This window comes from Oryzias latipes, chromosome 24, assembly GCF_002234675.1.
Source record: "Oryzias latipes chromosome 24, ASM223467v1".
Classification (NCBI taxonomy): Eukaryota; Metazoa; Chordata; class Actinopteri; order Beloniformes; family Adrianichthyidae; genus Oryzias; species Oryzias latipes.
The window spans coordinates 1,422,191-1,483,138 of record NC_019882.2 but is presented as its reverse complement, the minus strand read 5'-3'; the positions used below and the strand labels follow the sequence as shown (position 1 = coordinate 1,483,138).

General features: G+C 43.9%; 1 protein-coding gene across 1 annotated transcript; it reads right to left on the bottom strand.

The window, feature by feature from the left end:
- Nucleotides 1-2,640: 2,640 nt before the first annotated feature.
- On the bottom strand, nucleotides 2,641-32,468 carry errb2 (estrogen-related receptor beta type 2; the record flags this gene model as incomplete). The annotated part of the gene is given in 8 exon segments (NM_001163091.1): nucleotides 2,641-2,749; nucleotides 2,812-3,062; nucleotides 7,826-8,095; nucleotides 13,341-13,502; nucleotides 14,568-14,678; nucleotides 23,168-23,284; nucleotides 27,898-28,301; nucleotides 32,443-32,468. Coding segments are annotated over 6 exon segments (1,296 nt in total). The 3' UTR covers nucleotides 2,641-2,749; nucleotides 2,812-2,817.
- Between the last annotated feature and the right edge of the window lie 28,480 nt (nucleotides 32,469-60,948).

The following is a 60,948-nucleotide window of genomic DNA, read 5'->3' as shown; positions in this document are numbered from 1 at the left end:
AATGTCTTCCCCCAATTGCATTAAGTTCATCTACATTTTTTTTAATACCCAGCCGGTGATGTCACTTTATTTCTGTGCCACGGGGTCCCAGGAGGACGCCATGGCCCGCTTCCAAGCCCAGGGTAATTTTCAAAACATGAATTGAGGTATAGGATCCAGACGACTCCAGTCGCTAAACGTCACGATGCGCTGAACCCAGAGAGACGACGGGACAGATGGAGAGCCTGGTGCCACACGGACACAGAGACGAGGCTCCTTCCACCTGTCCAGGTCTGCAGCTGGGGGCCCCAACATCTGCACCTTCCTGCAGGTCTGCAGCTGGGGCCCCCACATCTGCACCTTCCTGTAGGTCTGCAGCTGGGAGCCCCAACATCTGCACCTTCCTGCAGGTCTGCAGCTGGGGGCCCCAACATCTGCACCTTCCTGCAGGTCTGCAGCTGGGGGCCCCAACATCTGCACCTTCCTGCAGGTCTGCAGCTGGGGGCCCCCAACCGTGCTTTCCTCCGGGTCTGCAGCTGCGGGCCCCCACATCTGCACTTTCCTGCAGGTCTGCAGCTGGGGGCCCCCCATCCGCCCCTACCTCCAAGTCTGCAGCTGGGGGGCCCCGCGACAAACACAGAAGTTACAGGGAAATATGCATTTGTACAGTGCACTCACATGGTCAACAAAGCCCATCTGAAGCTCAGCCACATATCATGACTGCTGCACGTTCAAGAAAGAGTCTCTGTAAAGGTTTGGACCCCCCCCGGCCGATACCCCCCTCCTTCAGCTGAAATAAAGCGCTCCGTCCCAGAGGAAGTGCCAAAGCAGAGGTTTAATTGCTCCATTTCTATTGAGAGTTTCAGCTTAGCAGACAATTAGAATTAATTGGATTTAGGCGGACTATTTTAGAAGAAAAAAAAAAGAGCATTCTTTTAATTTCCTAATTTTAATTTGGGAGGGGAAGGGGTGCCATTGGAAAAGTTGAGGTCCGCGGATGATGGGAAAAGGGGGGGTGTCCTGTTGGATTTCACATCCTCCCAAAACAGACAATGGAAACCGGAGAACAGAGTGGAACCATGAAGAAACAGAATTCTATTCATTTGTCTGCTTGAACTCACTTCATACACTTAATATAAAACACAACGACCTGTGAGATAAAACGGTTTATTTTCAACCTCTAAATAATATAAATATTCACGTGTTTAGCACCAGATTTATTTGCTTTTTACCCATTATTCTTTTTTTGTCTTATTTTTTTATTTTTAATTCCAAGAGAAATTTTTTTGTCAGATTTAAATTCTGAATGCCTTCGTTCTTCATGAGTTGTTTCCAGTCTGGTTCCAAAAATCAATACCCTCATTTTAAACTTAAATTAGACTCATTTGTTTAGCAGTTTTCACATTTCTGTCCTCGTCTCCCACTTCATGTTTAGCGAAACTAACCAACACTTCAGAGAATTTCCTTCTTTCTTTAAGTCTAAATGTGTGAGTCCATCAGGTTGTCATGGTGACGTCTCTTTTACGTCCTGTCGAGCAAAGAGAGGCACTTCACATCCGACAGCATCCGTCTCCCTAAATCTGTAAGAGCAGCCGCTTGATTATGTTCTTTTGTTGCTGCGATGTCGCACACATTAACTGGGATTGATGATTAATTTTAAATATGAAAAAATAGTATGTAGTGATTTATTGGACTCATTTTTAGTTCAATAAAGTTCATAGTCTCTGTATTATTACTAACTTCTTAGTTTTTTTCTATTGTCAGACACGGTTGTGTTTTTTTCACATACCTGACATGGATGTCTTCGTCTTCATTGCCGTCTTGGACTTATTTTTTATTAAATTATCATTGATAGTCATAAATAACATTAAATCAACAAACGCGGCTTAAGTTGTGTCTTTTAGTAGAAAGGAAATTACTTTTTCCAGATTTTTTTAATCTTAAATTCCAAAATATTTCTTTCCTAAATTCAGAGAAACTGTAAGTGACCAAATATGTGCTAATTATATAAATATACATTTTATAATAGTGCTGGACTAATTCTGTGTCTTAGAAACTCAAGAAACTCCCTAATTTCAGTTTCCTGAAAGTAAAATGTTTGGTTGATTGTTTCTTTAAAATACTTGCTAATCTTGAATTCTGTACTTGATTCTGTTGTTTTCTTATTAACGATAGCAGAATATTTTCTTAAAGCAAAAGGTTTTTTTTTGTGAGACAGCAAACAGAGAGAAAAGGTTTCCTGCTGCGCTTAGCTTCTAACAGGAGCATCTGAGGAGAAACGAGGAGGCGCTGCAGCCCTGTTCTCCTCCAACCTCCTTCACATGATCAGGTATTATTATGGGATTCAAAGTGCAAACATTTAGTGAGCCCCCCCACTGTTCGCCATCTTCACGGAACCAGCGAGTCTGAGGTAAATCTGCTCCAGGAAATGGAGAACCTGGAATCATTTCAAAATAAAAGCATGGCCGACAGTACACTCAGTGCAGCTTCACACAATATACATGAGACACATTATATGCAGAGATTAGAAAAGATGAGGAATCATCTGCAGTCACAATAATCCTATTTTCCCACTTTCTCCTCCAGATGAAATGAAAGAAGAAGGAGATTCTCAGACGCTTCAGGTGATACAGACCTTTGTGCCTCTGGTTATAATGAGACCTCAGTTTCCTCTTTTCTGTACATGTATGTACATCATCATGGTCCCCGTGTCATTTCTGATTTTCAGCTGCATCTCTCTCTCTCTCTCATAGTTGGCACTCCACTTTTACTTCCCCACAGGCTGCCCCTCGCCTGGGACGGGGCGATGCAGCTGTGCGTCTGGCGCCGGACCGGGTGTCAAGCCTTGGCCTCCAGCATCTCCAGGAACAGTTTGTGCATGGGCACTTTGCCCTGCATTTTGATGCTGTAGAAGTGCTGGACGGCCTTGGTGGCGGTCTGACGCAGCAGAGGCAGGGTCATCAGCAGCTTGCCCACTCGCCGCGGGTCCTCGGGGTGCTGCGAGGCCTCGAAGTCCTGAAGGGCCTCGTGCAGGGAATCCTGGAGCTTCTGGACGGCCTCGATGTTCTCTATGTGCATGGAGTCTGCAGCAAGAGACACAAAACAAGCTTTGTTATCGACTCGTCTCCACGCGACAGCTTTGTTCTAACAGAACATCAAACAGATCCGCCGCAGATCTGAAGCTCCACCGTGGTTCTGCTGCGTCTCCACCATAATTTCAGAGAGAGCTTTCCTCTTGTTACACCTAAAGACGCTCCTTAAATAAATGCGTGGCGAGGACTCCTGGGACAGGAACAGGTAGGTCTGAATAAATATAGAGTAGGGCAGGAAAAAGATTCATTCCTTTTCGGTCCTGCATGTGGACCACTTCCTGCCTCCCCACTAATGAATTCAGATGGCTGCATTACCGGGATGCGGTTCGGCTAAATGATGGCGGCAGATGGTTTTCATTTCCATAAGAAAGAGCGGCTGGCCTCCTTATGGATGAGCTTTTGAAAAGGAAACCAGTGGAGACTTATTAAGGAGCGCGCTTTCTGTCAGAGAAAAAACTAACAGAGCCGTCCTGAAAAAGACAAGCCGACGAAAAGTTGAGCGGTTTGCTTTCGGCGCAGTGATCGTTGTTTGTAGGCATAGCAGCAGCAGCAGCTATAAAAGGTTGATGGGACAGTTCTGGAATTTGACTACAATACAACAGGAAAACTAAACAAGTGTGAAAAGTGATAAGAAGAGTATAAAAACAATCTAAATCATAAAAAAACAGACTACATGGTAAATACTTTATTACTTTATTATTCAATTGAGTAGTGCAGTTTAGTGATTAGCTGTTTAGTGAAGTCCGTTGAGACGACTGTGTTGTAATTTTGGGCTAAATGAATACGTTAAAATCGTTAAAAATTGTTAAGAAAAATTGCTAGAAGCTGGAATTTTCTTGTTGGCTGAACGTTTGTTTCTAAAACACTGAATGAAGCATGTGGTGAGTTTACGTTGGAGCTAGAAATCTCCAGATTTGAGATCATTGAGGCTCAACTTTCACTGTCAACTGATCCTGTCAAAGATTTAATATCTGGTTTTTAGACATTTAAGATATTTTAGCAGGTTTTTAGCAAGCTTTTCTCAAAATCCGAGCATTTTTTTCTCATTTGCCGCTAGGAACTAGAAAGACAGAAATTAGTGTTAAAATGAGCCCAAATTCTTTTACCCCAAACTTTTGACACTAGAAAATGTAGATTCAAGTCATTTTTGGTTAAGGAGTGATTTTAAAGTTCAAACCAGTTAAACCGGACCTTCATTGTTATTATTTTAGAAACTAATATAGAGATCTATGTTCTAAGAATAAGAGCTAGTTTTCAGATTTTATTTGGATTTTATTTTAAAGATTCTCATTGTTTTCACATTTTGTTCTAAAATGAATCATTTCCACTTATTGCACTAGTTTTATTTGTCAAAATAAACTACAATTATATTCATAAAAGTTATAAAAATACAAAACATTTGCTTAGAATAAGCAAAATAATGTGTATTATTGGGCTATAGAACAATCAAATTGAATCTTTTCAGCTCATTTTTATATTTGTTTCCAGATTTTGAGAACTGATCATAGGATGTTTTCTTAAATACATATAGACTAATAATTTTCTTTTCTTTTTAAGATTAGAGTTCTTTTCCTATTTTTAGGCTTCCTCTTTTTTGAAAATTACAAACCAGTTCACTGGAAAAAAATAAACTATAAAATATTTTTCCTTGTTTTAAGCAAAGAATCTGCCAATTGGAACTGTAAGTCGGTAAGGTTTCTTGAGATAAATTGTGATGTTCCACTTAAAGACTAAAATAAATTCTGAAATTAGCTATAAACATTTATTTTTAGGTATATTGTCTCTTAAAGTGAACATTTATTGCTCAAAAAAAGAGTTTTACGTCTTTAAAGTAGGAAAATATAAACTTTCCCCTAAAGAAATCTGATTTTAAAAGAGAGTCCATCTTTCTTTCTGGTCCATATCATCTTAAAATAGTACTAAAATTACACATTTATAAATTAATTTGTCTTAAAAATTATGCCAAATAAAACTCCAGTTTCTGTAAATCAAGCCTGTCTGTTGCTTTAAATGAATAGTATGTAAATGGAAAAAAAAATCTGGTTTTATGAGAGATATCCCTTAAAATCAGAGTGAGTGGGACCAAAAGTCCAGGCAGGGATTTCCTGTTTGGTGGGTGAAGATGTTCTTCCTGTGGGGACAGAAAAGCATCCAAACAGCTGAAACCTAAACCCACAGACTGGATGGAGGAGCCAGGGAAGTAGTTCATGTGGAAGTTGTGAAGCCACGGCAGCGTGTGAACATGTAAATGAGGCAGAAAAAAGAAACGTACACGGCTAATTATGTTCCTAACTGACTGATTAAGTCTCTTTTACCAGTCGCCTTCTGTGTAAATTGCATTTCTATCTTGGGAAATTAACTAGGCTATGTGGCGCACACATGCGTTCCAGTGCTCTTTATGCCAGTGCTGATCTGATGCTGGCTGGCGGTGCGATTCGCGCGTGAGGAGGGACCGCAGGAAGGTGTGTTTAAGGGAAAACTAACTCTGAAGAAACAATTTCCTTGTAATCCGTCAGCAGCCTGCTGTCGATCCTGTCGATACTCCGCTAATTACAAAATCGATGGCCGTGAATTTCCACAGCTGTCACCCCCCAAAGGGCCGCCGGACTCGGTTCAGACGAGCCAAAGTTGACCTTTTGGCCTCCCCCGGCACCTCCTGGACTCCCCTCAAACTCCTCCCGCTCCCACCTCCGCCCTGCTGGGGGGTTTGCCGTCAAAGCCCAAAGCGCCGGCCTCAGCATATTTTTTTTCTTCACGTTTCAGTCAGGCAGGAGAAAAGACTCCTAACAGGCATTGATTAGTGGAGGACAGGCCCGGCCTCATGAAAAGCAAAGCGTCGATACGGGCGCAGCTTCTTCACGCTGGAACAAACGAGGCCCGTCGCTCCCCGATGCTCATTCCACTCCACTTAACACATTTTATTGACAGCCCCTGTTTTTCTAATGAAATGCTAAATATATCTCCCTCTGCTGAGGCGCGCTGGCAGCCTCTGTTATGGAGATGGAGAGAATGGGAGCAGCGGGCGGCGCACGCATCTCCACACCAATTGAAACAGGGGGCACGCGTGCGCACGTGCTCGCTGGTGCTGAATTAAAGACGGCCGCTCCTGACCTCTACGCTCGCTCTTATCAGGGATCCGTCATTGTGGACGTGGCGCTTCCAGCAGATATGGATCAGCGCTTGACAGTTTTCTTGGTCTAATTTCTTTGTTTGTTTAATGAAACGCCAACTTATCTTGATTTACTAGAGATTTGATACAGAGATGGACTCTCCTTTTGACCTCGTGCTGTTGAATTACAGATCTTCACCCTCACTGCAAATTAATTCAATCATTCTTTTTATAAATCTTATAAAAATACATTTTTTTATTTTATTCTGTTTATTTTTTTTAATGAGTGCCTGTATTACCATGCAAAGTCTGCATGAATGTAATAAATGTACTTTATAAATAAAGTTTACTTGAGTTTTTTAGTTCAGACCACAGCTGGTTTTTAAGCAGCACAGGTTGTGTCCGATTTCCTTCCCTACACACTTCATAGTGCGTTCGCCGTTTAGTAGAGCTGTTCAAATCTACAATTCCAAAATCCAGAGCCCTAGAAATTTCCCAGAAGTTTCTGCGAAAAACCAGTGAGCATCGATGCTCACTAGATCGGCAAATATAGACCACAATGCATTGTGTCGGAACAATTTTTACAAAAAAAAATGTGTTTAAATTTATTTATCTTCAGAAGACAGTGGACTCATAAATAATCGTCGCCAAACGCTCATAATCGTTAGATATTAACTTTGTGAACTCGATGACGTCATATCCACCGTTTCAAAAAAATGACTCGCAAACACCGCCCGCCGCCAACCTGGCCACCCTATTACCCCGTTTTGACCCGCCATCACCAGCTGAGCGGACGCTACACGCCTCTCCCACTTCTGCCCCTGTCACCCTGGTCAGAGCTCAACATGGAAAAAAAACAACTTTTTTTCCAGACGGTTTTGTCTCCATAGCAACCATTTTATTCTTTGGTCGCCTTTGGAAGACGAACAGATCGATGCAAGTTTTAAAAGAATCAGTCGAAGTAAACTTTTGGATATCCTCAGTAACACAGGTTTTTTTTGTAAACGCCCACATTCCTAACACGTTCATAATGTATGTCACATTGCTTCGTTCAGCTCGTTTCCTGTATTTCATTTTTTGCAATATTCCGGTAGAAAATTGTGCGAGCAACAGAGAGACGCCACTTTTCTGAGCTCATCACGCCAACGCCGTTAAAAACCAACGTTTCCAAGTTTCGAGGAGTTGATGGATTTAATAATGTGATATATATATATATATATATATATATATATATATATATATATATATATATATATATACATATATATATATAAAAGAAGAAATTCAAGATGGGAACCTCTTCCTGAGGTCAAAGGTCAGTTAAACTTTTAGGTTGGGGTTGTGTACTTTAGCTGGTGGTTTCAGAAAAGTCAACGTCTGTAAATGTAAAAAAATCTGTTGCTATTTCAGTTTCTGAGGAATGTTTAGTAGCTGCTTCATTAAAAAAAGTCCCTATATTTATAATATTGATACCTCTTCATTAGTGCATTGGTTTTAACAGCTTTAGTTATTTATTTTTGTGTGCCGATGTGTCAAACACTATTTAAATCTTTAAATCATGTTCAATAACATTTCTAAAAACCTTCTGCACCGATCTGGTGAAGGACTGAACCTTCAACAAAACTTGGGCCGGGATGTTTCTTACCAGAGTTGGCGAGGGCGATGGCCTTGAGCATGACAAACTCCTCCTTCTCCATGCGCAGCTTCTTGTACCGACGGACCAGCGGCACGATGGCGACGTGAAGGTCCAGCAGACCCGAGATCCTGGCCTGCTCCTCATCCACCACGTAGTCCTCCGCGTACACAATCTCATCGTCGCACGGCAGCGAGCGAAAGACGATGCTCAGCACCAGGATCTCCATCCAGGCGCTCTGCAGCAGACTCATCTGGTCTGCCAGGGAGAGCGTGGCAAAGCCTGGGAAACGTCAGACGTTGGATCGTTAGCGGAGAATCTCGTTAGCCTGACAGCTCAGTGAAAACTTGGACAGACAACAGGAAAGATTTCATCAAGCTCAACAGATCAGCGGTGAAGGAAGAGGTCTTAGTCCATCAGTGGAATAAAGAAATGGTCTTTGAGAGACACAAAGAAGAAGAAATCATCCAAACGTGAAGACTTCCTTAGAGAAATGACATAGTTTGATGTGGACTATTATGATGCATAAATGCTAAATGTTATGGATGGACATAGAAACATAGTAGTGATAGCAAATGGATGGATTTAAAAAAAAAAAAAAATCACCAGGTACAATACATCATATTGATTTTTTAATATATAGGGGTGGAAATAAATGGATTTGTTCTTTTTCCCCACTTCCTTTTTGAGCTGTTAAAAAAATATGTGTCAATGTGTATTTGGAAATATGGAAATACACAAAAATTCTTGGTTTTCCAATTAAAAATAAAACGTTTACTTAAACTAAGATTTTAGTATCGAAAAACTTTCTTGATAATTTCATTTTTCTGGGAAGACAAAAAAAAAAGAAAGACCCTTTTTTGGCTTTGTTATTATTCAGTTTTTGAAGTGTAATTGCATTATTAGGTTGTTATGATTTCAGAACATGTTTGTAGACAAGCGTCCAAAGCTCCTCCAGGAAATGTGACTGTCCTCTACACCACAGGGACGGAATCGTGCAGTGAACGACTAGGAAACACACTTCCAAAAGGTTAGTAAATGCAAAGCAAACGTCTGTAGGTAGTCTTTTTAAAGACAAACTCATTTATGTTCTGATGCAAAAGTTTGAACCCAGAACCAGAACGTTCAGAAATGTTGATCTTACTGTGATTAACATCACTAAAAAGGTGTGAAAAAGCTGAATCTGCATGTTTTCAACCTTCAGTCGACTCCTCCACTCCATCCTCCAACAGCCCCCCCGCCCTCCCAACATGTCAGACGGACGCCTGAAGGACTCGCTGCCCCACAATGCCTTTCAGCGCTCCACGCCGAGTGATTGACCAGGGCCTTGAACTGTGCTCTCTTCAACCTGAACCGGCATGGATCGGAACAGCGCGGGGCGACTTCATAGAACTCCTGACGTTTCTTATCAAGCACACAGAGAAAGGATGGAACGAGAGAAAAAGAAGGGAGTGGTGGGCAGTCATTGATTACTAGATTGTAATCAGTCCGCCGAATGCGAAAGCGGCATCGATCCAGGCCTCCGATCTGACAGGCGGAAAGCGGATGGAGGACATGCTGGGGGGGGGGGGGGGGATCAGCACTGAATGCTGATATCAAATGAAGAATCTGAAATTCTTAAAAAAACAGCTGTTTATTTCTCTAAAGAAGTCTATGGGACTTTGGCTTCTTAGAGTCCGCAGGTACTTCCTGTTTGGAGCACTAAAGGGGAGGAGTCAGTCAGTCCAGTTCTCATATACAGCCAATGGCTCATCCCTGATGATCATCTATGTATTATTTAATGTACCCAGCAGACATTTCCACACTTCTTCATGGTTCCTGCTGTTCTTTTGTTTTTGCCGTTTGCACTAAAGTGAACCGCACCAGAGTTCATCTGCAAGTGAACAGAGACCCTCGTTCTCCTGTTTGCAAAAGGTTAAAAGGTGGGCTTTCGTCACACAATCCTGGTTCTTTAAACTCCCCAGAGGATAAACTGGACTAATGTCCAAAAGTTTTTTCAGAACATTTTTTATTGAATGAGTGAGATCCTCCTGGACATTTGGAGCTTTTCAATGATAAAGTAGAAGAACTCTGGGAATTGTAGTTGATTTAAAAGCATTATGACTGGACAAGATTGTTTGGTAATCAGGCGGATATGATATCAAAGTCTAACATGAAATATTTTTTAAGGAATCTTTGGGTCAGTCAAAATGTCCCATTCATTTACCCGTGTGATGGGTTGCTAAAATGTTGAAGATTGTTTATCTGATGTTTATCATCTGAAACATTTGGTTAATGTTGTTCCCAATTAAATCCTCACTGATAATAAAAAATAATTTTTAAAGAAAAGAATGCAGACACCTCAGGTAAGTAATTTAACTGTTTAAATGTGATATTCTAACAACTTTCAAACTAGTTTAGCACCAAGACTTGATAGCCTTTTTTCTTTCTGCGTGTTTCAGAATCTGGGGTCATTTGAATAAGTAAAACAAATTGTTTAAATAAAACATATGTTTACAGAATATGTGAAAGAATAAAATCAGACTGAAGCCGATTAAAAAAAAAGCTTTATTTTTGCTTCACATCAATCTGGCCTTGTGTTTCATTGGTAGCTTTGCTGCACTAATGATGGAAATAAGCAAAAAAACAACAACAATGGGTCACTTTGGATCAGCAAAGCATATTAAATTCAACATAATGAACTGTATATGTTTCTAAATGGGCCACAAACCATTTCTAACCACTGGAATGCAATTAACAATTTGCTATGAGCGTCTTTCTCTATAAGTTAGAGCAGAAACCCTTGAAACACTGAAGGAGATTGTTTGAAGAAATGAAAAGTGCTCTGGTGATGCACAAGTACAGATCAGATGACAAATTGAATCTGGGTGCAGCTCAGTGAAGAGAGTGAGCGGCTGGAAGCGAAGCCTGAAGCTGTCATTGAGAGCTGGCTCTGAAACCCACAGCAGTTCACTCTCTTTTCATTTAGTAGCATTACAGGCCTCCTAAGAGCCCTAATGGGCCTAATAAAAAGACAGAGGTGATAATGAGGCGAGAGGGCCGTATATGACGGGGGGAGGGGGGGTGAGAGAAGCAGATCACGTGGTTTGAGGAAACCACAGACGAAGACGACCAGCAGGAGCTGCGGTTCTATGTGCAAAATATCTTTGATCAGATCAAAGATCTCATTAGAATTGAACTGTTCAGAGGCCCAGAAAAACTTTATCTGATTATAACAAACGTTTACACTTTCGGTAAGAATAACTCTCTGAAATGTGAACGAAGAAACCTGCAGCATAGAGCCAGATGATCTAAAGGTGATTTTATTATTGTTATGATTATTATAAAGTGCTTTTTCGTTTCATCTCTCCACATCTGGCTGTTGAATGACTCCTAGATCAGATCTGCACTAATGACTCCCATCACCTCATCATTAGGGCCATTTGTGCATTGGGGCTTGAGTGTAATGGGGGGCGTTGACTGTTAAACTGCAGGGACCCCTTTTGTCTTAATCATACCTCTGTGGCTTCAGCCTCAGGTAAAGGCTTCCTTCTTCCATAACTCTATCAGACCTGCTTTCAAACCTTCACATCACGCAAAATCAATAACGACGTAGAGCGGGGAACGAAAAAAAGGATTCAGAATTTCTTAAAGTCGGTCATCCCATTATTTGGTCAAAAAAAGCAAAAAACTTCACAGAATCTTTATGTCTTATCTTACAGATCTCGTTTTCTTTTCATGATGTTTAATCCTCAACGTTCCTATCTGGAATCCTACACAGCTGAGGTATTATTGTATTATTTATACAGCACTTGGTCTTCCATTTGTGGAAGTAGTTTTTGCTTATATACGTTGGATCCCAGGTTTAAGTCCAGGTCGGCTTCTCTGCTCTGTTCTGTGCTTGGACCCGATCATCGAACCGCGCTGTGGCCGACACCCAGAGGTGGTCCAGAGGACTCTGATGCCGCGTGGGTGCTATTCCCCAAAGTTGTGACGGTTTTGAAACATAACCTGGATACTTTTCCTGAACTGAGAATGCTCTGATATCCAGAAGAGAGCCGGAGACGCCTCCAACCCGAGCGCGGCGCGGCGGCAGATGATAGACGGACGCATAAATGACTGGATGGATCATTGTAAGGGTCACTGCGAAGCTGAGATATCCTGACATGAATAATAGATCAGGTTTTTAGACGCCCAGCAGTTACAGTCTGCCTTCAACAGTCTCGCTGCTGTACAATGAAGTCCTTTCTGCCCCAAATGGTAAAGGTTTGATGTCAGATGCCCACAAATCCATGGCCACTCCTCCACAGCCAAAGGGGTGGAGCTTTTTTAAAAAGAGTGGGGTCATCTGGACCCCACAAGATAGCACAAGGGCTAGGTGTGCATGTGTGATTGTGGTCATGCAACAGACTGGCAACCTGTCCAGGGCCCGCCCCCACCCCGCAGTAGCCGGAACAGGCTCCGGCAACCCCATGACCCCAATAGGGATACAGTGAATTAAAAAAATGGATGGAGACATGATCACCGATGGATGAAAAAGAGGCAGCAGCTGAGATGGGAAGCACCATCCATCCAAATCCCTGTAGCCGTCGTTGCTTTGGTGATGTCACATGATCGGGGGTGGGGGGTGGGGGTGGACCACTTCATTTATCATGTTTACCTGGAATGATTTTGGAAGTTTAATGCCGCGCCCAAAATGCGTTGCTGCTAGACCGCCGTGTCGCCGGACCTCTGACATGTACATTAAAACTGGACGTGGGAATTGTTTTCGGAGTGAGTGTAGCTTTAGATTGCCTTTTGTTTTAAGTTGTTGCCTATTTTTTGTTCAAGAGTAATTAAGGGACTCTGTCGGCTGGGGAATACGATAGGAGCGTGGACCTGCCTCAGCATCTCTGGCGACGGATCAAACCTCAAAGTTGCTGCGACCTCTGAACTGACTTTACCACCAACCTTCATTGGCTGGTGGTAAACTTTAATTCTATGCATCAGGAGTTAGTCATTTTGGATGCATCAAGTCAAATGTGACATAAAGTTTTGGGTTTGCTTTCATGTTCTGGATCAATGACTAGCTGCTGTTTGCCCCCTTCAAAAGTGCTAAAGTGAGAAGAAAGAGGAGCTAAAACCTGCATCACAGGTCTTCTTTAAGAATTCATCAACATGGAGAAGGAAAATCCATCAGTATTTCCTTAAATAAATCAATGTTACCAAAGCCCCCGCACGGTGTCTGTAAGTCAGTAAGAGGATTGCTTTCTTTTAGTCTGGGATTGGAGTGGAATACATTGACACGGGGGCGGGTCCCGGCCCTCAGATTCCCCCGCCCCACCCAGTCAAATCAAAGCTTTCAGATGCTCTCCATTGATTAGGCTTCAGAATGTGGGACTGGCTTCTCCCTTTGGTGCAGATGACCAGCAGATCTTAATTATCCTCCTTGCTTGTGTATGTGAAACAGTGAGGTGGGGGGGCACAAACCAAAATCTCCAGCTGTAACTTTGGAGCAAGGCGTACGGCAAAAAGGACACTTCCTCTTTTGGAAGGCTTGTTTTCTCACCTGGGATATGTTTGGCCCAGCCGATGATGACCACCAGCTCCCGGTCCGCCAGGTCGCACAGAGTGGTCAAGGCCTTGACGTCTCCGTCTGGCATGGTGGGGTCGGGCATGGCGTAGATCTTCTCCGGTTCCACCACCAGCAGATGGGAGACGATCTTTGTGACTGAGAGAAAAGAGACGGATGCAGAGAGGAAGATTACTTCCTCTGGAGAGCCTCCAAGGGTGACTTTATTTCCAAATGATTTACGATGGCATCCAGGTTAAGACAAACCCGTTATTTCACAGGTGGGGGCTTACAGCAGAAGAAACAACGTTATTTGTAAGTCAGTGGATGAATTTACCGTTAGAAGTCTTCCTCTTTCATGCTAGAATTTTCCGTATAACGCAGATTAAGCCATCTCTTTTCACTGAGAAAACCTGACTGAGATTGAAGCTATGCTATGTTTCCATCCATGCCATATTCCTGATTCAGATGTGTTGCAGTGGCAAGAATATTCCCATTTACATAAATAAAACAGCAAACATCACGATGCAATTCTTTGTTTTTAATCAATTTTCTTATCTCCGTCTGAAAACCAACACATTTATGTTTTTTTCAATGCTATTTTACCATAAAGTGACTTACATTTCATTTATTTGATCAAGTAGAGCAAGTCATATTATTATTGTAAAATTTAAGCCCAGATTACCCAGAAGAGTTTAGAACAAAGAATACACATAAAAAACACAATTTAGTTGGAAAACATACACTAGGCTGTCAGCGGATGCAGAAAGTCTGTAAGAAGTCCTGAAAACGAGAGTTAATGCTTTGTTTTTGCTGTGACAGAGTTCACATACTGGAATAGTTTCAGCACATTCCCATCTCCCTCCTGTTTGGCTGTCAGGAGTGAACTTTCACACCGACATAGCCTGTTCCTCAGATATCAGACAAATGCTGCAAGATGTTTGATCTGAAGACCCACTCCAAGGAAAATGGTGTTTTTGGTCTTTTTAAACATGCTCCTGGAGCATTTTTATGATAATATGGGACATATTTAAAGAAAATTAAGATCAGTTTTTTTATTATTATTACGTTCTAGAAAATGATACAGGTCTTTGGCAAAAACAGCAAAGTCGTAATCAAAAGACCACTGGGAACGCTTTGAAAAAAGAAGACGATCCAGTGGAGTGGAACCTTAAATGAAGTTAAGATTTTCAGTAAAAGTTCAAACGATTGGAAAACACTTACGTGGCTTTTTGGCTGGTGGGGGGATGCTGAGGGTGAGGTAGGCGCCGTTTTCAGAGTCCAGCCTTCGTTTGTATTTCTGTCTTCCTCCTCGCACTCGATCTAGACGCACACCTGAGAATAAAAATATATATATATTCTAGTTATTTAATCATTTTTTTCTCCAGGTCAAGTATAAACTGACCAATCAGATGCCTCAATAAAAGTAGGTGGAGCCTGCTCTGGCCCTCACATCCAACGTTCAAAACCCTTTTTAAGATTTTGCGCAGCCCGCTTTCCAGTGGTAGGGGTGTGGCCTTGCAACAACCCCCTCCTGATTGGTGGGAGTGTTTGCTATACAAAGTCAGACCAATCGCTGCTTGTGGACGTCATCTGGCTCAAAGATGGTGGCGTCCGTTTTGCGAAAAAGTGGCGATTGAATAGACTTGATTTGGTTGGAGCTGAAAGTAACCCCTTCTCTATGGATGGCGTCACACTCACTCATTCCAGTTCCCACATACAGTCAATGAATAAAACATTGGTTCCTATTTAATCCTAATTGTGAGTGTTTTGATTGTTTCTACGCGTGAAAACCAGAGCTGATATGGATTTGTGAGCACGTCTCCTTGGTGGAAGCCTCAGCATACAGTGGTGCCACATCTGGGATGTTCTCACGCAGTTTACCCTCCGCATTAGCGTTTTAAATGTTGTTTGAGCGCCGCGCCAGAGCAAACAGATTATCTCTGGTCGAGTGGAATTGAGTTGTGTAAGATTTCCCAGTGACTCGCATAAATTCCTTTGATTCCCCTGGAAACAAAAGAATCTGATTAGGATGGTCTTTCAATTTCCTGACACCGACTATCCACTAACCTAATTACCCAGCGTGCCCAGGGGGAGCTTATTCTTCCCAGCAAACACAGTGAGATCATTTTATGCCTGGCAATTTGAAGCTAAATCGAGAGCTCGTCTCCTAACACGGCTTTCCATTTGTACGCCTTAAAAGAATCAATAAGGCTTGCAAATAGACTTCTTGTTCCTTGAGCACATGTGGATGTGGTTTTAATTAGTCGGTTAGGAAGCTGGCTTTGCAGCGAAATGGAGCTTTGGTGGCTGCTTTTGCCCTTTCTCTCGCTTAAGTTAAATTCAAAATTATAAATGATGCTTCAGGAAACTGGTTGCTTGAGCCGCAGACAATAAATCAAGTGGAGTTGAAGACACACCCGAGTCTAACAACGGCCGTGTGGTTGGTAAACGCCTTCGCTACCATGAACTGTCTGAGGCAAAATTATGTCAGGAATATATGAACTATGAAATGAAATCATCCTGAGCCACACAAACGCACACAGGTTTAACATCTGGTTGGTGACGAGTGACCAAACAGTTGCGGTTTGAATTCCACGATCCGCTGAGGCTTTTTGAACTTGAATCCTCAGCCAGACCATAATTTACAGATGCTGAGAAGAATGAAGAGCTGTGTTGGAACCAGTTTCAGTTCACAGCTGCAGAGAAACACAGCTGAGGGAACGGCAGCAGCAGGGAGACCTGCAGAAACACCTTCTCTGTGCTCGTGTCTCCACACTGCCTGTTCATTCCATCAGAACCTGAGCTGACCAGTGCAGATTATCCCCTCCACATGATACGGAACAGTACCGAGAATCTGACCACAATAAGACAACTGCACGAGGTTGTGTGTGTGTGTCTGTGTGTGAGTGTGTGTAGAAGGTATCCAGTTGATCCAGAAATGATCTTGTGATGAGAGAACAAATCAAAGTTCCTTCTTTTTTTCCTTGATGACGTCCTGACATTTGAAAATGGGAAATGAATGTAGCAGGTCAGTTCACCAAACGAACACCAGGGGGATTTGTGTCCCAAACAAGCCAATCCCCGTTTACCTTGGTGGGTAATGCGTTCACTCAACAAAAAAGGGAAAAAGAGGCTAAACCACAAAGTTCCTCTTTTGCTCGATTACAACAGCTGAACTGGGGTTAACGCATCCATTCTGTCACAGAACAGGCAGACGACTGGATCCAAATGCAGAACGTTTATTAGCTCAGCTAAAAGTCCACAAAACGATAATGAGTATTGGAGGATCAAATAAGAGACTGGGGTAGTCCCGATCCAGGTGAGATTCGGGGCAGGCGGCAGGCAAACAGAGTCAGAGACAAAACATCAGGAAATCAGAATGTCAGGTCTGGATAAAACACTGTGTAACACAGTGGCACAAAACAATACTTCACACTGAGTGAGGCTCAGTACAGTTCTTAAGTACACTGTGAGTGGTCGCACATGAGAGTCATGTGTGTGGCATCCAGAAACTGTGCACCATCCATCCATCCATCCATCCATCCATCCATCCATCCATCCATCTGTGGATCCATCCATCCATCTTTCCATTTTCCATCCATCCATCCATCCATCTGTGGATCCATCATCCATCCATCTTTCCATTTTTCCACCCATCCATCCATCCATCCATCCATCCATCCATCCATCCATCCATCCATCCATTCATCCATCTGTGGATCCATCCATCCATCCATCTTTCCATTTTTCTACCCATCCATCCATCTTTCCATTTTCCATCCATCCATCCATCCATCCATCTGTGGATCCATCCATCCATCCATCTTTCCATTTTTCTACCCATCCATCCATCTTTCCATTTTTCCATCCATCTTTCCATTTTTCCATCCATCCATCCATCTTTCCATTTTTCCATCCATCTTTCCATTTTTCCATCCATCCATCCATCCATCCATCCCTCCCTCCCTCCCTCCCTCCCTCCCTCCCTCCCTCCCTCCCTCCCTCCCTCCATCTATTTTCCATCCATCCATCCATCTATCTGGATTCTACTGGATTCTTTTGTTCCTTTTTTCTGTTTTTTTTTGCTGACCTGGTACATCACTTCACACATTTTGGTGGTGCAGTCATCAGTTAGATGCTGCTCCTCTAGGTTATTTAAAATCTACTGAGATGTGCATGTTTTGATGTTGTCATCACTAAGGATCGTGCACACTTCTTTATTTCATTTTCTTTTGTTAGAAATGAAGTTCACATTGACCTCACATGGAATCAGCGCAGCAGGGTTTGACTTCATCAAGATGGGAGTTTAGGATCATGTTCCAAATAAAGAAAACTCGACTTTTACAAGAAAAACTTCCAGAAAATGTCTCCAAAGACATTTGTGATGAACTGAGCCTCATCAGAGCAGGAGCCTTTGCTGCAGAGAGTGGTTCCTCCTCCTCGCTGTGTTCTCACGTTGCATCCTTAACATGTGTGTAAATCCGTGTGTCTATTTCACACAACTATTTTCAACCCCTCACCTGTCGGAGGCGCTTCTTTCTAGAGAGGGTTTGTCACAAGGGGCCCAGCTGGGCAACAGTGCCAAAGGGAGATTAGGAGATCCCCATTTTAGCTGGGAAAAAAATAAATCCCAGAGGGGTATGGTGCCTGGTCCCCGCCTCCTCTCAGGCCGGCCCGGGCCCACGTGGGTCGTCCAGCGGCACAGATGAAGCCCGGGCGTGAGAACGCGGGGCAGCTGCAGCTGGGTGGGCTGCAGAAGGGGAAATCAGCTGCTCCCACCTTCAAAGCCGGAGATGTTCTCGCATAAACGCTGGCATCAATTCCATTTCTATCCTTTTTATAAACTTGAAGGGGCCGATTCAGGGGCCCCTGGTGTGCAGAGGACAAACAGAAGGAAAGGAGAGCGATGGGAAACGTGCACCTCCAGGTCCAGTTGCACCGGCTTGTCAGGGTGATATACGCTTGACATGTGCGAGAGGGTTGTAAAGAAGTCAGAGCCTCAATAAACAGCCGCCTCCCGAAGAACATGAGAGGCACACGTGTTGGTCTGATCCATCACCTGACAGACAGTGAGGACAGACTCCTGCAGGGTGGCCCGTCTGACCGGTCTGTGATACCGGAGCCAGCAGAAGTCCAGGTAGACTGGCTGTGTCCCCACTGAGATGATGTCATCCTATCGTGATAGATCAGACTCTGATCAGGAGCATCGATTGTGAATGGGCGTGACAGGCTGGAACACTGGGGAAAAACGGCAGTAACCTTATCCTGAAGGCCACGCTCGCTCAGGAAAGGTTTGCTGATTGAGATCTGTGGTCGGGCTGGGGTGAGCCAATGGCGTGGGCTGCCAAAATACTCTGGCAGCTTGTATTCATCCAACACATGACATCATAGCCAGAAAATCTGAATGAAAACACCAAACCATCTCTGGAAGGAGCAGAAGCCTTTATGTACCCCTCCAAATGTGGACGTCATGGGGTTGGTTGTTTAGGCCAAAGAAACAATGACTCTCCTGCATGGGATTTGGGTGTGTGTGTGTGTGGCAGACCCCCCCCCCCCCCCCCCCACACACACACACACACCTCTTGAGTCTTTGATTTCAGGCTAATGTGCTAACATTTCACTGTGGTGCTAAGTTGCTGTCAGCAGAAAAACAGAAAAGTTTCAGAATGCAACAAAACAAAGACAAAGTCTAGGAGCCCCCTCATTTCTGCACCTTCTGCACACTGGGATCACGTGACAGTCTTTGCACTGGACCCCCGACCTTTGCTTCAGATGAACATTGAATGGGTCAGTGTAGAGCGCGTCCTATCTCAAATCTGGTTCCGTTGGGTTTGGATCCAAATGAAGGTTTGTCTTTAGCAAAGTTCAGAGTCGGAGCTTCGGTGACACAAGAATATTCAAAACTTTACACTTTCATGTCGCAGACGCCTCCTTAAGCAGATTGACAAATCAGACCGACGAACACATGAGAAACCAACCAACAGAACCAAAGTCCTCTGACCAGCTGCAGCTCAGAACTCTGCCCAGCCCTGAAGAATGGTGCCAGCTGGCAATTTATGACTCAGGATGGCACGCTCAGCATGAGCCGGAGAAATGTTTGAGGCTTTCAGAACGACTGGAGCTCTCATCGCATCTTCAGCACCGCGTCTGTCAGGCCGCTGCCGCACAGCAGCAGCTGCAGAGCATTGGAGCTTCATAGAAGAACAACTTTTACTGTGGAACCATCTATTCCAGCGGCCCAAGTCATCGATCAGGATCAAACAATCAATCGAGAAGGAAGTGTGGGTCACGATGGGTCATCCAAATTAAATACACACAAAAACTGTCAGCCAATTACCCCCTCACTGAAACGCGTCCCCTGTTTGACCTCCGATACATGCATCACTGCACATGCGTGTTCCCGCTAATGCACTCGGCTAGCAGATGCAGGTGTGAGCGTTCAGCGTCAGACTCCGAACCGTGGAAGTCGCTTCTAATGTGCCCCACTGTTTCTCAACTGTCACTCAAAAAAACCTCAAAAAGAACGCACACCGTGAACTACGGCGCCATTGACATGACGACGACAAACACACAGGTCCAATTCAACAAACTGTTGAAGGAAAAATGACAGAGAAACCTTTTTATCGGGTTGGAATCCCACATATTGATCTACATTTATTAATTTCATTTAAAATATTCATCTTAAAATATGCTTTTCATGATGAGTCTGTGCATTCAGATAAATAAATTTCAAATGATGATTATTTGATTTTAATAAACTATAGCATTTTCTCATAATCATACCCAGACACGGTCCGGTTCTGGGGTGTAGAGTCTTCCATTAGTCTGTGTGGTCGGGACAAAGTAATTTACGAACCATTAAAAAAACAAAACAAAACTACATATTGGAAAGTTTCAGGAACAAATAATGTTCTAATAATAATATATCATAAATACAATTTATGATAAAACCAAAGAGCCAATTTATACCTTCACTTCTGTAACACTTTATTTTGAAATTCAAGTTTTGATTAAACAAACTCATGTCTTTTATAATGAAAAACAAAGTCTCAGTTTTACATATTTTGGAGCAACACGTGTGGAAAAAGGGTTTTTGATTTTCTGAAAAACAAACAATAAAAAAAAGATGTTCGAATGTAATTCTTGTAGAAGAAAATCTTCTGTGATCATTCCTTTTCCATGACCAGCATTTGGCAGTTTGTGATGTGATGATTTCATTCCAAGACGCGCGTGTGGATGCAGATCCAAACGCTCATTCCCAGATCAAAGCCCTCTGTGTGCGAGGACAGGCCGCGGCCGCCGCCGCCACGGCGCTCAGATTAAATGCTGTAACAGTTTCCGCTTTTGGGATGTTTGGGCTGGGATGAAGAAATAAAGAAGGGACTAGTGTAAAAATAGTGCTGCAAAGCCTTCATCCAGAGAGGGGGGGGGGAACCAACACCGCGTCAGCACAGGGGTGTTAAGGAGGGGGGGGGGGGATTTTCTTCCTTATTTCATCAAAGGAAATTTTAAAAAAATATATTTTATTCTGAAAAAAGCTTTTATTGTTGTAGTGAGGAATTATTGTAGAAAATATAAAGCTGAAATAAAAAAAAGAACTTTTATAATAAATACTGTTATTTACTGCCTAATTAATTATCTGCACTTGGAATGAAAAAGTAATAATACGTTTAAAGAAATTTTAGGAACTCGAATTATAGCAATTATTGAAAAAGTTAAAAAGCAAACCATTATAATAACTTTTAAGCAATTAATGTCCAATTAGGCTCTTTAATGGGTTTGATGAATTCTGTGTGTGACTGCAGCGGACTGTGTGTGACCCACATTTACTCAGAGGGGATAGGCTCCAGCAACACTATGATCTGGATTAAATGGGTTTGGAAAACGAATGGAGGCATGAATTTTTTTTCTTATCCAACTGCTGTGAGCACCTATTTTAGGAGCAGTGTCATGCAAAAGAAAAAGCTCTTTTGAACCATCTTAACTTAAAAAGAAAGTGAAATGTAATAATCTGGAAGGCAAAAGAGTCATTTATGATGAACATTTTCTTTTCTGATCAATCTATCAATTATTTTCTTAAATAAATGTTGTTTTTGTTGCTGTCTGAGCCCTTTGATGATTGTTATGAATGTCTGGTGTTTATGATTTGCTGGCCATGAATAAATCTTCATATAGATTTGGTTAGTATATTATCTGAACAACAACTCAAGAAAACTAATGAAATTACTTATGAATGAATTGTGTGTGTTTTTAAGTTTTCCCCTCAGTGGGTCTGAGGGAGTAGGCTTAAATAAACTCCCACTTCTGTTTATCGCTTTTTTTTTTACAGTATGTCAAATTAAACCTTTGTTTTTCCTAAACTAAAAAGGATTAAATGACTGAAAGAATAATTTTTATCTACCAGAGTATTGATTTATTTATTGTTGTTGTTAAATGTTTGAATAAATAAAATAGATAGATTTGAAATATCTGTTATGTTGTCTTTTTTTGTCTTTTCTAATTTTTAATTCCTGAAATTAACTAAATCAATCAAACTTTTTACGTTTTTTTATCCAAACATAAATAACAAGTGCGGTGAATAAAATAAAAATAAAAAACCTAAACGACTCGTTTAATTATCCATAAAGATACAAAATAAAATCTATTTCTTCCAGAGGTCGGTCTCTGGAGGAGAAACCTGCAGGAAGTCAGTTGGGATGTTCAGAAAACACTTAGTTGATCAATATCCGGATTCGGAGAGCGCGGAAGAGAGATGTAGCCCCGGGGAGCGGAGGGTCTTGGGGGGGCGGCCTCACGTTTCACTCCTTCCAGGTCAGAACCTCAAACTCAGCGGCTTTTTGCAACCTGTCTGAATGAAGCCTGCTGAGGCCTAAATGGATGTGTGTGTGTAATTTCTAGATTTGATTTCTAGAAATTAGTTTTGTTTTTTAAAATATTGTAGTTTTTACTTGTTGGTTTCTGAAATATTGCTTTGATTTCAAACATGTTTTTTTTTTGCTTTTTAAAAAAAAATTGTTGTGAAATCTAATATATGTCTGCACTGATTAGATTTGGACTTCAGGGCCACCGTACTAACGAGTTTTGTTGTGCTGGAGGTCGGTACCTTTAGTAGAATCATTCCTCCTCACATTCTGGGAATTCTCTAGAATGTGATTTAACGTTCTCGGCATTAATTTAAACTATTATCAACATGCAGTTTAGACAAAGTGACTTATTGTAAAGAACTGGATTTATTTAAGTTCTTCTTTAGGTTTTTTATGTACTTCATGTTTAAAAGCATCCCTGGTTGTAAATTTTTGCTTCATAATTCAAATATTTGAAATGACGTTAAAAATGGAAGAATTTTTCTGACTTCATATTTATTATTTATTGTATTGATGTGTTCCCTTGTTTATCACAGGACTTGCATTCTATAAATAACCCACAATAGATAAAAAGTAGGATTCTAGGTGTTTGAAGGCTGTAAAACTCTTCATTACACACTTGATCCACTTTTCTCAGACAGACGTGAACATTTTCATAAAGAAGTCCAGTAAAAACAAAGATCTGAAACACTGAATTCGGTCCAGACTCGGCACAGAGGAGATTGATAGACAAGGTCAACAACCAATCAGGACCCAGAACACAATAAGCAAAAATGTAAAAAATAGAATAAAATAAAGCATGCAAAATTACACACAGAAAAGGTGCAGTCAGAGGTGGGATGTAGTGAGGAAACAGTGTGTGTTTCATACATTTATGCTGCACGTATGTTCTAAAACCCTTCACACTAAAACTTGAAAACAAAGACAAAAGAGAATTAAGAGTCCGTCTCCCCTCACCTTCCTTCAGCATGCCCACTTTAAGGCATTTCATGAAGCGGCAGGCTTGGCAGGACTTCCGTCGCCTCTTGGTGATTTCACATTCGTTGGTGGCCGGACAGCTGTACTCGATATTTCCTGCAACGGATCGCCAACGTTATTGTTCTGCAAACTCACCCGATATGCATCAGCAATAAGGAATAATGGTTCAGTCAAGTGGTACATTACAAACAAGCAGACAGCAAAAATGGCCTTACGTGTGTGTGTGTGTGTGTGTGTGTGTGTGTGTGTGCACAAATCTACATAAGGTGACCTTTTATTACACCCTGAAGGAGAGGAGGCTTTTGATGGGACATGTAAAAGGCACCTCCCCGACCAGGACCCCCTCCACAGATAAATGAGCTTCATTAATGCAGAACTTCCTTTGCAATGTTCACCGTGACCCTCCCAGCCCTTCCCTGTTCACCTAGAGCATGATGGGAAAGCACAGCTTTACCCTGCAAACGACTGAGGCGGCGAAGCTCACATGTCTGCTTTGACGAACTGGTTCTGGTGGAATTTCATCATCAGATCCAAAAGCTGCCAGAAGAGCAGACAAAGGGAAGGTTTTTTTTTCTGTAAATCTTTCCTTCATCAGCTCAAAATAAACAGGAATCCAAGAACCCCAAAGACAAACCGGGTCTCTGAACCAAAAGGCTGAGGTCTAAAAACAGCGAACCCGGTGTTGTCTGCTGCAGATCTGCCCTCCCGTTGGTTCAGGAGAAGGTGCCAACATTTGTCAGGCTCCTTGGCATGAGTGGTGCCAGCGAGGTCACAGGCACAGCCAGGGGCCCGGGGAACCATGCCAGCATGTTGGCAGAGACCGTAACCGGACTCGGGCTGGTGAGTCCGTCAGAGGAGGCAGCATAAAGTTCACCGCCGCTCCCGTCAGGAGAGAGGTCGCGGCTACAAACACAATGCTGACAAACACTAGAGGTGATGCACGTTTGTGTGCGGAACAAAATGCAAGAGATTCCTGACTACTAACAGCTAAAAAAAACAACTGAATTCAGGTAAAGCTGCAGAAAACACATCAAATCACAGAGGCGTTCATGCATCTGAAGTGCTTTTTAAATCATACGCAGCGCAGTGACACACAAAGACATGATCGCTCCTCCTGCATCCTGCACAGGTTTTCAAACCTGCTGTGACTGATCCGTCTGCAGAACCGGGTCACTGTCGTTGTTGATTTTTTTTTTTTTGGTCATTGTTAACAGTCTAACTCAGGGGTCTGCAACCTGAGGCTCCAGAGCCACATATGGTTTTAATCCTTGGATTTAAAGACCCTCCATTTGAAAAAAATCATGTTTTTGATGTGTTCCTGCATTTTTCTGATGACGGAGGACATAATTAACCCTTGTGCTATCTTAGATGACCCCCCCCCTTCCATTGACGTGTTCCTGTTGCATTTTTCTGATGACGGAGGAAAAAATTACAGAAAATTCTGCTTAGCATTATATTTCTGAGTATGTTTTTATTCAAACAGTATCAGACGAAAACATGCCATTGGAAAAAGATTGTATTTGTGAAGAGGGGCGGGGCCACAGTCTGCGCTCCATTCTGATGCATCCGCCTGCAGACCAACAGATCCATGAATGTCTTTTTTTTCCTGGTCTGAGCTGGAATCTGGATAAGAACTGGACGGATGGATGGATCTGATTTTGCTGCCGTTTTTGTTGTTAGGTTGGGGCTTTGAGGGGCTGTAAGCTAGCAGGAGAGACTGAACATTGATGCGCAGACAGTCCCGGCCACAGCTCAGAGATACATTTCTAATGAACTCCAGCTGCTCTGCAGAAACTATGTCCGAGAAAAATGACACAGGTTTGGCTAAAATAATAACAATAAAACCCCACTGCTTTAAAAATAGATCAGAAGATGATCAGAGTAATGAAAAACGCTAATGCTTTGAACGATTAATAACTGAAGGTCATTTTTTATAGGTTTTTAACGTTTTTAATAACTGGGCAGGTTTGATCTACTGTCAGTAAGCTTCAAGCCCATTTTCTTATCTTTTGCTAGTTCAGAGGCAAAAATTGCCTTTCTATGTAAAGAATTTTGTATAATTAATTGCATCCTGCCAGTGATGTTTATTTTTGACAGTTAAGTAAAATGGAAGTTACAATTTAAGAAATCAGCTAAACTTCAAAAAGCCGTGCATCAGTTTGTGGTGTGGATTTATGGAACGGAAAGGTTTAAAACAAACCAAAAGTTTACACGCATTCAAAAAAACCTACAGGATGGAACTGAACAAGGCCAAAAATGATCAATAAAAACGACAAATGTCACTTCTGCATAGGTGTTGTGCAGAATGTAATGTGAACGTTTTGAACAAAAGTGTAAATAGAAACATGCAGGTCATCAGGTGTTGTAAAAAAGGGGCGGGATCACACAAGATTCCTCTTCAACCCTTTTCAAGCTCACTGTCTCGTTTCATCTGTCTATTTTAAACTCTTGTGTTTGCTTTCATTTGTGTTTGAAATAAAGAAACTGAATTAGACTTTCTTACATTTTCAATTCAAATAAATCCGCTGCAGTTGACACAGGGTGCATTTTAATCTGACAGGAAGTAGTATGTGCTGCTGGTAAAGCTACAATAGGAAAAACAGAAATATTTCATAAATAAACGTTTGATTTATCTGTCTAGATGATCAAGTGACTTTAGAAAGGAAGGTTGCAGGTCCGACTGCATGCAGGAGTCTGTCGTGTTTCTGTGAGGGTGGGTGCATGCCGTGGTGGTGGGGGGGGGGTCCACCATAATACGCCCCCCCTCTGTCTGCATCTCCTCTTAGTTAATCAGGTCTCATGTCCCCCTTTATTTCTCAGAGGACATTCCAGCCACTCTAATATCCTTCCTTAACCTCTCTTATTTTCCCTCTAAATGTTGATATATTATCGTCCACGCTCCCCCCCCCCACTCAGGCCGGACCTCTCCTTGTCCCCCTCCTTTAGAGAGGCCGGGACCCCCCCCCCCTGATTTCCATTCCATTAAAGTGGCTTCTCCTGTCTGCGGGCGACCACGTCCCCCGTCCCTTTTGCCTTTCTCTAGAGGACTTTTTCTCCTCTGTCACTTCCCCAGCGGCGCGTGCCCACGTTTCTAATGGACCGCCCTCTCCTCCCTCCTGTGGGCGTGGCCTCCGAGGGCCTCCTCCGCTCCTCTCTTGACTTTCCTCCCACCAAATGCTTTGCTCTTAATTACAGTCGCCCAACACTGATTGCTATTGACTGAGAGCGCGGCGGCTCAGGACGAGTGACGGACAGATTAAGCTCATTACTGTCTGCCCTCCACAGAAGAGAGGAAGGAGGAGGAAAAGGAGTCAGAGATGAGCTGTATTTACAGTCGCCGACGTGTCGCCGGGCAGATTTGTCCAACAGAACTGCAGATTATAGATGAAGTCAATTGATTCTGGATTGTTTTTTGGTGCCAAGCAGGATTGGAGAAAGACATTTCAGTCCCAGTTTCTAAAACTTTGATGACTGCTAAATTCTAAAGTGTGAAGAAATGTGAAGCTCTCACATGTTTGCACTAAAAAAGTCCTTCGTTAAGCTTTTGGGTTTCCTTCTATTTATCTTTTAATCTGTTGATAGGAGCACCATCCGTCGGAGGGGAATCCTGGAACCGACAAATCTGGTTGTTATAATTAACTCCACTTCCAGGTCCACTACAGACAAGCGCTCCTAACGTTCGTTTACGGATATTATTCTGGGGCTCTAACGTCTTGAGACCTGCGTCCACATTTGAGGACGTCACATTGTGGGTTTTATTTTCACTGTAGTTCATTTAGATTGTCTGGGGCCCCATGAATACCAAATAATATATTTAAAAAAGGCATTTCAAACAGGAGCTCGGGTCTCAAGAGGTTAAAGTTTGGGCCAGCGGTCTGCAACCCTCAACCCTTAAAGAGCCATTTGGGTTAAGTTCTGACCACAACCCAAAAAGAGCCACAAAGTCTCACTTTACATAAAGTATTGGTTTTTTTGCAGCGTAAATAAAATATAAAGAGAAAATAACCCTTTTTTGAGATATAAAATTGTTTATAACCTTTGATAGACTTCCTTTCAAAATAAAACACACCCCAGGTCACATAAGATCATCTCAATGCAGTTAATGTGATAGTATGTTGTGTAATGTCAGAAAAAACTTTACTATTTGCATCTCAGCCAGAAATTCATGAATCTGACAAACCAAAATAAAATCATTAGCTAATTCAGTTGTATTTTTAGAGCATTATGGTGCATTTAAAATTCCCTAGTTTGTTCAAAAATAGAAAATTCGCCTTAAATCTGAGTTCTGGTTCTGCTTACTGACCTCAAATAGATTTTCTGTGGTGATCAGCACACAAAATCTACAATGGTTCTGTCTGAAATCGGTAAAATACGAAGCCGCACCGCTAGATGGATTGTTGGAGCATTGTGGGTAATGTAGTGAGAAGCCTGATGGAGTGATGGGTCCTGTTCATCATCTGTGTTTGAGTCAGTTTGCTTTACAGTTACTTTTTAAAAGTAAAAACGTTGTTTTTCTTTAACAGGAGAGACACGGTGAGGGGGGGGGGGCGTGATGGGGGTGCGGGGGCTGCAGGTTGCAGACCCCCAGGTTTAGACTGACACCCTGGTGAGAACTCTGCTTTAAAGCTGAAGTCATGGAATAGAAATTGTACCATCAGACGTGTAAAGATCAGACGTGCCTGTGAAAGTTGAAAGAGTTTTGACTCTACCTTGTATTGTTCTTTTGAAAAAGGCTTTGCAGGCCTCACAGGACGCCACCCCGTAGTGGTACCCCGAGGCAATGTCGCCGCACACCAGGCACAGCCTCTTGGGAATGGCGTTGAGCATGTACTCGCACTTTATGGGCGAGTCGTCTGCCATGCTGCTGGGGCATTCCTCATAGCGGCGCAGGCAGGAGCTGCCACCCCCGAGCATGCCAGGGTTGAACATGGGCGGGGAGTCCAGCGCGTGCGAGCGTCCGATGTAGCCGCCGCTGGCGTCCGAGTTGCCGCTGGGGCTGTGGTGGCTGCCGGTGTCCACGAGAGAGGAGGAAGGACTGGAGGGTTCGGTCTTCACGTAGGAACCGCAGCTGGAAGACAGGTGTCGGTCATCAGAGGGCATTCTGTTCAACAACCTGTGGGGGGGGGGCAGAGAAGACCAAAGCGGCGTTCAGGTGCCAGTCTACATCCTAATGAAACCATCGCCACTGATGAGCGGCGCCCTCCCTGCAGCCGCTCACAAATTCATCATCAGGCTCCTTTGACTTTGATAGACGAAGTTACAAACGCAGCCGTTAATGCGGCGGAATGCGGCGTGATGAACTGCCGCCGCTTTCCCCTCTCAGGCAGAACGGGAACTAACGACCATGTCAACAGATGCGCCATACATCTTGCAAACAATGCCGACAATTGGTCTGCTGCCAGGAAGCCATGAATGGATGAAACTTCAGACGGCTGTTAATGGATGCAGAGAGGTGTTACACTCAGCATATGGAGGATTGTGGGTAATGCATGACCCAATCAATAGTCCTGGTTATTCTGCCGCTGGACGGTGCCGAGTTACAGCGAGGAGGTTCTGACCCGGGAGGATGGAATCAAATCCTGTTCCTGTGCACCAACGGCCTCTTTGTTTCAAAGGTTTGCGGGTTTGTTGTGTCTAATAAGAAGCAGGCGAAGCGTCAGAACAGTTTGACGTGACAGAACCGCCGGATGATCTTCCCTGAAACCCAACATGAAATGGGGCCCGGATCCGAGTCGGACCTGCTGGCTCTGTCTATCACAGCTGATTCCACCAGACTTCTTAGCCATGAGAGTCATGGATGAGGAGGAGGATGAAGAGTGGGGTGTCAGGAATGTCTGACACTCACGGCGGTCTAATGCTTGTTGGATCCTTCTGAACCGTCGCCCCACTTCTTCCTCTGTGTTGTGGTTTGGGATGTCTTTTCCTCTTTAGCCTATTTGCATTTTAATAAAGCCCAATTTCATCTGCTAACAGGTCAGAAAGAGGGAGGAGGAGGCGGAGGAGGAGGCCGCCTCCACCCAGATCACATCTATTGATCCCCTGCTTCCTTCCTGTCCCAAATGAGACATGAAAAAATAAACCCTCCTCCTGCGCGTCCCAGACATTTCTTATGCATTTTTAATCAGTCAAGACAGTTGACACCGTGGGAGACGGGGAGATGCGTAATCTTCGGCTGCCCTGTGAGGCGTTTGCGGTTTATAAAAGACTCGCATTAAACCATGTTGCAGATCGGCGGGCGTCTGTAATCATTTGTCAGGTGAGTTTTTCCCCGTCGGAGAGAGAGCGGCACGCCAACAGTTAATACATCAGCGGCGCCAGATAGGGGGGGATTCCCTATGGAATAGCACATTGTGGCAAATGTAAAAAGTAGTTCATTCCACACTTAGCACACAGCAACGCTGGGGAGATGGTTTTTGTTAGGTTTAATGGAAATTTCTAATGGGTCCTTTCAGATCTGTCCAAATGAAATAATGGCACGACTCACCAATTGGTGCAGACAGAAATAGCATCCGTTTTTTCCCCCTCTCTGCTAATGTAAAAACACTGAGTTCTTGATGCATGGCCTGATATTCCCCAACCCACATACACACTCGCTCACTGACTCGCACAGGAGTCTGTGTTTGTGTTTGCTTCACCGTGCAGAAAAGTGGTGCAAACGGAGCAGACAAGACGTGAAGGTCACCCGCTTCCCCGTCCTGCCGGTCCCACAGAGGACGCCGCTTTCAGTCTGTCCGCCACCCAAAGCGCAACTCCCACCACTTCCAGGGACGCATCCCTCCCTCAAATTCTGGACCAAACTTCTCAAAAATCAGACCCAGAATGCGTCCGGAGCATTAAAACACGCCTCCATCAAATGGGACTGGTTTACACCAAAACATAAAGGTAAATTCTGATCGTCATATTTCATCGGGCATCCGCCCCCCGAAGCAGAAATATTATTGTTGAGTTTGGGTAAAGCCTCTTTCTGCAGCGTAAATCGTGATGCTGAACACACAGTTCAACGCAGAAGCAAAGAAGGACAGAGGCAAGGAGCCATGCATGAAATTACTTCATTAATCTTTCTATGAGAGGCTGTCCTTGTTTGGGGCAAACTCTATCAGCGGCAAAGTGAGTGCCCCCTTCCTGCCTGACACATAGATTACACTGTTAGTCCGAGCCGCGCTGTCGGGGAAATGAATGGTCGTGCTGGAGGGAGGGTTGGGGGGCCGCGTGGCGCCCAAGTGTTAAGTAGGAACAATAAGGCGGCGGAAACGGCGCCGGCATAAAGGAAGGTCGTCAGGCTCAAATTCTGAAAGAAAAGGTTCTTTTGCCGACCTTTGATCTTCTACCAGATTTTTTTAATTTCTTTTTAACTTCTGAGGTTTAAAAACAGGAAATAGTTTGTCTTCTTTTCCTGACAGGCTCACATCTGAGCAGGTTGTCTGTCTGAGGAAGAAAAAAGGTTATTTTTTTAGGGTCTAAAAGACTAAAATCCAGTTTGATTCCTTACAGAAGAGAATTCCTGAAAATAAATATTTAGGTGCACCACTTTAGAATAGGACAAAAAAATAGAAAAAAATCAACAATTCAAGAATTTTGAAAAGTCAAATTCACCGATGACCTCAGTTGAAACCAGATTTTATGGTTTAGTTGAAGGTTGAATCAGCTGACTGTTACACGTCAACATGAGACGTGTTTTACAGTCTTTCATTTGAAATCCTGCTGCTGCTGCTGATGCTGTTTTTCATTTTCCATCTCTGAAACTCGTCCCACTCCTGCAGCATATGGCCTCTTTCTCGTCTGCGCAGATTTCCCTCATGGACGATGCCTCCTCACCTGGAGTATCATCTGCACCACCTGCAGGAAATGCTGTCCCTGCAAAGTCAAACACACCCCTGCCTGCCTTTTATTGGGGTGGGGGGGCATGGAGGGCAGGCTTAAGCCGTCATTGGGAATCAGAGGAGGACTTGTGAGGGACAGTTACCGTATTGATTTCATAAATAAACAGAGATGGTCATCGATCCTAATGTTATTTTGCATTTCAATTACTGCTCAGAAAGCTAACCTTCAAACGTCTGCCTCTGCACAGGAATAACATCCACCCATAATCACAAGCCACTCCGCTTCTGCCACCCCCTCCCACGACCAGCCCTCCACCCTCCACCTATTTTTTCTCCAAATGTGTGAACGACACATAATGTCGTTAGGGGACAGGCTAGTTCCAAGTGGGAGGCGCTGGACGGACGCCATGCAGAGGAACGCGGCGAGGTCAGGGTGAGGCCTCGTGGAGCTATCATGAAGCCCACTGAGCCTGACCCCCCCCCCCCACACACACACATCCCATTCTCACATGGCGTCCCTTAATTCTACTGGATTATTTGATCTTAATCTGAGAATCTGAGGCTTTAGAACATTCCAACTTCAATTTTACAATATGGAAGCGACTATTGACCATTGGGGGGTGGGGGGTAAAAACACATCCCAGCATGCTGCTCTGTCTATTCTCACAATCATTTTTACTGTTGCTTATTTTGAAGAATAATTTTCAAACGTATCTTTTTAAGGATTTTTAGGAGATAACGTTGGATGGAAAATTCATTTTGTGTTGATTGTTTTCATGATGTCAAATGAACGATTTTGGATAATTTCATAGAATTGGACAAACGAATATCCAAAGTTTGCTCCTCCAGCAGAAACATCCAGAATAGATTTTTATTTTGCAACACAATCAGTTTGTTTTCGTCTTAATGCACCTGACAGGTGAAGCAGAGAATTCTTTTACTTTCAGATTTGAACGAGAAACGAGAAATCGACATTTTCAGATTTATTATGACAGACTGGTCAGACGCTCAGTCTTCTTTTTGCATGAAGACATCAAAGGCATGAAAAGTGTTTTCAGACACACTCGAGTGTTTTCATGCTTAATCTGTGTGAGCGTGCACGTGTCCGTGCATCTCCAATCCTGCAACTTTATGTTCATTTGGAACCTTTCTTTTTAAACTTTTAGTTGAAAAGTTGTTGAATTTCAATGTTTTTATTTTACACTTCAGAAATAGTGTAAAAGCAGTAAAAATCAATGAATCCAATTTTTTTAGGTGTAAAAAAAAACTAAAAATGACAACAAGTTAAACAACAGATTCATTTACTCCTCAGATACCAACTATCAGAACGAATTTAGACAAACAACAAACTGAGAAAGTTGCATTTGTTCAAATCTGTTGTAAATGTTCTTTTTTCATGGGTATTTGACTGGAAGAAAAACTGTAGGAGCTCAACAGAAATGATGAAACTGCAACGGACCACACACACGTGCACACACACGTGCACACACACGGTGGCCCGGGGTCGAGGTGGGTCAATAGCGTCTGCAGGATCTCAGCTTCCTCACATTATTGGGACCTAATAACGTTTTAATGAAGTGCCGGTGATGAAATCAGGGAAGAGTTACGACATCTCCAGAAATTCAGCTGAATCTGCAGCAAATGTGATATGAAAGAAAAATATTCCAGCAGCTAATCAACTCCCAGAGCTGTGGCTTTGAGGAAGACCCCACATTTATCCTAAATCTCTTCGTTTGGGGATTTTCCTGATTTTGATACATCGGATGATAAAAACATGAAGACAAAACGACTGAAATACTTTCTGTTCTGTTCCTCTGAAGGTATTTAAAGCAGTTTTGGATTCAAAAATGAAGTATTTGGAAACGAGTGAAAGTTTGGGTTGTTGAACTCCTCCTTTATGCAGAGTGGGGCAGCCGCTCAGCCACAGTTCATTCCGTGCAGGTTGAAGGGCTGGAACCTGCAGGTCTGCAGAAAGTGCTTAGCACGTTAAAACTTTCCAATCCCATCTACAGCTTAACATTAAGAGGATCCCTGTGGATGCGCTCCCCGTTCTCTCATATTTGGACCAATGAGGAGAGTCCGCCTGCTGCTCTCAGAATTTTAAACTTTCTTTGAGTTTACGGCATCAAAGGTTTGGACGTAACGCACCTACATTTCTGGACGGTTACCTCTGAATTTTGGAGGGTTTTTTTGCACAAATGCATCCAAACACAGATTTTCTTTAACAGCAGCGCTGCTTCAGCTGCAGAGTTCTTGGATGTTTTAACATTTGTAAAGGGATTTCTGCTTGAAGTTTGCCATCCTGATGCAGAGCTGTGCTGCAAAGTCCACTCCCCCTGCTGACTTTGCTGCTCCAGCTCTCCTGCCTGTCCCACCCTGGGAGCTGAGGATGCACGAGGTCTCATCTTTTCAAAGGTTTTCCTTCATTCAGAAAATCTAAAAACACACAAACACTTCAGGTGCAAACCAAGGAAGAGGAACCTACTGGTTGTGGTAGCAGAGAGGGTCAGGGATGCACAGTTCAGAAACATCCATCAGTCCACATGAGGCATTCCAGATGTTGCAGTAAAACAATAGACAGCTGGGAGGGGGGTGGGGGGAGCTGCAGGAGGAGATCAGTTCCCACGGGTCCACATGTCTTCATGAAACGATGCTGAGCTGTTCCCGGATGGCGGCTCTCCTCCCGCCTCTACGCTGCCCAACAAACTCCGGTGCTGCACGCGGAGGCTCAGGACAGGTGAGGAGGAGGAAGAGGAGGGGAAGATAAGGAGGGGGGAAAGCAGGTGAAAGGAAGTGAAGAAGAGCAAAAGTGAGTGTACGGAGACAGAAAGAGGAGAAATGAGAGAGCCAGGTGGATGGAGAGAAGCGACGGCGGGAGCGCGCTCGGCCGGGAGCGTTCAGTGAGGGGATTGAGTCTCCATTGAACAGCAGGGGGATCTTTAAGAGGGGGAGGGAGGGGTTTACTGCACATGGGGCGGCTGCCATTGGTGGATTAGAAGAAGGCCGTCCTGCCTGCAGCCAATGGAGAGGAAGGATTAACAGGCTAAAGTGAACTAATGAGCATCAAGTCAGTGTCCATTCACGGGGGAGCGCAGACACCCCCTAAAGAGAAATGAGTGCGTGGATGGATGGATGGATGGATGGAAGGATGGATGGAGAGCAGTAGGTTCACGGGCTGCATTACAGGTTTGTTTACAGCGATTTAGAGGCTCAGAGGCTCCGCTTGGAGCTAAACTCCTCCTTTAGTCCTTCATCCTCTCCTCCGTGGAGCAGGCTTTACGCACAGCTCCCTCTCCCCTTCAGTGCATGCGGATGGGGGGGGGGGGGGGGGGGGGCCCGCTGCCGCCGCTGACAGGAAGGCCTCGTGATGATGATGACCCCCAGCAGGAACAATCACCACAGCAGGCCTGAGTGGATCTCTGGCACGGCGCGCGTGACGCAGCCGCATCAGAGGAATCCCGCAGCATCCAGACCACTTCATCAACCCACATTTTCCTGGTCGATACAAAACCCATCACGCGCTCTTATTGATCCCGGTGTCACAGGAAGCCCGGGGGCAGACTCGGCCTCCCCGCCGTCTTTTACATAAAAAGAAATTGTGAATTTAAACATTTTCTTTTCACGTCACTTCACATCAGAGTCGCGCCACCAAAGGCCGACCGCTTTAATGAGGGAGCCGCGCGCTCTCAATTACACGGCTGATCAATATTTTGACATTTAATGTATTTTCCTGCAGAGGAAAAGCGGGATATTCCCGCTGATCTGATTAAGACGTCCAGACATAATCAATACGCGAGATGTGTTTATGTTTTTAATCAGACAAAGAAAACCATCAGATGTTTCTGGATTTCATGTCCAAACAGAATGAAAACCTGTTTCAAAGATTCTGCTTTCCGAAGGCACAACTTTCTTCATTTCCTGCTCACCGTAAGGAGATAAAATATATAAAAACAAAACTAAAACAGTAAACTTTCACATCAAAGTCCACACAGGGGCTCCATCAGCTTCAGGGTGCGGAGGTGGAACTTCATGCCATCTGACAGTTAATCTATTGAGCCTGTAATCCCCCCCCCCCCCCCCCCCAAACAGTAATCCAGTCATTAAACCTGTTTTTAAACCATTTTTAGTTTTTAAGACAATGAGATTCAGCCCCATCCATCGTCTTTCTCAGAGTATAAATGGTGTGGTGTGGGTGCGATTTATGTCATTTTTAATCCAACAATAGGGTCATAGATTTGTCATTTTCCCCAAAACAACTGCTAGTTGGTGCTGTAGGTGTGTGGATCAGCATTACTGACAACAATTATAGGAAGTGGTGTCCAAAGCAAACATGGAGGACAATCCACCCCATCTCCTCCTGAACTTTCTGACGTTTTTCTCATTCGCATCGAGACATTTTTATTCGGGTTTTTATTCTGAATAATTGTCGAGCTGGGTTACAGTACCGCTGAAAGAGCTGTCATTTAGATGCATCTCCTGCAGCAGATGGTAGAGATCGCTGTTAAAAAAAGATCGAATGATCTCATGAACCCAGACATGGAGACACGATCATCGGTGCATGTAGATCTCTTCAAAATAAATCAACCTGATCCATGAGCGATGAGGGAAAACGTATTCTCGACTTATTCTCCTGCAGAACTTATACAATATGTGATTTACAAACTGGTGCGACTTATACTCCGGAGAATATGGTACGTTTCCTGACAGTTCTGCTGTCATTTGCTGCTTCTTCCCTCTTGGAAAAGCTCCATCCCCCCCCAGTCCCCCCCCCCCCCCTTTAAAAAAAGCTGGTGTGTCTCTGCAGGACGTCGCTCTGGACTCTTCATCCATCTAATCATAGCAGCTGCTGTTTGTCCCATAAAAACAAACAGCAAAGGGCTTTCCTTTGCCTTTAAGAGACTCTTTGATGCATTCGAATGAGCATTTGTGTTTTTGTCATGTGAAAAGAAAGAGCGGTTTTGTTTCATGACGTCTGTTCTTTTTGTTGGAGACTCTCCCCAGCAGCCCGGCTCATCTGCTGGGGGAGTGCGGTGAGGGATAATTGCTGCATCCACAGGGCTCCATCAGACAGCGGGGTGCATCTGTCGTCCTGCTCTCCTCTCTGGGCTGAGCTCGCAGAGCGGCGAGGACTTAACAAGGCAGTGCAGGACGGCTGCAGGCTCATGCTGGGTTAATAAATGCTATTAGCCTCTATCTCTCGCCTCTTAATTTCTCATTTAGCTGGGGAGACTTTAAACAAAATGACAAGAGTGATGGTGTTAATCAGGGCTCTGATTGGGGGGGCTGGGGGCTGGGAGTGGAGCTGCAGCGTGGTCCCTTCATCTGATCCTCCTCCAAACGGCATGATTGCAAGCAACAGGAAGTGAAGTTTTTTCTGAAAAAAAAACATGAGAATGTTTTATATCCTCCCCCTAAATACCCATCTAACAGCAGAGAGAAGCAGCCTGGAAGCTCATCGCTGGACCACATTTATCATCTTGAGGACTTCTCTTTGACAGAATGAGAGCAGAGATTAGAATTCCAGCAACAATAAACAGCCGCCGAGGTGATTTAACTTATTTAGTGTGAACAAAATCAATGTTTAGCCGCATACTTTAGCTCATTGTCTGTGGCGAGTCTATGCCAGGCACAAAACGCTGCTGGAGTCACCTTTAAATCAAAGCCAGGTTGTGTCATTGGCTTCCAACAACTGGATCAATACATTCATCTCAAGTTTATTCCAATGTGGCAGCTGGCAAAAAGGCCCGGTTGTGTCAGCTTTTTTGTGATGCCTGTGCGTACGTGAGAGGCGGCGGCCTCTTTACACGCCTTTGGGAGGAGCCTGCTTTTGCAGAATCTGAGCTCTAATGGGGAATTTTCACCGTCTGAGACGAGTCATGTGACAAATGTGGAAATGACTTTGATTTCCTCCTCTGCAAAACACTCCAAGTCGTATGTTTGGGGTTTTTCCTTCAATATTAATTTATTATAAGGTCATTTTTCACTGAGCTCTCCAAGTCTTTGCTTTCATTCTATTATCCAGGACTTGTTTTTCTGTGAAGGTTTGAACTTAAAGAGTTTTAACAAGAGAAAAACATTTGCCAAAGTGTGTATTGAGGGGTTCTACAGCTATTCTAGAATTTTGTGGGTTATTTATGGAACATAACTCCTGCGATAAACAAGAAAACACTGTACTCAGGCATGCAAAAAGTAAATAAACACCTTTCATTTTCTGTAAATGTTCGATCTAAGCAACTTAGCCTGTTTCCAGTGGTGTAGAACTTCCTACATAATTCATCTCTTTCATTCCAGTTGCCATTATATTCCTCATTTGCACACACAGGCACCAGAAATTCAGCAGAACTGTCTGATTTCGGGCTGGTCTTATAACTGCAAATCTTCTAATTCCTCTGGTTGCTGGTCATAGAATTATAGTAAAATTCAAAATCCAAGGAAAAAGAATGCACACGTTCTGGTCGAGGCGACCTGGAGCCTCAGAATTGAAGCTTTGCTGTGAAAAGGATGACAAAGTGAAAATGTAGAATTTTCAAGACTAAACCTGTAACAGGTAAAGTTCTTTCTTTAAGTGTTTTTTATTTTTATGAATGCAAATAAAAGGAAAAATTATAGAGTTTTTGTCAGTGTAAAAGCAGATTTTTTGAAATGAACTAAATGAGAGAAAAACTCATCAAAGAAGAAAAAACTCAGTTTGTGGGATAAAAAATTATTTATTTTTTCTTTTTTTCAAACAGTTTTTTCTACTAAAGGAATCATTTGGGTTTAAATTTAGAAAAAATGTGCTCATTTTTAATCCAATTTTTGAACCATTGCTGATACAAAACGTTGCAACATCAGGTTTTTTTTGCTAACAAACTCACTTACACTAAAAATCTAATAAATCTAAAGTTATTATTTCTGGAAAGGTGTTTTTTAGACTTGATTAGGTTTTTGGTGGAGCTTGGGTCTGATCAGAACAGGCAGCAGTGAATCCGGGTTCGGTTCTCCAGAACGGGCTCCCCTCGGATCGGGGATGACTTTCACTCAGCCTCACCTCTCCACCCAGCTGGGGTCACCCTGTTGGTATAGCAAGCACAGCAGTCACATTGCTCCACCATGCGCACAGATTGCTTACTAGACCCGCCTGGAACCTTTCATATTTCCCCGTCAGCATTTTTCCGGGATAATTTTGGCAGCCTTTAAGGATATCGCCGCCTTAATAGAGGATAAAAATAAACGGGTGCTGGCAGGGCTATATCAGGCCGCTGTAATCTTGTATTGTGGAGCTAAACGTCTGGCTTTGACTTCGTTCAATACGATTAAATTTCTCCCCAGCTGATTCCAAAAGACCATTTGGCCTATTTTTAAAACAAGAGAGAGCATTTTGAGCCAAGTTTATTTAAAGGCCAGCTAAACTGATTAAAACAGGCCGGTGTAAATGGCTCGGCATGATGTGCGCGCACACACATTTCAGGCCTCTGTGGGTGTGTGCAAACGCAGCATTGACTGTCTTCTGGATGAGAAAGTTGTCAAAAATTCTTAAAGAGGGAAACAACTTAACTCAATCAGAAGCAGCACTTTTAAGACCACGGGGGAGCCGGCTGACGCTTTTAGAAACTTAAAAAGTTGGAAAAACCCGCTTGAGGAAGTTCTTACTACCTGGGAAAGAAGTTTGCTCCTGGAGGCTTTCTCGTGCCGTAAGATAGTAAAAGCTCCTCTCTTCCAGGCCTTGTTGCTTCTCTGTGAGCTCAAATGCTGGATTTTGGTTCGTTCTCCTCCCGTGAGGCGCTGAGCTTTGCCGAAGTTAGAGGAGGGTTATGTGAAGTTCAGTGGAAATGTTTTCCCTCCACCAACTTTTTAAGTAAATGACAAGAATATGGATGGAGGAGTTCTGCAGAAGCACGCGGGTAAAGGGGGGCGGATGGGGAATATGGAGTAAAAATTGCTTCTCTTAATAGACGCCCTGTGGGTTTTAGCTTCGCAGAATTACAAGAAGGAGACAAATATTATGCCAGGAGCTCAGAAAACATGAGAGTCGGTGCCGTCGGGCTGAGCAGGAGCACAGAACTCCACTAAAGCAGAGCAGGACCTTGTTTGTTTCAGCTCACACCCACATTACGCCGCATCTTCCTCTCATTTTCTACCTCGTTATGCATTTGATGTTTCCAATTTACCCCCCATCACAGAAAAAAACGCAGCAAGAAGCTATAAATTCTTTTCTAATTCAAAATAATTAGGATTACACGGACCAGTGGTTTTCAATCAGTGAGATCATCTGAATGATGGATGGAAGGATAACTGGTCACTGCCGAGACATAAATATTGTGTCGTTCTATTAATCTGCTCTAATGAGGTGTCAGAGCTGCCACTCATCCATCAAATACAATTAGGAATAAACACATATGCATGCAGACGGGTAATTAATAATTAGCAAAGCAAAGAAAGCGTATTGGTTTCGGCAGGAGCAATTTGGCCCGGCTCTTCATTTGAATGAGACAATGCAGCATTAAAAGGAATTTTAATCGGTTATCTGTCCTGTTTCTGGGATGCTGCGTCTGTGATGGAGACGCTTTAGAAAAAAGAAACGTTTGGAGAAAAGGCTAAGTCTGCTAAAAAATAAAACAAATGTAAATGATCATTCATAAATGTGAGGTGAAAAGCAAACTTCAAGGCTTTACTGAGATAGAGAAACGAATTTCCAGGAGAGTTTAGAACTCAGATCATAAATGCAGAAAAAAAATGGAATAGACCAAACATTCACGGTGTGAACACATGAATGGATAACTGAAGGGATGAATGATGGATGACTGGATGGATGAATAAGAAAACGGATTAACAAAAAAAACAACAACACTATATTGGATGGATGCTTGAAATAATGTGTGGCTGGATGAATAAAAGTGAGGGACAACGGTGTCCATTATCAGAAATGAACGGAAAACATCAAAAGGAATAAATATTCAATCGATTTTTGTAATTTTTCTTTTTCAGTGCGGCGCGTTGTCACGGCTGAGCCGACACCGACCTCGACAGCAGCGGCAAAGGAAAGTCTTATCTGACGGTCCTGATGGGTTGAAAGGAACAGAAAGTACCGCTGGCTTTTGACCAGCCAGAACTTACAGATACAGAACTTAAAGGTTGAAAAGTCACATTAATCAAAGGCATGTAAACACTGTGAAAAGGGTTTACAAACCTGAACACTTTTGTTCATAACAATTTTGAGAGGAATTTATACTTTTTGCTCCAATTTCAGCTCATCCTGCACACTAAACTTTATTCACATTCAAAAGTTTGAATATATTCTGAAAACTTGTGGAAGTTCTGCTTCTTGCTGATGATGTCTGGGGCTTTTCCTGCAGCCAGGTACCCCTCAAAGGGCAAACCTGTGCGAGACACACAGGCGGTCCACCCAAAACACGAAGAAGGTGGACCGCTCAATGAACCCGTAGAGATAAAATGTTTATGCACATTTGCTGCAGCAACAGGTCAAAGTCAACACTTCTGCAACATGTAAGGCTGAGCAAGGATGAGACGCAGGCGTGTCGTACAGATATTTATCCTGCAGACTGTACAAGGGGGCCGTTCACGTGATACGTGCGCGCTCCTTGCTGCAGCCTGAAGCTGCGTTCACACTGAATTTTGGGCTCCTGCATCCAGAAAGCTCGTGATCGCGCGTCGCTACGCGAGTTTTAAACGCAGCACTGTGACCAATCAGGGACTCTGATTTCAGAGTGACGTTTATGAAGCGTCCTTTTCAAAACATGGAGGTACCAGATGAGAAGTGAATGATTGCGTTTTGTTTCTGGTCGTGTTAAAATGACACCAAGACAAACATTTATGAAAACGGAGCTGTGAAAACAAAAAGACTGGAGATGGATTTGCAGGATTTTGACATTTTGCATCAAGTTTCATCCCACTGTGGGTAGCAGACACGAGCTAGTGGTCCTTGAACGCACCATATTCTTGATGCGCCAAATCTTCTTCTTTCTCTTTCGGCTTTTCCCATCAGGGGTCGCCACAGCGAATCATCCTTTTCCACCTCACTCTATCATGGACATCTTCTACCCTAACATTAGCCAACTTCATGTCCTCTGTTAAGACATCCATATATCTCCTCTTTGGCCGTCCTCTCGCCCTCCTGCCAGGCAGCTCCATCTCCAACATCCTTCTACCAATATATCCACTATCCCTCCTCTGAACATGTCCAAACCATCTCAGTCTGGCTTCTCTGACTTTGTCCCTAACACAGGCAACATGAGCCGTCCCTCTGATGTACTCGTTCCTTATCCTGTCTAACCTGGTCACTCCTAAGGAGAACCTCAACATCTTCATCTCCGCTACCTCCATCTCAGCCTCTTGTCTCTGTCTCACTGCTACCGTCTCTAACCCATAGAGCAGAGCTGGTCTCACCACTGTCTTGTACACCTTTCCTTTGAGTCTTGCTGACACTCTTCTGTCACACAACACTCCTGACACTTTCCTCCACCCGCTCCAACCTGCCTGCACTCGCCTCTTCACCTCTTTTCCACACTCCCCATCACACTGAACTGTTGACCCCAAGTACTTAAACTCCTGCACCTTCTTCACCTCAGCCCCCTGTAACCTAACGCTTCTACCTTGATCCCTCTCGTTCAGACACATGTATTCTGTCTTACTACGACTGACCTTCATGCCTCTTCTTTCCAGAGCAAACCTCCACCTCTCTAGCTGTTCCTCCACCTGCTCTCTACTCTCACTGCAAATTACAATGTCATCCGCAAACATCATTGTCCAGGGAGATTCCTGTCTTACCTCGTCTGTCAGCCTGTCCATCAGCATAGCAAACAAAAAAGGACTCAAAGCTGATCCTTGGTGTAGTCCCACCTCCACCTTGAACTCCTCTGTCTGACCTACAGCACATCTCACCACCGTCATACTTCTCTCATACATGTCCTGAACTACTCTGACATACTTTTCTGCCACTCCAGACGACCTCATACAGTACCACAGCTCCTCCCTCGGCACCCTGTCATACGCCTTCTCTAAATCTACGAACACACAATGCAGCTCCTTCTGACCTTCTCTGTACTTTTCCATCAACATTCTCAAAGCAAAAATGGCATCAGTGGTGCTCTTACGGGGCATGAAACCATACTGCTGCTCACAAATCTCCACCTTCTTCCTAAGCCTGGCTTCCACTACTCTTTCCCACAGCTTCATTGTGTGGCTCATCAACTTTATTCCTCTATAGTTGCTGCAGTTCTGCGTGTCACCCTTGTTCTTAAAGATCGGGACCAGAACGCTTCTCCTCCATTCCTCAGGCATCTTCTCACTCTCTAAAATCCTATTGAACAACCTCGTTAGAAATTCCACTGCTGTCTCTCCTAAGCACTTCCATACCTCCACAGGTACGTCATCAGGACCAACGGCCTTTCCGCTCTTCATCCTTTTCAGAGCCTTTCTAACCTCATCCTTTCCAATCTCTGCTACTTCCTGCTCCACAACAACCACATCTTCCTCCCTTCTTTCCCTGTCATTTTCCACGTTCATCAGCTCCTCAAAATACTCCTTCCATCTTTTTTGTACACTCTCCTGAGTTGTTAGCACCTTTCCATCTCTGTCCTTAATCACCCTTATCTGTTGCACGTCCTTCCCATCTCTGTCTCTCTGTCTGGCTAGCCTGTACAAGTCCTTTTCTCCTTCCTTTGTGTCTAACCTGTCATATAGCTCATCGTAAGCTTTCTGTTTGGCCTTTGCCACCTCTCTCTTCACTCTACGCTGCGCTTCCTTGTACTCCTGTCTACCTTCCTCAGTCCTTTCTACATCCCACTTCCTTTTAGCCAACCTCTTCCTCTGGACGCATTCCTGTACTTCCTCATTCCACCACCAAGTCTCTTTACCGTCTTTCCTCTTTCCAGATGACACACCTAGCACTTTCCTACCTGTTTCCCTGATAATTTCTGCTGTAGTTTCCCAGTCATCTGGAAGCTCATCCTGACCACCCAGGACCTGTCTCAACTTCTGCCTAAATTCCTCACAAGTTTCTTCATTCTGTAGCTTCCACCACTTGGTCTTCTTTTCTGTTTTCCCTCTCTTTTTCTTCCTGACCTCCAGAGTCATCTTACACACCACCATGCGGTGCTGTCTGGCTACACTCTCTCCTACCACCACCTTGCAGTCATTAACCTCTCTCAAATGACCTCGTCTACATAGGATGTAGTCCACCTGAGTACTCCTACCTCCACTTCTGTATGTCACTCTATGTTCCTCTCTCTTCTGGAAGTAAGTGTTGACTACAGCCATTTCCATCCTCTTCGCAAAGTCCACCACCATCTGTCCCTCCAGATTCCTTTCCTTCACACCAAACCTGCCCATCACCTCCTCATCACCTCTGTTGCCCTCACCAACATGCCCATTAAAGTCTGCTCCAATAACAACTCTCTCTCCTCTGGGGATACTCTCTATGACCTCATCCAACTCACTCCAGAATCTCTCCTTCACTTCTAACTCACAGCCAACCTGTGGCGCATACCCACTGACTACATTCACCATCACCCCTTCAATTTCTAACTTTAGGCTCATCATCCTGTCTGAGACTCTTTTCACCTCTAGAACACTGTTTACAAACTCCCCCTTCAGAATCACACCTACCCCGTTTCTCTTCCTATTAACACCATGATAGAACAGTTTGTATCCTCCTCCAATACTACGTGCCTTGCTGCCCTTCCACCTTGTCTCCTGCACACACAGTACATCTACCTTCCTTCTCTCCATCATGTCTGCCAGCTCTCTGCCTTTCCCTGTCATTGTGCCAACGTTAAGAGTCCCTATTCTCAAACCTATGTTCCTGCCTTTTCCCTTCTCTCTCTGGCCACGGACCCTTCTGCCTCCCCTCTTTCTTCGACCAACAGTAGTCAAATTTCCACCGACACCCTGTAGGTTAACAGCATCGGTGGCGGTCGTTGTTAACCCGGGCCTCGACCGATCCGGTATGTGTAAAGTGTTGTGGATGATTCGCATGGTTATTTTGGCAATTTTTACGCCGGATGCCCTTCCTGACGCAACCCTCTCTATTTATCCGGGCTTGGGACCGGCACAGAGGCAACTGGCTTGCAACTGCTGCCGCGGGACCCCAGAGCGCGTTTGAGCACTGACTTAACATTAAAACATTAAAACTCGACGCTCCTGTGAAGGCAGCTTTCAGAGGGAGGGAATCAGACAATCAGAGTAGTTTCAAACAGTTTTATTATTAATGAGATTCCCAAAACTAAGAATTCCTTTTGCCAAAATGAGGAAACGGAGCGCATGTTGGCTAAGGACAGGGGGCCGACGGCTGAAATGGGCTGGCATTTACTAAATATTTTGCAATGCTTAAAGAGGTTTGACTGATTTCTTAACCTTAACTGCAGCTGCCCCCCCTGTACCTCCACCCCAGGGTTAAGGCAAAAATGTCCTTTATTTGTTATCTTTTATAAGGCTAAACAAAGTCCCACCTTTTCTGGGGACTTTGACTTCTATTGGACTGGACTCTAAACGGTGGGTGTGCCACGCTTCAGCTGCATGCTTCCTCCTTGAAGCCAAACTGGATTTTGGCCGGACTCATGCAAACAGCAAAACCGCATGAAGTCAGAGGTTTGTCCGCTGAGACCGAAAGGCTCCGAGGTAGGGTGGCGGCGGCGGCGGCGGCGGCTTAGCTCAGCTGTAGCAGCAGCAAAGAGGCAATTACCCAAAGTCATCAGGGCGAAAGACAGGAAGAAAATCAATACATAATTTCAGCATTTCAGAGGGTATTTCTCTCAGATGAATCAATGTCTCAATTCACTGGTGTGAGTAACATTTCTACAGAAACCCGGCTCTGCCACGTTTATGCAAATGCAGTTTCTGCTGCCATGTGAGGTCTGGCATGAATAAAACATGTCTGTTATGAGTTCCAACAAGCTAATTCTGAATTCTCACAGGTGAGAGGAACAGCTTCCTGCACCTCTGGCATGTTGGAGGGAAACTCCTTTGACCCTTCACTGGGTGTCTGACCGGAACTTCCTTTAATGGAAGAGGAGTTTGGTGTGAGTTCACCCAAAGTTTACAGAACGCCGCTTCCTGACCGGAGCGGTGGAGAACCAGGATCTCACGGTTGAGTGACGGCAGCCCGACGACAAAGCTGAAAACGATCAATGACCTGAAAACAGCGGGAACCGCAGAACCGGAAACACTCGGGAGATTTGCCGAGTTTGGAACATCTCTGCATCGGCTGACATGCAGACCTGAAACACCCGCAGCCTCTCCTGATACTGTCCACCATCCAAACGCCAAAAACAAAAGCAGGGCCCAGAGGAAGAGGTCAAACATTCCCAATTTAAAAAAAAGAAAACAAAAAATGTCAATTTGATAAGAAAAATGATCTTACCAAGAAAACTTCTACATTTTTTTTTAAACTAAGATTCTTTTTCTGTTAAAAACCTTTTATTTTTTATTATTATTTGGGTTACAAGTCAGAAAATAGGACAGTTTATTTTAAACAAGAGTCTTTTTACTTCCCTGAGATTCAGTTTTTGCTGCGCAGTGCTCATTTTCACTTTTAGAGGAAAACACAGCAGACACATGGGTTGTGTCTGAATTCCTTCCCCACTCACTACACAGTGCACCATTTAGCACATTCACCATTTTCAAGGGCCAGTTGTTCAAAGGTAAGCTGATCGGATTTTGGTGATCGGATTGGATCAAATCTTGAAAATGGGTTGTTGTTGAGATCAGATTAGATCACAGAATCCAATCCTAGTTCTAATCTGGATCAAACCTTCAGTTTGTGTTGTTCTAAACTTGTCAGTAGGATTTGGATAAATTTGATCCAAAAAAACTGGATTATCCTGATCCCAACAGGGGGTAGGATTTAAAGGTGGATTCCAGGAGGGAAATGTAGGAAAACTTTAAAATTGGTCAAATAATACATTTGTTTCATTTAGTGTTTATGCTTTTATTTATATTTTGCACTTGACTTGTGTAACGGTTGTAACAGTGATGAAGTAGATACAGTAGACATAGGCTACCAGTTAAGCTATTCAGTAAAGTAAAAACAACCAAAGCAGAACTGCAGATCCTCCTAAAAGCAGAGCCTGGAAATGCTGCTCTCTCCTCCTCAGATTAAAAAACTCCCTGAACATTCTTTATTTTGTTAACTATTGGACATTTAGCCATTTTATCAAAGACGTTTTCAAAATATCCACAATGTATTTGTCAATGTATATTTGTTTTTTTATTTTTTGTGACTCAGATGAGGGGTCATAAAAGAAATTATGAATGGAAGTGGATGTTTGTTATTTTTGTGTTTTTTCTCAGAATAACAAACTCTTCCAGTGACCCCATGTTGGCTCTTCTACCTGTTCTTCACATAGCTGGTAGCCCGTGTTGTGATATGTTGTCCCATTTAGAGCACAGGTAATCTGGATTTGATCATCTTGATAACTGTGGATCAGGATCAGGGTGATCCAGTCCAATGTTGCTTTGAAAAACCGGCATAAAAGTAAAACGGATTACCTGATCCTGCAGAGGAAAAACTGTGATTTCCAAATCCGGATCATTTTGATCCAGATTAACTTTTTGAACATTTGTCCCCTAGTTCTGTCTGAATCTTCAATTCCACAATCCAGTGTCCTAGAAATTTCCCACAAGTCTCCGGGAAAAACCAGCGTGCATCAATGCTCACTGGATCGGCAAATATAGACCACAATGCATTGCGTTGGAAAACATTTTGCCCACAAAAATGTATTTAGATGTATTTTTTAAATAAACCAACGTGTTTATCTTAGGAAGGCAGTGCAGTGGACTCATAAATAATCGTCACAAAACGCTCATATCGATTAGATTTTAACTTTATTTAAATCGATGACGTCAAATCCATCGTCTGAAAAAAAAATAGTGAGCATGGTGTCCGAATTACTTTCAAAATTAAGGGCACTATATCGTTTTTTTAGTAGTTAGGGGTTAGGGCGAGAATTCGGACACAGCAGTAGAGTTTAAAACTCATCCTTTGGTGTCCCACTTGGCTCTTTACTTGGTCAACTCATATTGGTGTTGTGCTTAATCTATACAGGGCTTAAGTTTTGAAAGATAAAGACCTATTCTCGGGAAAATTGTGTTTTTATGTATGTATTTATGTGGAAAATGAAGCTCAAAATTGCATTTCTGAGTATTTCTGTCAGAAGGAGGAAGTATTGGACGACCCAAGGAGGAGCATAGTAAGGGTTAGTTTCTCAGAGCTCAACGATGATACTGCCAGATGCACAGGGGAGTCTCCAGGAAACAGCCTCTTGTGTAGAGATGCACAACGTGGGGAATTGGGAGCACCAGAAAAACCGTGTAAACATCCAGTCCAGGGTTGTGCACATGAAATTCTATCCAACATCTAAAACAGAACTGAGATCAAACTAAGCAGGCAGAAATGTCACCTTGATGTGCCTTGCTCAAGGGTAGAGAACACAATCAGTGGAGTCTGGAGGCGGTGTAGGTATGGCAAGCCATGGAGGTCAAAAAAAGCCCCTAGATCCTGACAATTTCTTTATTCAAATTGTTGTGACTTAGGAGCAGATAAAAACAGCAGTTGGAAAAAGATCGTATTTGTGACATAGAAAATACGCTGCCTGGGCCAGAGGCTCCGCCCAACTTCACCGGAGAGTAGAGACAACCAACGGCAATTTTCTATTTCGGCAACCTTGAAATATAATATATATAATATATAATATATGGCCCACTCCTGACCAACTCTTTAGGATGTGAACAGATGAATCCCGTTCCGTAATCTGGAATGTTCCAAAATCCACGGTGAAAATGATTTCCCTGTTTTTTTAACTCTCGGTTTGCCAGAAATTATAGTCATTTCGACTGCTTGGAGGTTATTGATAAAACCAAAAAGAGCATTTGGTAACACAGATCATGACATCAATTGAAAATAAAAATAGTTGAGAGTTCCCCCCATTACCGAAACATTGTATTCTAATCCGTGGAATATCTGTGTCACCCTTTTCTGATAGTTTTTCTTCCTGTTTGTCATTTTTGTCTCTCTTGGTTTTAGCTTCAGAGCATAAAACATTAAGAATGTTAATTAAAATAAATGCGGCCAACAGTGAAATATGACCCCCTCCCTGTGAAAAACATGGAGCCAGTTTGACTGCTATGGTCATTCCAGGTAGAAACACTCAGAGATTTTTTGCATTTTGGTTTTTAATGATAAAATGATGTTAGAATAAAATAAACACATGAAAAGTCGGGGTCGTCCCGCAATAGACTGGCGGCCTTCAGCCAACAGTAGCTGGGATAGGCTCCAGCAACCCTGTGACCCCCAAAGGGGACACAGAAGGTGGAGGAATGGGAAAGTCAGGGTCCTACTGGCTATTTTTTACCCAATTTAAGATTTTGAAATCAGGGAAAAAGACTGCCTCGGCCTTATTCTTCCTAAGGTTTTAATTTTTAAATTCAATTTCCATCCTGATTGATGACAAGTTTCTAGTATTTTCTTATTTTCATCGTTTTACTTTGACAGTTTGAGACAAACTCATCGTCGACGACATGAGAGGAGAGGAAACTGCAGAGCTGTGGGTTCAGATTCACCCGGAACATCCAGGTTCTGTTCGATGATCGGATGATCGGAGCATTGTCCGCCATGACCCGATAATTACACCGCCTGCACCGTCGCTCTTTTAACACAAGAAAAAGACCAATTTTTAGGATTAGATGTGGCGAACTTTCATGTCATGGATTTGAATATGAAAAGGAGGCTGGCGGGAAGCTTGGGGAGCCCAAGGGACCCAAACGCAGGCTTCCTCTAAAATGTTAATGGTTTGCCTAATTGAAGGCATGTTCTTTGTCGGCTCTGCGTTTTGGAGGGTCCCTTCTATGGACTGATGGAGCTCAAGGTAACGGAGCTCTTAGATGTTATTTGACTGCAGCTGCAGCGCGGAGCCAGAGGATTCAGCTGCTTTCAAGATGAGTTACAGCGACACGCACTCGCAGGTGTGCACAACGATGTACACAAAACTCAGCCACCGCCACGGCATGCAGCAGCGCACGTGCTCACACACCAACGCGCCACCATTTGCATTTCAAAAAGGCATAAACGCCCGTGGCGGTGGCAGGGGGAGTGTGGCCCCCGGATTCCCCCAGAGCGCCTGTGAAGTTAACGAATCGTGAGTGGAGACTCAGCCGCAGCTTCTTTTTCAAACCCAAACATTCACACGCCGTCCTCCTGAGTGCGAGGCAGGTAGAGTGGTCGCACATCGTCAAACAGGCAACACGCTCACCACTCTGGGACAGGACAAAGGAGCCTGACTGCACGGAGACAACAAACCGTCAGCTTTGTCCTTGCAAAATATTATTTTTTACTGCTCCCTGTTTCAATTTGAGTTCAGGTCATAAACTGTAAATCAGCAGAATTGCTATAAGCAGAAATAGTTCAATTTGTGGTCAGTTTTCTCTTCTTTCCTCTACATTTTTTTAACCAAAATGTTTATTCATCGGCTTAAATCACCAATATTTCTCCTCAGCTGCAGCCTGAAACCCAAAACACCCGAAGCCCATTGCTCCTCCTCCTGCAGGTCCGGAGACCACCAGCAGGCAAACTGGTCTCTTTCAGTTCAGTCAGACACCCCCCAGGCTTTACACAAAGTACGACTTCTTGCACTTTCTGAGTCGTAAGAAGTTTAATGAATCCAGAAAGCAGGAATCCGTCTCTTTGATTCATGAGGAGGGAAGTTTGTCGTGATTCGGTGTCGCTGTTCGGCTTCAACCATTGACTGAGAACTGGACTGAGTGACGTCATCCATAGAAAATGGTTTATTCCAACTCAAACCAAATGAAGTTGTTTTAGTTGCTATGTTTTTTGAAATACAGACGCTACCATGTTGGAGCCAGATGTCGTCAGTAAGCGGTGATTGGTCTGAGTCAACGTTTTTATCATTCTCACCAATCAGGAGTGAGCTTGAAGGAAGGCCACACCCCTAACACTTGAAAGCGGGCCACACGAAACATTTTGAATGTTGGACACGCAGGCTCCACCTACTTTTATCAAAGCATCTGATTGATCAGATCAAGAAAAAAATGAGGATTATAAAGAACACATGAACTCTTTAACACACAGATGTCACCGGCAACATCTGAAACACACGTCTCCTTCGACATTTGACCGTGTTTGCATTCTTTTGACTACCGTGTCGATGCAATACATGCAATTCCAGCAGATCCTGAAGCAGAGAAAAGACACTTTTATAATATATAACACATTGCAGTCGTGAGTGCTCATGAGCAATCAAATTCAATAGTTCTGTCTGTGAATCCACAGCACTTTTTTCCAGGTGCTAAGCTGATATGAAAAGCTGCTTTTCTCCTCATCAGAATCAGCTGATCTCCGTTGATCAACTGAACGTTTTAGGGGTCAAAGGCTCCGGTGTTGGAAGGTCAGGGTCACTGGTCTACACCCCCAGTGACACTTTGCTCCTTTGTTGTTGCTGGTTTTTCTTACTGCTGATGAAAATGAGCTCAAACATACAAAGTCATCCAGCCACCCACCCACCCACCCATCCATCCATCCATCCATCCAGGGACCGGGTCACGGGGGCAGCAGTCTAAGCAAAGATGCCCAGACTTCCCTCGCCATGACCACTTCTTCCAGCTCCTCTGGGGGGACCCTGAGGCGTTCCCAGGCCAGCCGAGAGACGGAGTCTCTCCAGGGTGTCCTGGGTCTTCACTGGGGTCCCTGCCCAGTGGGACATGCCCGGAATACATCCCCAGCTAGGCTTCCAGGGGGCATCCTTATGATTTCATGTTTACAATTACCAGTACCAGTTGTTGTGATTTTGGGCTATATAAATGACGTTGAAGTAAATTGAATTGAATCCGGACTAGACACGCAAAACGAATCTCCCCTTCAGAAAATGGATCCGCGATGAGACGCTGAATCATCTCCTGTGGTTTCTGTAGATTCTGTTGCTGTGAGGCTTCAGTGAAGAACCTAAACCTTTAATGTCCCTCATAGAGATGTTTTTAAACCTCAGAAAGCAGAGAGCATGGTGTCCGGACTCTCAGGGAGCTGCTGAGTGTGTCAGCTCGCGGGTCGCAGTGCAGTGAAAGGAAAGCTGTCTTGTTGCTGCAAAGACTGATGGCCTGGCAGAAGTGTTATTCGTCTTGTGCAACTGGGTGAGCCTCATGTCCACTCAGGAAGAAATGAAAAAGGGACGGGCGCTCTGTCTGGGAGAAGTGCTGGTGACGTTGTGGAGGACAATCTGTCACCAGGAGCCATCAGTTAACGGAGCCCAGAGCTGCGGCGCTCAGCCGCCGAACGGCGGCAGCCTGTGATGGGAACGCCGGGCTGAGGAGGCAGGAGACGGGATTAAAAAACACATGCAAATCACTTTAGATCATCACACACACACACATAGATATTCACAAAGGCAAGCACACACATGTGCACCCAGATACACAAATGTGAAGACACATGCACACACAAACACACAGAGATATATGAACTAACATGTGCACACACAGATATTAACATGCACAAAAACACACATGCACGAACACGCGAGCACATAGGACACACAAACCCGTGCACACACACACACACTAATGGCTTTGACGCGACAAAAGAACGTTTTCTTCTGACCTCATGCAGCTTTTCTCCAAAAACACAAACTTTTTCTCTCCGTGTTTTTCCCGCACGTCTGCCGAAATTACCCCGACATAATTTGGTTTGCAGCGGGAGCTGCTGTTGCATGTGGGGGTGAAGGACACGTTGGGGGGGCCACCCTGTCTCGTGACTCAATAAATGAGTGGGATCCAGCTTCCAGCAAAACACAGCCTGCGTGCGCTTTTTCAATTTTGCCTGTTTTCCCCGGGTGAATGATGAACCCTGGGTAAGAGGTGTAGTGTGGTGTTATTAATATACATCAGAGGCCAGAGCGCCACACTAAATCAGGAGTCCCAGTGCATTTGTTAGTCTAATGACAAGCCATGATCGAGCTGGTAGGATTTGGAGCAAACAGCGGAGAGAGCCAAGTGAAGGAGATAGCAGAACGGGTGATGAAGTCCTCTAATCTGTAAAAATTATTCATAAAAAATCACAAGTTGTTTAAAAAAACAGATGAAACGCTTTACAATAATCTTTTTTTTTTTTGTTTTAAGTTTAATCTGAACCTGCAACTCTTCATTTGACCAGAATGAGAAATGCTTTGGAAGAGAAGACAGATGATTCTGGTCAACTTCCTGGATTGAACAATCCATGCTGACATGAAGACGTGTGTTTTCTGTCAAAGTCCATCAGAGGCTTCATGGTGTCATCTCTCTCAGACGCTCTTCCTTCAGATCCACTTTTGCCGTTAAAGAGAAGGTAAGTGAAAGGTTTGGAGGAAGGAAAACTGAAACTTTAGTTGGACAGCACTGTTTAAAACCTGATCATCCAGAAGAGAGGATTGTTGTAGCCCCGCCCACTTTTCTATCTATGACTAAACTAAGGTTACTGTCACAAAGTGCAGAAATCTGCAGAAAACCACACAAACAAAGCCGACCAGCTTCCATCCAGCCTCCATCCGGCTAACAACTTCATTCTGAAGTCACAAAATGAAATGGTGTTTTATTTTCAGTTTTTGAAAACATCTTCATGCAGAGTTTTTGCCTGCAGCTCAACCGGATCCACAACTGCACTGAAGTCCAGACTGCAAAAGATTCTGCTTGTTCCCTTCAGAATGCTGAAAATCCTCATCACGGGTCGATCCAGTATCAAGGATTTTGATCCGAAGAAGCCAAAATAACTCTGCCTTGCACAATTAGACTCAGCTGTATTTGCACAACCTCTGTTTTGTATATAGGTTCAGCCATTTACTGATGCATAGTTCTATCTTCTTTAATGTTATGTGTGAAGTTCCGTTATCCGGTATATATCGTACTCCTATCTTTGTTTTTTATTTTATTTTATTTATCCTTTAGCATTCGGAGCAGACAGCAATGTAAGACTTACTGAATTTCATTGTACAGGGAAACCCGTTTCCTTACTGTGCATATGATAGTGAACCCTCCAGCAGACGGGCCTCAACGAGGACGTCTCTCTGGACGTCTGCTTTGTGCTCTTCAGGCAAGACAACCTCATCTGAAAGCTTTCACACACAAACATAAAATAAGTTGAAGAAGGCCCAAACAGGTGAAACAAAAGTTTCAGAGAACAACAATGTCGTAGTTTGCATCTATATTTGGACATCGCAGCTGAAAGCATCCAGATCGGTTCTGACCCGAGGTCTGAGCGGCTGGCAGCAGACCTCAGAGCTCTGCAGGGTTCCTGAACGTCACAGATCCAGTTTGATCGAGAAGAAGGAAAGATTTCGCTTTTCAAAATCTCATTGGAGACCAGCCGGTCAGTTTGGGACGGAAGCTGATTCCGTCTCTGGAGCTGAACGCCACACAAAGTGAATTAAGACAGAACAAAGGTTTCAATTTAATGCTTTGAAGGATTTTATAGAAAACTCCAAAGCAAAGACGTAAAAAGTCATGATTAAGAAATAAGAAGCAGAAAAAAGTATCAGTTGATTTATTTTCATTAGATTGAGGTCAAAAACATTTCCCCGCCAAACCAAAACAGATTACAGCGTTCGGATCAGTGATGGATGGCCCACTCACCCTTCCTACTGATCCCATTGGTCTGGTTGCACAGATGAAAGTGGGTGGGCGGGTCGGACAGACACCTGGACCTGTCGAGGGGGCGGAGTCAGCTGTCGACGATTCATTTTGCAACGGTAATGTGAACGTCTCCTCCCAGAAAAGCTGTGAGAAGCCGGTCAAAACAGAAACTTCCAGAAAGGTGAAGTCAAACCAAAACGATTCATGAAGAGTTGAAACGTTTACACAGAACTTTGAACAACATTTTCTTTTTTGCCGAGCAGCATCAACAAGAACTTTGAGCGTCACTTCAGGAGATCCCCCAGGTTTTCCCTCCTTTCCATGCAGCATGGTCTGATCAGAGAGTCGTTGAAGCAGGTATTTAACAAAGAGGAAACGTCTGCAGAGAGCTCAAAGAGCTCCTCAGCGTTTTTAAACGCTCCCAGGATGAGGCCTCCACACTGCCTCTCCTGCAGATTAGGAACTTTTTCTTCAGAGGAGGAGGAGGAGGAAGAGGAGTGATTCACTTCATGGCTTTCTTTTGCTAGTTTACTTTGCTAAACCCACATTTAGTTCCGGAACCGTTGAAGGACTCAGACACACAAGAGAATTCTTATTTATCCAAAATGATAAAAAACGTGCTATAAAACCTCTCTTAGCTCCTCTGTCTTTGCATGGGGTGGGGGGTTAGGCCTGGGGGATTGGCTCTTCATGCAAAGGGGCCCCTGGGCTGGGGATACTGGGGCCCCAAATGCTGGGGGGGGGCCTGGAGGGTGGTTGTTTCACCAACTTAGTAGGGCGATGGGCGATGGGGAGGGACCACTAGTACCGTGGCCAGTGAGTGTGTATGTGAGGAAAAATGGGAGCATTAGCTTTAAAATTGTAACTGTGAATCAACTCTATACCAACTTTTCTCCTTTTCACGGAGTTAAGAACATTCTCAGAAAATTTGATTTCATACACTAGAACCCCGATTTGGTGAGATAGAAAGAGAAACAGGATGAACTCTCGCCTTTTTGCTGAAGTCTTTCCCGTTGTGCTGCAACCCAATAGAAACAGATTATAATCTGGGGATTATAGAAGCCTAAGGCGGTTTGTAATTAACTTGATTGAACTGGACACAGACATCCTAATTAATTCTTATAGATTTAAAAAACACTTTTAGTCTCAAAATTGAAAAATGATTTTGTCTTCTTAAAAAAGTGGCAATAATTCTGCACACCTGTTGCAGATCCTAAAACCTTCACCTGGACGGATGTTCAGGAGCCTAAATGAGATGGAAAAACCTCTACATGCCTCAGCACATGCATGTCATCACACACAGATATTCAAATGAGCGCTCCTGTCAGTCACCCATGCCACTCACGGCCAAAGTGTTAAATCAGAGCGGGCTTCCATCCGGCTGTGGATAATGCGGTTAGCCGTACAGCAGCATCTTGGCTAGCACACCCTGGTTGCCTCTGATTACCCACAGATGAGTCCCACTCATGGCGCCCGACTAACAATCAATTCAGGGTGAAAGGTCAGAGCAAGACCAGTCGCTAAACTCTGCAGCGAACTCTTCGGGAGGCAGACGTGCACACTCCAAAGCGTGTCCACCCGCCTCTGAGCCGAGTCAAATTGGGTTAACGCACACTAAGTGTCCCATCGTTAGCGCTGTTAATTTACTACTGCGTGTGATAATTAACAGGGAGCGCGCTGCCATCCTCGCTAATCTTATTTAGGTCATTTGCATTTAAAACGGTTTGGGTCTCTTTTGCAGGTGAAGGGAGGAAGGGGGGGGGCATGAAAAACTGTACACAGAAGAAAAAACCAACAGGACACCAGGAAGTCTCACGAGCGGTCTGCTCGTGAGACTTCCTGGTGGATATAGGGATGTGATTTGTGTTGATGTGATGGGATTCCTCTAGATGAAGGTTTCCTTTGTCTGTCCTATTTTGGCAACAACAGGGGTAGTAACTGGGGGGGGGGCATTACCACAGCACATTAGCTTAGCGGACTTGTGGGACTGAAAGCGGCGCTAACACCGCCGCCTCAGGCAAAAGTGAAGACATCCACTCCAGCCAGCTGCCATCTATTATGGGGGGCCAGAGCCCACCCCCGCTGTTGGTGTTGGGGGTGGGGGTGGTGGTGGGGGGCAGTGCTGTCCTTGCTGAGCCGATGACCTTCGCTGGCGGGGAGAGGGCGGCGCCGGGCAGATTAAAAGTGGACTGAGTCACCGTGCAGTCCAGCCGTACCCCTGATGTTCTGTCCAGATGGTGACGGCACACGCTCACTCTGCTGCGTCCCGGCCGGGCAGATGTGGGGTTCGAGCGCAGCAGCTCCTCGGGGCTCCACGCTACCCGACCAACCCTCACCTCCTCCACTCTCCTCCGGAGTGTTTCTCCATCACTTAATTCGGGGCTGCACGCCTCTGAACCATCCATCACTCACTCAATCAGTCCATTGAATTTCATTTAGTGCTGTGTTACTGAGGCCATGTGATTGATTCACTGCTGCCGTTTCACTGAAGCTTGAATGACACACAACACCGGTTCTGCAGACGCACACGCGTGTAGCGCCTGCTCTTTCGCCGCTGCGCCGAGTCTCCTTCGCCAGGGGGAGAGTTGGTGCCCACGCTGCCAAAGAGAAACCCTCAGAGATTAACTCAAGGTCGCCTTGTCCAGCTGGCGGCGCCAACATCTGTTCCGAATAGCCTCAAGACTGGCACGAGTGCCGCCATGGCTTGACCTTGGATCACAGAAAAATGAAGGAAAACTGGAATCTTTTAATTCACAAACGTCCAGACGATATTAAAAAAGATTTATGAGCAGAAATTGAACAGAATCACGATCATAGAGCGAAGCACTGATGAACTGGTGGGTCATCTCAGCCTAGTTGTCCATCGGTAAGTGTTTAGCTACGTTCACGCCGCCCTCGACAGTGTGTTCAAGCAACCACTGTCATAAAAAGCCTATGTAATTACGCGTAAATGTGCATTTTGGGCTTCTGCGTTCAACCTGTATGTTCATTTCTTGGGGTCCATTGAACTTGCATTGAAAGTTAAACCAGTTGAACTTTGGTTGTGACGTGTGGATGGCGTTCTTTGTAATTCACGGAAGTGCCAACTGCCTGAAAATTGATCATGAAGGGCAAATTAATAATTGTGGTTTGTGTCCGGATGGAATTCTATGACTCCAAGTCTTCCGTGTGTTGGAATAAATCTGTGAAGGAAGCAAGACTCACCAGATTTGGACCCCATCTCTCACCAAGACTCCACCAGCTGCAGGTGTAGACGTGTCAGGGATATTGCCCATGGAGGTGTGCATTTTCAGAGAATAATGGACTTTGCAGAAGCGACCGTATAACACACACACTCCCACTTGCACCATGGTCACTTAGGGAACAAAAGGCTATTCAATCAATTTTAATATTAATATTTATAAAGCGAACTATGTGATAACTCTTGCGACACGTTGTCATGGTAACAGTCAACTGCAAAGGAAGAGTAAGACAATATACTGTATGCAGATCATCCTGATAGGTTGAAAACAAAGCATCATTTCAAAGGGAAAGTTCACATTTGAGCGCTTGTCCAAATGATGAACCAAAAGTTGGTTTGGTAGAAACTAGGTCTAACTAGTTCCACTCCTCCTCGGGTTTCATCTTCTCCTTCTTAGATATTCTTTTTTCTTCAGCTGCATCTCAGTTTTCAAAATGATCACATTAACCAATCAAGTGACAGGAAACTGTAAGATCACAGGTCTCTTCTACTGTCTTGGTGTTGTGATAAACTGTGGAAGGAGGGCCGACAACCAAATTTGAATAGCAACTGGCGTCAAGGCAGTGTAGTGATACAGAACTTATTGGCAATGTGGCCAGAAATTCTTTTATAGGTCTGCATTCTTACTGTGGTATTACACATTGCAATCCAAACTCTGCAGCCAATCAGAATCGAGTATTCACCCAGACCATGGCATAAGTACCGGTATCTGGTAGCATCAGTCCAGTGTGAACACTATGTCCTAAACTGTATATTTGACTACATATGTATGTGATTTAATATTAATTTCCAGTATTTTGGATTAGTTTGCATTTAAGGAATTCCTAAAAATAGAAGTGAGGTGAAAACTCACTGAGCATCTCATTGAATTTGCGATCATAGTTCCTGACTTAGTTTAGCTGCTAAATGGTTCAAAATCAAGCGACACTGAATTATTGAATAGACGTTTTCATCCAGACTATGACATCACAGTTTATCCAATGAAGACTGTTTTCACTGAGAGGAGAAGAAGAACAGACGGCTCGCACAGACGGACGAAGTGCCGGACGGCACTTTTCCCGCCTTCACTCTTCCTGTGTCTCTCTGTTGGTGAACTCATTGATTTTTCTATCAAACACAGAAACAAGCAGAGCGCAGAGGTCGCAGGGGTCAGCCGGAATTAGAGCAGAGGTGTTTGTGCGGGAGGGCGCGCCCCCGTCTTCCTCGACACCCCCATTGTCGCTCACCTGATAGATGTTCAGATCATCCACCTGCAGACGATCCGCTGGGGCCGCTCGTGGTCGAGCTGTTGATGGACAGAAGATGTTTCCGGCCACAAAGCTTTTGAATTTTTACACAGGAACCACACAAGCTGAGTCTCCTGATCTGGAGGTAACCCATCAAACCTCTCTAGTCTGTTTGGTTTTGGCCTGATTCTGGACTCCCAGGATCAACTAAAGTCTGGGTTTTTATTCAGGAAGGTGTCACGGACGAGCTTCTAGACGAAGGACAGACCAGCACTCCCTGCATTCAGACTCACTCGTCTTTTTCTTTGTTTTTTGTGGCGCTCCTTTCTCATCACATACACACCGGGCCAGCCGCTCATAAACGAAGCTTTGAAAGTTTGCTTTTCCAGCTTCTACTTTGAAAACCGAAACAAACCTTCCCTGAAACTGCTCAAAGATCTTCAGAGCTCCGCACACTTTCACAAAGAGAAGCCTGAAGGGATTCAAGCCTTTGAAATAAAGTACAGATGAACGCACGTGGTTGAGTTTAATGTTTGGGAATTTCTGCAGATGAATTTGTTAATGATTATGTGTTGGTATATTTTAAACTCCACTCTATTATTTCTTTACTTTCTATTTAAACAGTAGCTGCATGATTCTGTCCTGCAGCAGTTCTGGACTGAAATACCAGATCTTAAACCACAATTTGTCTTTTTTTTCTCCTATATGCGCAAATTTGACCCAGACTCATAAACTCACCAACATTTCACTCAAAAACCTGGGAATTTTGGGAATACCGACACCCCCTGAATGAAGCTGAATGAAACAATACAAAAGACGACAGGACCATATTAGGAATGTGGGCGTGGTTAACAAAAACCTCGGTTGCTAAGGATATTAAAAAATGTATTATTGCAGAATCTTCTAAAGTCTACGCTGACCCGATCGTCACCCACAGGCGACCAACTGGTTAGATGGTTGCTATGGAGATGAAACCAACAGAAGAGCCACCATCAATGAGGGTGGTCAAAACGGGGCGAAGGGGGGGGGGTTAGCATGTACTGCTGCAAAGACAGAACTTAATGTCAGTTTAAAGGCAGCTCTGTAATCTGATTACATTAAAAACGATGATGAAGCCAGAGGCTGTTCTTGGATGAACTGGAAGGCTTTCCATGAAGCATGTTTTTTTTGCCGGCTTGTTCCAGTGTTTCTGTTTGTCTCCTTCCTGTTTCACATGGATTCTGAGTTTGTCCTGTAGCAGTATTGTTGCTCTTTTGTCTGACGTTTTGTGACTTTCTGCTTCCTGTTATTTTTGTGTTGTTGTTCTTTCAAGTTTTTTTGTGTTTGTTTATCGGTTTGTTGTTTCTGTAGATGCAGGATTTGTTTGTCTGGTTCCGGTCGACGCAGAGTTTTTAGGTTTTTAATGACAGTTTTCTTCTTACTCGGTACAGGAATTACACCAAAAACCTTCTATTCATTCTGTTGGTCATATTTTAAACCTGTAATGATCATCTGACTCTTGATAGATTTGGATTACGACAATCAAAAAGAAGAACTGATGTTTTTTTCTGTTTGTTTGGTACTTCATGAACAAATTGGTTAAACAGCAACAGTATTGAAATGCATTCTGGAGATGAGGAGGAGACATTAAGCATCTTTAATAAATACTTGAACCAAAACAGAACAGAAAAATACAAGAGAGTTGATAGGATGATGTGCAAACGAGCTAAAAAGTGGTGAGAAAACTCAAATTAGATGACAATTTAACCAAACACAAGAACTTCAATAAATCTCTTCTTCAAATAGTTGTATTTTCTCTTTAAATCTCCCGCATTGAACCTCAAATCTTTGCCGATTTTAGAGGTAGAAATTCCTCTGTCAGAAAACTTTCAGGGTTTTAGTCATTCCGAGCTGAAGCTGCCTCTGCTTTGTCATCTTCAAATTACTTTGCTAAAATCCCAAATGACTCAGTTCCCGCCTGTTCATCTTGAGGCGCGCAGCTCTTCTATTCCTCACCGCACCCCTGAGCCATCCTCCGAGCGTGTCCCCGGGCCTTCTGCCCCGGGGCTCATGGGACATGAGCGTCCCTAGGGCGAGCCGCTTTGCAGTCGAGAGCGAGCGGAAAGAGGCAACGGCGCCGTTTCCCCGCCTGCTTGATGTCAATAGAATGGAAATCTGCATAAGTGAGAAAGCGGGCCTTTGGGGCCCAAAAAGTACAAACAGTTTAATAACAAACAGGCTCTAGGTTTGCCTCCTGTGACAGCACCTGGGTAATGCAGCCGTTTGCTGCTAAATTTCTGGTGGTTTCCTCTTTTGATGGAACTAAATTCCACGTTGTGGAAAGTTTTGGTCCTTTTTCAAACTGTCATTAATCAAAATTCAAAGTCACCTCGGATCTGGCGGCAATAAAAAACCGCTCAAGCTGGAATAGCAGCTGACCCCTCTCACCCTGAGCGCTTATTCAAGATCAGCGACCCGGCTCCAGACTGCAGAAAGCAGGAGACTGCTGGGAGAAAATCTCCCACAATGCAGCTGGAGTATTTTGTCCTGTCGGGATTTTTTATGGAGTTAACAAATATTGACTCCATGTACCGCATGACGGTATTTCAAAGCAGCTGTTCTGCTGCCCTTCAGTCAAAATCCAAGACTTCACTTGTGTTTGTGGACAGGTAAAGGGGCGTGGCCAAACATCCCTCTCCCTCTCCCTGGATTCTGATAGCGTCCTGTCAGTCATTCCCCTCTGCCCGACAACTTTCATCTGCCCCGGTTCCCTCCCATCCTCCCCCATTTATCACTCCTTTCTCTCTTCTGCCCCAAAGTCCTCGGGCGCCCCGCCTCGTTCATCATGTCTGCTGGAATAGAGTTTTTCCAGTTGTCAATTTAGGAAAT